Raw genomic sequence first — 72,089 nt, forward strand, 5'->3', positions numbered from 1 at the left:
TGTAAAACTGGAATTAGCATAAAATAACCTGCAACATGGCCTCCATTAGGCAACCAGCTCTCTAGCTCCATTAGGACTGCCACAAGTATAGCTGAAACAACACCATTAATGTATGAGCCAGTTTTTCCAAACATAAGAATTCTTATTCCATAAAGAAACTTATATCAATTTTAAAATTTGATAGATATTTAGTATCAGAACCAGCTATGGGTGTACCACTTTTGAACAATATTAAAATTACGATTTTTCAACAGTAAAGGGCACCCAACAGTTCAGAACCTCAATCATACAAATCCAATGTCTCACGATAGAAGAGGATAATGAATGAAACCATTGACTACACAGCGAAGAAAAAAAGTTCTACTAGAGAAAGACTCCAGTTCAGATCAAAGGGGATGTAATCGTAAAATTAAATTTCAAAGATCATTACCTATTCCATTGCGTTGAAATTTATCCAAAAATCACACCCCAACATGATAGAAATCCAAGAGCATTTTACAACAGATCTTGCCAATATTCACTTAACCATGTCCAGCATACAAAGCCAATGTCCCATGCTATACGCGACTGATGAATTATAGCATAAATTTCACTGTGAAGAAAAAAAATAAGATAGGTTCCCATTCGAAGAGGTCATATTCATAGAATGTAATTAGAGTTCTTACCTATTTCATTGAGTTGATCTTTATCCAACATTCACACCTCAACGTGATAGAAATTGAAGAGCTTTTTTCAATAGAATACGCCAATTTTCACTTGACAAAATACACCATACACGTCCAATGTCTCATGCTATATGTGATTGATGAATAATAGCATATATTACACTATGAAGAAAAAAAGCAAATGGGATAAGGTGCACAATCAAAGAGGTTCTAGTCATAGAATTTAATTAAAATAATTACCTATTCCATAGAGTTGACCACGTCCAACATTCACACCTCAACATGATAGAAATTCAATTCAAGGGCACATCCTTCCTTACTCAAATATCGAACATCCATAATTATTTCCACTTATTTTCATGTTTTAATTGTCCAGATAACGAGATAACTGAGTAATACTGGTAATACCTCGAGCAAAACGAATGTTTCTGCCAACAAAAGCATAGGCAGGTAAAGCAACTGCACAATGTTCGCATAGTACAGTGGCGTAGGTTACTTTTGCACAATATGCATTAATCCGTATAAAATATCGTTCATATGTATCCGCAGATAACATTACACAATATTAAAATATGTTTCTTCCGCTGCACTGCTCTTTATTTTGCCAATGAAAAGTAATTCACACTAAAAGGATTATGTTGGTAATAGCATGAAGGATATCGAATAGGATGCTGAACTTGATGAATTTTCACTAGCGCCCCAGGTCTTCACGCGGTGTCTTATCCACAACATTAGGTAAGCCGGCGGCCTATACTTCTTTCACGGCCTTGGTGGGTTTCCTTTCCAGTGGGTTGTTATTCCTTGGTGAGTGAGGGAAATTCAAACAAGGCAAACCATTTCCTATCTTCGTCGTCCAAATACGCGACCTGCCAGTGAGTCTCCCAATACACAAACCATGACTCACGATGAACTCCGTAGAATAGAGACGCATTCGACGGCATCATGTGCGCACATTGGGAACGCTCCTCTGAATTTTCCTTCGCCTATCTCAACGAAACGGCAAAAATCACTTCGGGCCATAGCAAGCTTTCTCTTAAGGTAAACAAAACAGTCAATGAGAAGATTCAATGGGCCAAATATTTTAATGCAGTTGATTTTGAAGAAGTTTTAGCTTTTCCGGAAGGACTGCGGTGCACGCTGCCTGAACGCGTTTTTCTTTCGATCGATAAGGATATGTTCCTATCTTGATTTAAGATGCCTTTGTCTGCAGGCGAAAAAGGGAAAAGTAGTCAGCTTATTGGAAGCAGGCTTAACAGTAGCGGAAACAAAGCGAAGGATGAATAAAGTTGAAGTACCGTGTACTACTCGGAGAGACGCAACAGGGAGGATAATGAGGCATTGAAAAATCGGAGAAGACCTCCACCTGAGAAGTGACCGATCTTGGAGTATAACTGGATATGTTGATATTGACATATAATACATTGAAGTGCTTCTGAGATTTCGAATTTAATAAAAGGAGAGTAAAGTGTTAATTCATAGGAATATATTTTTCGTTCCTCATTTTTTTTGTCCACATTAATTTAGATATTTCATTTGACCCCGAGATTTAGGTATTTAATTTGACGGCAAAAAAGTGTTAGAGTGTGCAATATGTTATGATTTCAAAGCGACTGGTTACGACTAAAATAGGTTGACATCCTTCAAAATCTACCGAAAAGACTGATTTATTCTTTTAATTCATGGTCAATAGATGAGAGGGAAATAATTACATTCCACTGAAGATGTGGCGAGAACGATTAATTTCAAAGGGTTCACAATAAAAATTCTGAGACTATTGAGAAATCAATTTTCAATGCATGCATCTGTCGATAAAGAGGGGGAATTATAAAATCTGGCATGATAGAAACTAAACATTTACCTGACACATTTATTACCTGAGTTCTCCCGAATGACAGCCAGATAAGTTCATAAATCTAATTCTAAAAGAAATTAAACAAAAACAGATATCATTTAAACAAGTCATATTCAATTTCCTATCATGATAAGGGCGAATAACAATCGAAAATGCTGATAAAATCGATCCATTCGATCTATTTTCCAACAATGCTTAAACAATTGACGACGCTTGCCTACCGTCACCAAGGTAACAACACTTTGGAAAAAGAATCCAGCGACAAAAAATACGTCTAGGAGCAGGAAGGTTGCAGCAGATTATAAAGAAACGTTGCTGTAAAGATTACGTAACATTAAAGAGACCAGAAGAGCAAAGGTTCCCGAACTAAAATTGGGGTGTTGCTGTAAGTACTAATTACATAATACCAATGACTACAGACTTTGAAATGGAAAGTGGGAAAAATTCACGAACCATTATGATACTACTCATACATTTTCAGTGGTTACTTAAGTCCAGATTCCTGCGCTAATTATCTTCTCTTGTCTTTCACAGATTCGTGCAAAGCACTTTTTAGGTGCCCCAGAAGGAAAGGAAGCAGAAAACAAATAACCATCAAAAGACAAATGAAACCGCTCGAAATTTTTGACGACTCATCCAGCGATAACGTAACATCGGACAGTTCGTCTTCCGACTCATCACCCAAGGATGTGTTGATTGTGTATCCCCCACCTTTAAGGCAAAAGATCTTAGTTCGTTTTTACGACTCACCACCAGGCCCTCCCCCGGAGCCTGAAAACACCGTACCTCCAACAGAGCCTGATGGCACCGCCCCTACGACAGAGCCAGATCAAACAGCAAAAACCACCTTCTTTCGCCTGGGCGATCGAGGACTGTTTCAATATTGGATTTATTGGATTGGATTACATACTTCCTGAATAATTTTGCCAGCACGTCAATTCAGAAAGTCAAAGCGGTTGAAGGGCAAACCTAAGATCAAATGATTTGCGATAATTTCAGGTAGAATACTATTTGCCTGTTGTTAGAGATATTTCGAGAAAGCCTAATTATTATAGTAGAAACGATCACTAGGATAAGATTAGGTACAGAGACTACGGAACCGGTAGATTTAAGATATCGTTTTTCCGCGTAATACCTGCGCTAGTTTAGCTCTATGATACCTTGACGTGGACTGCATGAAATAGGCTCCGTATCTGAGATAACAATTTCCAATAATTCTCAATATTAGCTATCTGAATGCATTTCCTGGCACGTTACAATTCATACACGACTCTTTTATTAAGCTAACTTTTCGTTCAATATTATTGGTATGAAATCACCCCGTGCCACACACCCTAGTGGTGGCTTGTACGGTACCTGTTAGATGTGGATTTAACATACACACATTTTATTGGAGTTTAAACTGAATGACGCATGATTGCTTAACCGTGTGAGCTGCCAAATTAAAAGTATTCCAATAATGCCTAAATCGAGCTTATTAAAAATGGTAGGAGTGTTACACGATAGTAAATGGTCAATAATTGCATTTAATATCTATTGACCTAATCTGAAAATCGATTTTTTTTATTGATCCTGTGATATTACGAATACATAACGCTAGAACCAGCATGCAAAGAAAACAGTGGATTTTCATAATGACGCCACCCTGTATCAATGAATTCTCCTTCTCAACATAAAAGTGGGGGGTAAAACTTATTTGTTATAAATAATTTTCAGCAAAAATGTTTAACCTTTATATGGATCAAACTACGAGAATACTCCCTACCTCTTATTTGCTCCCGGGTCCATGGGCGGCAGAACTCAGCTTTCCAATAGCTATTCTCCAAAATACTTATATTCACCAACACTTCACATACAACACGCAATTACAATGATTTTTATGAACTATTGACACTTTCACTTCACTGCACAGCTGGATGATCACTCACTAGTGGCGTTGAGTAACATAGCACGAAGTTTCTCATTATTTCCACGAGGCATGCATACTTTGAGCAGTATGACCGATGATGATACTCCAAAGGTCAAGTCAAAAGCTTGAAAGGGATCGTTGAAAGCTTGATGTTAGACTTGTACTTTCATTTAACGTATTGAATTATACACTGCACCTTTTGTAAGCTCTAAATTAAAGAAAATCAAAAAATACCCTAAAATCTATAACGAAAAAAATTATAATAAGGACACTATACCTTAATTCATAAGACAAGAAGGAAAAGTGACAGCGGAAATGTATGCAATACGCACCTCTTTAAGCCATTTTTAAAGACCTAATTTCATTTCACTCTAACTGGTACAAGCTCATGTGAATTTCCGCACGTTCTAATTGAACGAAAAATATGTGAATGCGTGAATCAAATTCTTGCGTCCATGGAGGGGGAGGAGAGACTAAGGGCCCTAAATACCTCTCGAGACGTCACATACCTACGTAGTCTACATTGTTCACTAATAAAGGTCACTTCCCCTGCAACAAATTTGATCTCAAGAGTAAAATAAGAGATAGTGTGTAGAACAGATAGACACTAGAGAGACTGATAGAGACAATAACGGCAGAGTTAGGACTTATTGATAGGTTTTTAGACTTTAGCCTGGTCTGAATGATGATACGTCGGTATAGTACCCTGCGAGGCTCTTCAATGGTGTTTGGCAGGGGGTGAGTGTACACCAACATGCAGCATGCGATGCACTACGTCTTCGTGGTCGTCTAAAGCGGTACTAGCGTGGTTGTCTGTTCGGTTACTACGATAGATCAGATCATAACAATAAATGAAGTGATATGGACTGTACAACAGTTAGATTCAGAATGTTGTTTTTTACACGATCGATAAGAGACTATAATGGCAGCGTTAGAACTTATTAATAGGTTAGTTCAGTTGTAATGTAGCCTACTAACATACGTATTCTTTATACATGTTTCTGAAATTGTCTCGTAACTCTCACAGTATGTTTTGCGTGATCTAGCTGACTACGTCCACAAGTAGTTGTCAAGTTTTGCCTTTCCATGGATATGGTAGCATAATTTTTTAGTATGCGTAATGTTTTTATGATCATGTGGTGTTCATGTGGAAATCCTCTTTCATGCTTCATGATATTGAGTGATCAACCCCTGCCAAACACCAAATTGTCTGCTGTTGTCCTGGGCCAAAGGAATTGTACGAAAATCAACAAATATTCCTCGTTACGACTAAACTGAAAAAAAATTAGTCAGGAACATCAAATTATGATGAAATTTATATAAGTTTTCGGCTCACATGGAGGACTGTATATTTCCGTGATGATGACAAATTATCAAAACAGTTGAATAAATTTTATCAAAATGGTCTCAGCAGTTCGATAAAAGTAACTAAATAAAAAAACTACTAACTAAAGGATGGTAGAAACGGCGCAGAGTGCGCATATGAAATATTTCCTCTCATAAAACGTTGTTCTCAGTGAAAATCATAAAATTAGGAGTTAAACGTAAGTTTCATTGAAAGAAATAAAAAAGTGGAGAAAAATACTCCTTCGGGAAGCATGACTGCTAACAAAAAAGCAAGTACTTCCGTGAAATTAGGCATAACTTCGATGAAAATGACCTCTGAAGCGTATTTATGGGTTACCCAAAATACATAAGGAAGATATACCTACCGCTAAGACCTATCGTTAGCGCCATAGACGCCCCACCGTACAAGCTGGCCAAATATTTAGCAAAAATTCTACTACCTAAAGTAGAGGAAGCCCAATCGTATGGAAAGAACTCACAGCATTTCCTATAAATCGTAAAGGACGTACGGGTGAACCCGGAGGACATTCTCGTCAGCTTTTGACGGCACGTCACTCTTCACGAATATACCTGTAGAAGAGGCGGTCTAACTAGCAAAAGAAAACTTGGACAAGAGCATCGCATCTCTGACATCAATTTGCCTGCACAGCACATTCTTCCGATGGCGAAACGATTTTTACGAACAAGTTTCAGGGGCGGCGATGGGATCTCGTATCTCTCCAGCGGTGGCGAATATTTATATGGAACATTTGTAAACAGTGGCAATCAAAAATGCAGCGCATATACCCAAAATTTGGCTACGGTACATAGACGACACTTTCACCATTTGGACGTATGGTCGACAGAAGTTAGAAGAATTTTTTTAATATTCAAATATCCTTAATAGCAACAATAAACTCAGCGTGGAGATGGAAGAATCAGGAAAACTGCCATTTCTCGACGTCTTGGTGAAAAAGCATGACAATGGAAGCCTAGGCCACGCCGTGTATAGAAAACCGATGACAACACTTCGGTATCTCCATGCCAGTTCTCATCACCACCCTGCTCAATTGGGTAGTTTCTTTCAGCAAGGAAAACGAAATGCATTGATTGCGATTCCTTACCCACCATTTGTGTATTCATAAAATACAAAGCATTTGGTTTTAGAAATCCCAGTTTAGACGAATGGCAACGGTCAATTTTAACCTCATTTGAAAAAGGCCAGATTGGCGCCCATGCGACTCCACTCCACGTGACGTCACAGGGACCTAGTTTCTTTACGAATAGGTAGGAGTTTTACATTATCTGAGATTACTAATGCATGCATGAGGCACAGAGCTCAGGGAAACATGTCTTAATAATCACCTATTAAAACTGGCTATGGTCGGAAAGTTTCCTTCGTTTGATAAGGTATTAAAAATCATTATTTAAGCCAAGCGCTACCTGCTAGCAGGGTACTAAGGTAGCAGCCTGCGCAGTATCAGCGCTCAAGCCTCGCCCAAAGGTCACCTCACACGCCGAAGCTGGAACCAGAAATACGTCACACGGACTTTTCCCAGCATTCATACTTAGCCGTCGCGTTTTCTCGCGCTTGAAAATTTTTCACTTTTCGTTTAATCGCGGAAAAAAGATTTCGTCATTCAAAAATCTAAAATTGTGAAATGCGTACTCCAGGAGTAAAAATCTTTCGATTTATGCAATAAAAAATAAAAGGAAACCACCCTATTACACGCTGTGATGACCTCTCTAATTGGACGTTCGATCCGGCTGAGTGCCCCGAAGAATCTATCTTCAGAAACTATTAAGCTGAAATCTATCCTACGTCTTAGTGGTTACGACAACGGACCACCAGAAATGAGATCAACTTCGAAAAATCAAGAGTCATCGCGAGGGTAAAACATTTTAAATAGTGATGAGCGATATATCGCTAACTGTGAATGAAGAGAAGTAGCCGATCACTGCCGGTGACTTAATCACCAAATACTCGAAATCACTGCGACTGTGAATACAGTGGAGTTAGCTTCGGCAGCTTCCATGATGCTACCAAGAGTAAAATAAGGATGTCTTATTCATCTTTTATGAGAAATAAGACATTCTGTGCGAAATATACAGCTAAAGCTTTGAATTATGATGGTTTGTTTATAAATATGTATAAAAAATGATTGCCCCTTATCAATTCTTTTACCACATCAAATTTACTTAATTATTGTAATATAAACTCGGAATCAGAACTATTCCCTCAAAATAAATATTTTGCCTAATTTTACAATTTTCTATAAGTTTATTTGTTCCTATTGAGGAGAGCTAATTCCTTGGAATTGGACAAAGTAGCAGGAATAGCAGCGCCACAAATCAACGATGACTTTTAAGAGTGTTTCACCTCGGTGATCGCAATCACAGTTAAGAATCACCGTTACTGATGAGTAGCAGTCACAGGTAACGAAGTGATCCGAAAATCACAGTTCCGCTCATCACTAATTTTAAAGCCCGACTCATCCGCATTAGAAATAAAGAAGAACAAGAGCAACTAACACAGAGATACCGGATTGAGAATCGGCAGTACTTGGAATCCAGTCATCCGCAATATTTCGTTATCTTCCCCCTCCAGTCCCCACTCCTCACACCCTCCGCCCTCCCCTCTCGCCTGAAATAAAAAAAGGAAGCAAATACATATATCTCAGCATATTTCCCTTGAAGAAGTGACCAGCAGTCGGTCGCGAAACGTCGGCGCAATCTCCATTACGACACGCGGCATATGTGACTTTATTTTAATTTTTAGGCAGTTATTTTTATCAAACTCTTTCGTAAAATTGACCAAATTATGAAATATCGTAATTTTTTATTAAATTTACCAAGAACGCTTGATATATTAGAACAAGGGCTTCATTATTTGCATCAAATATTAAGTTCATTCAACAAAACTACTCCCTATCAAACCGGTTGATATTTTTAACAAATCCTATTTTCTGTAGAATTAGTCGTGGTGATAATATTTACAGGTCAATAAAGCGAGTAAACGTTATTAACTCCTTTTTCTGGAGGAAATAAACAGTGCTTACTTGATGAAATGCCTCAGTTTCATGAAGATCCTACTCACTTCTTTAGTTTCCTGTTTATCCATTTTCTAATGCAATATTATTCCTCGTTATCGTATGGCTGAGAAACCCTACCAACACTACCTTCGGTGTTCTTCGGTATGAAGCCGAAAAAGACAGCGGAAGAAATTTATTTGACGGGCACGATTGGTCATATTAATGACGAAACGGCGACACTGATTGAAAAGATTGAAGACAAATACGACGTCAATTTACCCGTGTGAAAAGGGTATTATTGGACACTTAAATACGCCGATATAACCTGCAAATGAAGATTTTATTCGGTTACAAACATTTTCAAATTTAATCAGAATAAATAGCTTATATTCACCTTTATCGAGATGAATTGTCATGATTTCTATGCTCCAAATTTAATTTTTTTTAAGTAACACGCGTAAATTTTCCATGTTTTTTTTTCTGCCGCGTAAAATATCCTCCTTGAACTACAGAAGGGGTGAAGTAAATAGAGGGCGTGAACAAACAAATTGGAAATCCGAAAATTATTACAGCCAAAACTGGCAGCGCACTAATATTTAGACGACGGAAAATTATATGTGTATAAATTAACCCCACTAAATCAAAAAGGATCGAAAAAATCAACTCTAATCCGTGGCGATAAAAATTCACGCAGAAAAAAAATACCCGCATGAAAATTACCGGCCACCGCGACTCCATGTAGATAATTTCAGCGAAAGTACTTTTACTAATTTGAAAATACGGCACTTTATTGATTCTTAGAACAGTATACATATTTGCAATGAAATGAATTATAATATATATATATATGCACAGCCGCATGCTTTTCCTCACAACAATGCCCTCAGAAGACGATAGCCTCACGTTGCTAGGAGTGCGTTAATATGCCTTTAATCCTTGTAAAAGGTACTCGTAGCAACAGTGCATACGCATAAAAACGCCAGTTTTTTGAGGAAACAGTTTTCAATATGGGTAATACCATACGTAAGTAACAAAACAACTTCTAAACTTTATTATATCGTGTAATACGCCCTTAAGAATATATATTTTTCCCATTTTTTGTTCAAATACATCCCACAGAGATAGCTGCTTAGCAACCAGGATCTGGTTCTCTCAAAAATAATTTTATGTCCAGGAAACTCGCATTTTCCTTGGTTTTCGGGTAAATTTACTCAAGGAAGAGATTGCTAGATCCCCGTATGAAGGTGTTATTTCCCAGCCTCAATTTTCCTGGCGGAAATTTATCGTAGTCATGAATTATTTAATCGATTTCCTTTCCGGTAAGTCTCCAGCAATTCCGTTGCATTGTATTACTCCTTCAAAGTCAAAAACCGGACATGAAGATCATATTTATCATGAATCGAACATTAACGATGCACATGATGATTTTTTGTGGCGTTTGCTGGGAATTTATTCTCCGGTCGATGAGATATCTAGATAAACACATTCCTTTGCAAAAATCTTCCCAATAATTTCTAAGTGAAGGGATATTAATGAACGACTAGCAAGAATAACGGATACAAATAATTTTTTAAACACTGACAATAAGCCATATTAGCCCCTCTATAGGAAAACACTGAAGTAGTACTCTCAGCACAGTTCACTGAAAGTTTGTCCAAAAAGAAAAAAACAGTGAGGCAAATATTTTAATATTTGAAATGAAAATTTTTATTTTAGAGCTATGGAGTTTTTGTAAGTTAGTACGGGATCTTAACTGGATTGATTCCCAAGTGAAGTAGATGGGTCCTTGGCATTGCAAGGGTGATATAGAGCCTTGATAACCTCACTAGGTGTTACACATATAAGACACTTTGGGTCCCTAATGCCCAAGTGTTGACCTGTTCACTTATATTCCCCATGAAGAACCCAGGTGAATGCTTCTTCTCCAATTCTTCTAATTATACAATCAAATTAAACGATATTTCTCTATCCTGCATAGTCTACAAGTGTCATTAACAAATCCATTTTGATAGCAAAATCTATGGGGTGGGAATGAAATGGGCCCAAATTTATGTGTGATCAAGAAGGATTCCTCTCTATAATAGGCAGATGCCTAGGATGCAAAGAGGTGGAGGAATTGGCCGCCGAGGGCCCTATCCCGGAGGAGTTGGAGACTCCAGGGGCTGACGTGGTATTACAGCCAACAGCAGAGATGCCGATAGACACAGCTCCATCACCCCTGGAGGCGGGCCGACCATCAACGCCCGCCTCTCCTCCTCCGGGAGAAGGAGGACTGGTAGAAGACCTCGGCACAGAACAACAGGGCCCTGCCAGGGAGCTGGCAGAGGTGGAAGAGTTTCCAGGGCCCGACCTCCACCGTCCATCAATTGAAGAATTCATGCAACGCTATAGCATCATAATTCTGGATATAGCGTCTATCATAAACGAAATTGACTGGATGGTGGGGGTCATAGAGCGAAGGATGGAAGGTCTTGTCCGCCAGGCCCTGGAACTGAGAACGTCGCGGAACCATCCTGATGGGGATGGGAGGTTTTACGACCATTGAAACCACCTGCGACCCGCGGCGAGGCCCAAAGTCCCACCTCAAGAGGTAAGTGAATGTATCATATGTTTGTATGCCTAGAAGTATTGGTGTGGACGTAAGCTAGAGAGATTTCCACCTCATGCAAATGCCAAAAGGATTGAAATGGTAGACTCCCAGATGTTTTGATCCCTCCCAATGTAAAGGAGTGCCTCCCCCTGCAATCTGGATCCATTCCTACCACCATTCAAACATAAGTGATATTCTGCACAAACAAGTATAGTACATTTCTGAATGCAAGTACTCTCCCTAAAAACACCATTATTCTAAAAAAAAGTAAAGTTTTCTTGGAAAATCTTGTAATAACTTAGGATAATAGTTGTAATTACATTCAAAACCCACAGCATTAGGTCTAGAGTAACATTTTTTCTGTAATGTTCAAATGTGACACAGTTCTAATTTTCATCAATTAATGAGGTTTATCTACAATTATATGCCTTCACTATTTCAGGGCCAGAACATCAAGGCCAACTCCCTGGCATGTCGGCGGCCAACCACCCAGAGGTATATGACATTTTCAAGGTTTTCCATTGGAATTGCTGTACCTTAATTCCTAGAATAAGTATTGATCCCTCACTCTTAGATTGTAACAAGATTGAAACACTTTCTACCATGATAATCATTCCACCGCAATTCAATTGAGAATTAAACTCAATACTCAATTGAGCATCCCCTATTCCAGTGGCGCAGCGTGGGGGATAAAACCCCTCCAGAGCTCAGAGAAATTTTTAAGTTTAATCCATTTTACTTAATGGATTTGTATTACTTATAGAATAGTATTAGGATTAATCACACATCCCTCAGAAAACCGTAATGGTCGCCATTTTACACCATTAATCTTAAGGCGGTTATGCAATACCCCCACACCCCAAAGTATTATAGTTGCGCCTAAACCCACCCCCCAGCCTTTGTCCTTAGCTGCGCCCCTGCCCTATTCCTCCTATAAAAGGTAAGAAGGGATTTTATAAATCTAGCTAACCATCTTCTACATATATTTAGAAGTGGATGTCTATTTGTCTGTCTGCTATGCGCATTACCATGGCTGCACAGATTGCTACCCAAGTTAGTACACAAGTACTTCTCATCCTACCAAAACGCCTTAGTTCCTCTTCTTGTTGTATCCCACCTGTCCTTTTTCTTGTCGTTTTTGCATTAGCTTGTTTTATGTCACATGTACGACATCATGCAATTTCTGTGGCTGGTCATCCTGCCGTGTAGGCACACCTCTTGACACGCCCTAAGTGAAAACATGACACAAAGGATACTATAATAAACCCATTTAAATGCACTCGGCGCAAACCTTTTAGCTGAGTTATGCGTTCACAAGACATTTTTTGCCTACTCATGTACGTAAATGCATTACAATCAACATTGTGGAGTGGGATAAAAGCAGATCCCATAAGGGGAGGGTCGGGCCTAATTACGGTGCTGTGGCCCTAAGGTCTCCCTAAGTTGGGTCTCTGGCAGGGCCAGAATGCATACGACCACAGCTATCTCACCAGTCACCTTCCTTCCCCCATGTCAGCTATAGCTGGCATCAGGTCGTTTGCATGTGAAAATGCTCATTGATTCCACCCGGCGTTTGGCATCAAAGGAAATAGGGATGGGTGAACACGAGGAAACTCTAGTGAACACAACTATAAAGTCTGTAAATCCAGACTTAGAGACTTTTTAGGCTTGTATGCTTTAAAATCTGCCAACTCCCTAAAATCCATGAAATCCTCAAAATTCGAGGACTCGAATATCGTAATGGGGATTTGATTGGATTTGGAAAAGAATAAGAATGCTTGTGGATAACACTCTTTGTTACGGTCAAAATATGAATGATTTGTACATCAATGCCAGGGCCAGCTCAAGGGAAAACACAGAGCAAACTGCTGTTGTGTCGCTTTACTAAGGGGGAATTGGTATGGAATACCCCTCAATTATACCAATTAAGTGGTCCGGGGAAAGGGGTACAGCTAGGAATTAAGGATAGGGGAATTTTAGAGGGGTCAATCAATACTGGGGGATCTGGAGGGTATGGAATGCCTGCCATTATAAATGGGTGGTGCTGGGTCCTCCCCCAAAAAATTTTATGATAAATGGTTCAAAATGGTGAGGTTTACGGCTTTCTGAGGGATATTCTATCAATCCTTACACTTTTCCATAATTAATATCAATCCAATTAAGTAAAATGAATTGAATTAAAAAATTTATCTGAATTCTGGGTGAAGGGCGTTTATCCTCCAAAGCCTGACCCCTCCCAGAGCCATTGTGTAGCATCACCTCTTTTGTGTATAATGCAGTGTACTTTTTTTGTTAAAAAGAAATACCTAAGAGGATTTTTTGAGGTAATATGAACATTTTAATCCAAATAGTTTAATAGACTTATATTTTACAAGAACCAACATAATATGAGCTGCAGTGATATGTTCTTATTATATACATGGATAATAACCATGAAACTTTTTTTTCACTAAGTCTAGCTTTCCTTCTGCAAGTATATAAAATAATAAATTCACACAAGGAGGTAGCATACAAAAAATTTTATTTTAAAATTGGAAAACAATTTAATTTTGCTGTTTGGGCGTTTGGTTGCCCACTAGCTACGTTCACCCTGGGCAGTTGCCTGGGAAGTCCAGGGTGACGTAGGTTAATGCCACTGTTTCTCCTTGTCACTAAAATCTAGGAGAGCCAGTTACATGCAACCATTCCCTGTGAGCGTTAGAAAACATATTAGTATATTAGCATGTTAGTGCAATGAAGTTTTAAAGTGAACTTTATTTAAAAATTTACTTGGAGTTTTCAATGCTTCATTATTAGATACATATGTCTGTAAAACCCATAATGTGACATTCAAAAAGACATTCCAGCCCACATACTAAGACATCTTTTAGGGATAAGAAATGAATAGTTTTGAAATTCAAGATGATAATGAGTTTTGAAATCTGACCTAAAGTAGGCACTCATAATGAAAAATTTTCTGCAAACTTAGAGTTCCCATCATAATGTAATTGTGCATGGTCTAGTTGGAGGGGGGAGCCAAAAATATCGTGAATTTCGCTATAACTTTTTCATTAATTAATATTTTCTCAACAAATTTTTATCACCTTCTAAGAAATCCTCATTGACTGCAACACATTCATTCATCTAATCGTTACTTTGACACTTCAAATCAATTTTTTAATTCACTTAAATCAATGTTCTTTAAGCCTTTCACCGATTTTTGTTTTACTTCACCTACCGTCCCAAAACGTTTTCCGTTCATATCCCTTTTCAGTCTAGGAAGTAGAGAGAGTAACAGGTGGCAATATCTGGTGAAAAGTGGGGGTGAACGATTGGCGTGATGCCTTTTTTTGTCAAAAACCACTTCATGGACATTGCGGTGTGGGCGGCTACATTGTCATGGTGGAAGAACCAATCACCTGTGTGCCAAAGATCAGCCCTTTTTCTCCGGATAGTTTCCCTTAACCTCTGCAAAATACCTATAAAGTTCTTCTATGGTTCGGCAACGATCTTCTTGAATGAGGGAGTGGATTTTTGCAACATTGCCGTCCGTTCTTGATGTTGACGGGTGCTCTGAACGAGGATGGTCATCAATCGACATCTATCCGTTCTAGAAATGCGAAAACCGGTCGTAGACAAGTGTTTTACTTAGAATACTATTCCCAATAGCAGTTTTAAGCATCACTAGAGTTTCTGCGGGAGTTTTCCCCCACAAAAAAAAAAAAACTTCACAACTGCACGTTGCTCCCGGCAGTCAGCCATTACACTTTTTCGCTACATCGGAAAAAGTTGATTAGCCGAAAAAATCCCACAGACAAACAGCTGCACTCAGAGCGACCAGGATTCGCACACTGACTCAGAAAATATAACTGCTTGGAACCCTTTGTAGGGGAAAAGCAGATCCCTCTCTCAGGAAAGGAATTTTAAAATTCCAAAAGTTAGTGATACTGCTGATTCCAGGCCAAGTGAATTTAGCTCAGAAGGATTTTATGCGAAAGACAGAGTATTACTTTGCAAAGTTTGCAATTAATGAATTTAAACACATAGTCACTCAGTAAAAGAAAGCGGAGGAGGAGCTTGTTGTTGCTACTGCTGAAGCATTTTTTAAGGCTTAAATTATTGTAGAGAAACTTGACAATCCAAACATTCTGGAATGGCACTCTACGTATATACATATATTAGGGAGTGGGGATTTGCCAATTGCTGATCGTATTTGCCAAGACTACATACTTGAACTATTCATTTACCTTGAACCAATATAACTTGAACCGTATCCTTCATTTAGTTTTATCAGAAATTTTGTAATAACGAAATTGTGTTAAATGTTATGCAGAATGCTTGATTAAAGTATAAGTACTCATGAAACGTGTACAATAAATAAAGGCCTATAAACAACGTGTACATAAAATAAAGGCCTATAAACATGAAATTTTTTTAGCATTTTCTAGGTACACATTACACTGCCAAGATTTTTTATATCACCGAAATCATATGGTTCTAAAACGAATTTTAGCAAAAAATATAACCACTTTCACCGACATCTATTTATAGGCCATTTGGCATAAGCAATTTATCATACTATTTATAAAAAATTCCAGGAGCAATAATATAAGTAATAATAAGGGTAGATCATCAATAGTTCAATTTAAGCTGATTTCTAAATAATATCATGTAAATTGATTTTCCAGCCATAACACGTGACTGGAACGAGTCCACTGCATAATTTGGGGAATGACCCCTGCCCCCAGCCTCTGGCAGATCGTCAAAATGGTATGAGATCTGTTTTTGTTATCATTTTTCTAGGTACACATTTTTTGTATATTGGTCTCATTTCATGCAAAAAAAAAAACAAATACGTAACCATTTAAAATCATACACTTCTGTGGTAGACGAATTCCTCCAGAAACTGATTTATGCCATGATAGCTATTTTTTGCTAGAAAGAGTTTCTAGTAAGAGGTTTTTGTAACTTACTCAATGCACCATTTAATTTCCAAGAATACCTTTTTCCTTCCTTTAAAGGTGAATGGCACATAAAATGTATCATACTATATATGAAAAATACCAGGAGCAATATCATATATGTATAGTAATAAGGGTAGATCATCCAAAATACATTTTAACTCTTTCGCTACTTATGACAAAAATATGCAGGAGGACGTTTCTTGGCCTAGGAGATGAAAGCCAAAAATTTTCGTCAGAGATTTTCCTAAACAGGCCAAATACCGAAATTACACGTTTCCTTGTACTCCGCCTTTTATGACAGACAAAGGTTTGCAAAGTCTTGATTTCAGGACCCAACACAGCTGAACTTAGGCCATACCCTCGAAATCCTGGAGCAGGTACCCGGATCCCTCGTCTTATATTACCCACCTTCGTGGTAAGGGACTTAGGTCATGCAATTGCTCCTTCCATCCATTTTCAAAATAAATATTTGTTCATTTCTCAAAAAATATAAACTAAGAATTGAAGTTTGTCTTTGGAGCAGCATTTACAACTTTTAAACAAAAGTCTAGCTTTAATATTAACTTATATCTGGATTTCAGTAGAAGCATCAAGATGGAAATTGTTGAATCATTGAATCCGTCAGTATTGACAGTAGAATTCCGTTTTAAATTAGACAAATCTCAGAATAAAATGAGGAATTCGATTCAAAGTTTGCAATTTACAAGCATGCAGCAATTATCCATGTAGCTAATTCATATAAACAAAGCATGAGTTGACCACAAACCAATGTCGCTGGTATGGTTATAACCCCGAAAAGAGGGAGATCAAATACGCACGGTGAGATAATGCAGAGTCCGCACTAGGAAGGTTCGAAAAAGGTTGGTGCTGAGTGTGTGTGATTATCTGCGAGACCCTTCTTAATGAATGTCCTGCGTACATGCTCCGTACAGAGGGGATGGAAGATTTGCTTGAGGCTCAGTCAAGCACTCATGCTAAGGAGAGAACTCCACCATCTTGGAAGGATTAAGCTGGCTCCTAATGAATATCATTTGAATTGTTTTTCAGCCATAACACCTGACTATGCGTCTTATCGCCAAATGTGGGGAATGACACCTGCCCCTGGCCTCCAGCAGATCATCAAAATGGTATGGGATCTGTTTCTGTTTCCTTTTTTCTAGATATAAATTTTTTCTACATTAGCCTCTCTACTGACCACAAACAAATACATACATAAATATTGAAAATCATATACTTCTGTGGCAGACAACTTCCTCCAGAAACTGAGATATGCTATGATAGCTTTTGTTTACTAGAAAGAGTTTCTAGTAAGAGGTTTTGTAACTCTGAATAACTTGATGACCACCATGGTCACACCCCTTCTTAGCTTACCTGCCATGGCCAGCTTTCTTCCTCTAATAACTCATTGTATACATAAGGCCAAGGTCTTCCTGTATCCTGTATTTATAACTCACAATGATGCACTTTCTCTTTTATTTACATATATTTTACCTAGGTGTCCTGACCTTAATTGTGCTTTCTGGATTTTTTTATAACAGTTTATTTGATAAGAGCCGCAAAAGTGCTCTTTGTGGGCAAATGAGGGACCTGGGAGTGAATTTGCTCACTTCACTGTTGGTGGCTCATGAAAAATTTCTACTGGAGTAGAATATGCATGCATGTTGACTTTAAATTTTTTATATAGATTTTGTGATTATGGATTCAAGATTTGATTCAAATTGGTGAAAGATTCTTTTTGCATTCGGATTTCTTAAAATTTTGGATTTGACCAATCACTCATTTTTACCTTTTTTGAGATGACAGCAGATGTCGTATCACAGTAATGTCATAGATTGCAGGGCAGGATGTTAATGATTCTTTTTCTTTATTACAACAAATTACGTGCAACCATGCCCTGTGAGCGTTAGAAAATATATTGTTACACCCAAATTTTTAATGAAAACTTAATTTAAACAACAGCCAAGACATTTCAATGTTTCATCTTTAAATATATGTATGTTTGTCAAACCTGTGATTTAACATTAAAAAGACATTTCAGCCAAGATATGTACTAAGTAACTTTTGGGACAAGTAATGAATGACTTTGAATTTCGAGATGATAATGAATTTTGAAATCTGAACAAAAAAAAAATACTCTTATTAAAATATTTCTGAATACTTTGAGAACCTATCAAAAGTAATTTTACATGGTCTAGTTGGATAATAGTGTAAATATGTACTAAGTATGAAGGGGCAGATCCAGATTTTCCTTTCTGGGGTGCACAAGAAAGGCCGTACCCAGGATTTTATTTTTGGGGGTGGGGCACTAGGATACCTCGTAATACAAAAGGAATTCAATGGTAATGGGGCATTATTAAAAATCTTGCATATTTTTTAAGGCTCATAGGGTACACATACCCTACCCCCAGCCCCTTAGATCCGCCAATGCTAATATGAGAAACACTAACAAGGAAATACATACATGCTGTTTTGTTTGGAGGAACATTTGATTTGAATGCAGTAAAAATAGCCCTAAATATTGTCATTAACAAAGTAGATATATTTTTTATGTGCTTTAAAATAACACTGACCATATCTGCAAGGATATTCTTGATTGCATCACTATTGATTTTAATTTATGTAAATTTGAAATAAAAAATGATGCAATAAATGGAATTGAATTGAAAAACAACGACACAAATGATTTCGCAAAAAAAAATGTTTCCTCAAGGTACTCATAAATTTCCAAGAGTAGGTACATACTTATTGTCTGTATTTAAGGGTCATTGGTGTTGTGTTTTTAGCCCAGGAGGGTGATAGAGATTAAATGAGCAAGCTGGCACTGGATGGCTATGTATTTATTTGATAGTTCCTACCATACGAGGCATTTATTTGACATTACATATCACTTTCCCGTAATGGGGAATACCGGAAGTAACCACCAGTACCTTATTAAGCGAACCTACCAGAGTTACAAAAACAAGTGTGACCATTATTGATCAAATAATGACTAACCTAAGTAAAGATAAATGTAGTGCTTCAATTTTCAACACCGGCTTTTCTGATCATAAAGGTGTTTTAGTTAGCTCAAGTTTAAATGAAACTTTAAACCAAACCTCATACTTTGTGCATAAAAGGCACTTTCATACAAACCAAATGCAGTTGCTGGCTTTTGATCTGGAAAATGAAGCATGGGAGGATGTTTATGCAGCGAACACATTTGATGAAAAAATGTATGCTTTTATGAGCAAACTCAAATTTTATTTTGAAACTAACTTCCCTGTCACGAAATGTAAAATTTCAAACTCAAAAAAAGTTAAGAATACTTGGCTTACAAACGATATCATAAACATGAGTCGTTATAAAAGGGAACTGTTTGAACTTGCCAAATCATCTGACAATAATATACTCAAAACTGATTATAAAATCTTTAATAAATTTTTTAAAGAAACTGTTAGGAAAGCCAAATCTGCATGCAATGATCAATTCATTGCCAGCTCTAAGAATACCTCTAAAGCAGCTTGGCAAGTCATAAAAAGGGAAACATGCAGTAAAACTAATGTTTCAAACTTAGAACTCACTTTAAGGGGCAATGTTCTAACAAGTCCTAATGAAATTGCAGAGGCTTTTAACAACTATTTTGTGGAAACTCCAGGAGAAATAATTTCAGCAATTAAAAAAAAGAATTACTCTAGCAGAGCTGATGTCACCCAAAGAGTTTTACACTCAATTTTCTTATACCCTGTAACTAATGATGAAATTATTGGCATAGCTCATACCTTAAAAAATAAGTATTCCTCAGAGTCGATGATATACCGGACAAAATAATAAAATTTGCCATACCTTTTATGAGCAAACCTTTAATATATCTTTGTAACCTATCTTTAACTGATGGAATTTTTCCAAACTGCCTCAAACTAAGTAAAGTCATACCACTTCATAAAAAAGGAAAAGTAATTGATGTAGAAAACTTTAGGCCAATAAGTTTGCTACCAGGAATCTCAAAAGTATTTGAAAGGATAATGTTTAACCATGTAGTGAAATACTTAGAAACAAACTCTATACTTTCCAAGCATCAACATGGTTTTAGAAGAGGTAGTTCAACAACTAAAGCCCTTCACGAATTCGTCACCAAAACACTTACTGCAATTGATACAAACAATTTGCCAATAGGGGTATTCTTTGATCTCACAAAGGCTTTTGATATTGTCAACCATGAAGTCCTTCTGGAAAAACTAAATAAATATGGGATTTCGGGCATAGCTAATAAATGGTTTCATTCGTATCTACAGGAAAGATTTCAGCTGGTTGAAATTTCTCATTTTGATTCATCGGCAAACCTAAAGCTAAATTTTCAGTCTGCCAAATGAAATCTGGCGTCCCCCTGGGCTCGATACTCGGGCCCCTACTTTTTTTGTTGTATATAAACGACTTACCAAGTTGTATCCCAGAAGCTGAAACTGTTTTATTTGCAGACGACACTAGTGTATTAATTCAAGGGACTACTCCAGAGTCATTACAATACAAAATAAATTGTACCATGAAATCTTTTCAAAATTGGTTACATGATAATCTGTTGGCCATAAATGTCCAAAAATCTGTGTGCCTAAATTTTAGCAAAGAACAGTGTACATCAGTACAACTTAACGATGTTGACCTCATATTTGCAGACAATGTAAAATTCCTTGGTGTTGTATTCGAGCCATCCTTAAAATGGTCCTCACACATCAATTCAATAATACCCAAGCTAAGTAAATCTCTGTATCAGCTTAGATATCTTCGCCTTAGCGTAAGCTTTAATATTCTGAAGATGATATATTTTTCTAACTTCCAATCCATACTGGCATATGGCCTCATTTTATGGGGCAGTTCCTGCCACAGTGCAAAAATTTTTAAATTGCAAAAGCAGGCCATAAGGACTCTCTTCAACCTATCTTATAGAGAGTCCTGTAGACCTTATTTTAGTAAGGCCAATATAATGCCCCTACCCTCCTTGTATATTTTTGAACTCATTCTGTTTGTTAAAAATAACATGAATTTATATGAGTTAAACTGCAACATTCACCAGCATCATACCAGGTCAAACCTAGATATCCACATCAAAACTAGATCTACCACACTAAATACTGAAGGTCCATACCACAAAGGAGCAAAACTCCACAATTCACTCCCACAAAATATTAAAAAAATCAACAATTTTTTTAAATTCAAAACTGAGCTAAAAAAATTTTTAATACAAAAACCTTTATATTCTACTGATGAATTTTATGCTGTATGTAAAGAAAAACTTAAATGAGTTATGTTGTATGTAAGGAAAAACTTAAATGTAAATTAATGTATTAAATATTGTCCTGATGTATCTTTAATTGTCATTTGCATACACACTGTGTTCTATTGCCATTGTTTGTTTGTGTTTTATCCTTTATGTAATGTAACTTGACGAAGCTATGCAATTGTATTGCCTTCAGCGAATAAATTATTATTATTATTATTATTATTATTATTATTATTACCAACCTTGGGTCTTTCACCATTTCCCATCGACGGAAAGTCCTTAGATACCAACCCAAGGTTAGGTACTTTCTGCTACAATTGGCACTTGCAATTTATCATACTTATTATAAGAAATTCCTGGAGTAACAACATACATAATGATAAGGGTGGATCATTCAAATAACATTTTAAGATGGTTCCTAATGAATATCATGTAAATTGTTTTTCAGCCATAAATTTGGGGAATGACAGCTGCCCCTAGCCTCCAGATGATCATCAAAATGGTATGAGATCTGTTTTTGTTTTGATCTTTCTGAATATAAATTTTTTATGTATTAGTGTCATTTCATTCAAAAAACATTTCCTCAATGCACATGTTAATTTCCAAGAGTACCTATCATCTTCATTTAACCCTTTCGCACTGGCGGCTAGAATTGGAAAACATTTTCGTGCTACAAGTAGCATTAGAATATTTTAAACCTCTCTGTATTGAGCTCTGTTTTGGGGGTGAGTTGCCTGGGTATTTTCCTCCCTCTGTTTTGGCACCCACCTCAACACCCAGCGATTAGCGTCCGTCCCTTACCCCACCCACTGGACCACACCCTCTATCCCTATCATAGCACGAATCCATGGTCAACTTACTGCGTTACCAGTGTTTTTTCAACCAAACATTGTATTATATTTTCAATAATTTACTCTTCTTAAAGAATAACTAGTATTTTTTAAGCATTGTGGAATTTTAAACGGGTTTCTTGTGTTAATAACTACAAAGTTAGTAAACATGTATAAGTTAATAATGCTATAAGTCCGTATGTCTGTTATTTTTAACACTTAAATTTTGTTTACAAATTACTTAACCTCGGATCAAAACGAAGGATTCATTTCAAAATATTAAAAAAATTGTAGTATGCACAAAATATATCATTGATAAAACTATTGACAATATGACCACCTCGCAACGGATTCCTACAGAGAGGATGATCATAAATGAGTTGAAGGGTCCGGCTTATAATTGCTAAGGAGTGGCCCTAAGGACTCGCTAAGCTGGGTCTCAGGCCGGGCCTGAATGCATCCAACAATTGCTACGTCATTGGTCACTTACCATCCCTCGCATCGGCCAGAGCCAATATATCCGGTCGTCTGCATTGAAAAATCTGTGATAGCTATATCTGACGTCAGGTCTTCTGCGTATGAAAATGCCCGTCGGCCACACCCGACGTCTGGTGCGAAATGGTTAAAGGCAGGCCTGTGCTGGGCGCCATCTTACGACAGTGGACGGCCATGGCCAGAGGGTGCCAGGAGTATTCAGGGGGAGGACTGCAGGGGAGTCTGGGGGTGTGGAATACAATAATTAATTTTAAAATTTGTATTCTCACCCTCTTGAGATTGAATTGAATCTTACGAGATTGAATCATATTAAATTAAATTATTATTTTTTTTACCCAAGACGGTGTTAATTATGCTGTTGAATGGGACATGATTCACATCAAGGAACTGGGTAATATTGGTATTCTGACAGTAGAATTCGTCAATTTCGGTATAGGAGGGTGTCTTGGCAGCCCAACACAGGCCAGGTTAAGGGCCAATGGCATATACAATTTATCCTACTACTATACATGCAAGAAGCATTAACATACATGATAATAAGGGTAGATCATCCATAGTTCAATGTAAGCTGGCTCCTAATGAATATCATTTAAATTGTTTTTCAGCCATAACTGCTGACTATGCGTCTAAACGCGACATTCGGGGAATGACACCTGCCCCTGGCCTTCAACAGATCATCAAAATGGTATGGGATCTGTTTTTATAATCATTTTTCTAGATATACATTATTTATATATTAGCCTCACTACCAACCATCAACAAACACGTACACATTCAAAATCAACACTTCTGTGGTAGACAAATTCCTCCAGAAACTGATTTGTGCTATGATGGCTCAAATAATAGCATGCGTAATAATTGAGCAATAGGTAATATACATTATAATAAGGTAGAAAATCCAAAGTGCAATTTAAGATGGATTCTAAATAATATCATGTAAATTGATTTTACAGCCATAACACCTGACTATGTGTGAAATTTGGGGAACTTTTGGGACAAGCAATGAATGATTTTCAATTATGAGATGAAAATTAACTTTGAAATCTGAACAAAAAAATGATACTTGTAATAAAAATTTCTACATACTTTGAATGCATACCAATAATTATTGTGCATGGTATAGCTGGATAATAGTATTAATCAGTGACGTTACTAGGAATATGCTTTGGGGGTGCGGGGGGAATGGGTGAGATGGCGTGGGGTGGCAACCCCCCTCCCTGGCAACTGGGAAAATTTTAAAAATCGTACATGCCTAGGAATACATTTTACATCATTTAGGCACTAAAGATTTAACTTTAAGTAGTTGCAGTTATTCCATGTCAATGCTGGGTAATAGTTTTAAATATTTTCTTTTTAATTGCTCTGAGTCTTAGTGGTTTGAGTATGGGGAGGAGGATGAGGGGATGTATTTGTCCCAAAGCACCAGGGAAATAAAAATATTATTTAAAACCATTGTCTAGTTTGGACACATAACAAATGCATCCGCACAAAGTTAAATTTAAATTGCCAAAATGACGTAAAATGCATTTTCAGGCATTTTATTTTATTTTTTAATTTACCTTAACTTCCCGTTTTCTGGGGTTATCCCCCACTACCCAACCTCATCCCCCCTCTCAAAGCCCCACAATTCCCCTAAAGGCATATTCCTAGTTATTCCACCTCTGAGTCTTATTAGGGTATCTATTCCCTCATAGTTGCACCACTGGTGTAAATACTAATATGAGAAATATTAACAGGGAAATACATGCTGTTTTGTTTGGAGTAACATCTAAATTGAACACAGTAAAAATAACCCAAAATTAGCTGATAACAAAGTATAGGTTTTTTGGCTTACCTTATTATCATACTGATAGTTTTGGCTGGGAATTTCATGATTATATTTACGTTATTTTCATTTTTGCGCAAAGTTGAATTAAAAAATGATGAGTTGAAAACAACTACTGACATTATTTCATGCACAAAGCATTCCCTCAAGGCATGCGTTAATTGCCAAGAGTACGTATTAATTTCAGTTAAGGTCAGTTGTGCATTAAATTTATCACACTAATAATAAATAATATAAGGACAATAACATACATATTGAAAAGGATACAACATCCAAAATATATTTCAAGGTGGTTACTAATGAATATCATTTAAATTGTTTTTCACCCATAACAGCTGACGACGTGTCCCACCGCAACATTTGGGGAATGACACCTGCCCCAGGCCTCTAGCAGATCATCAAAATGGTATGAGATCCGTTTTTGCTATTATATTTCTACATATACGTACATATATGATATACGTGATACTCTGCGAGTGTCTAATGAGTAAACACCCAAATGTCCGAAAAACACCCAAACTAGGTACACTACTTTGACACTAGGTAAATTATTGTTTAACTCTATTGGTGAATATTGTAATGATGATAATAGTGGAGTGTATGAAATGATTTGTGACGATTGTGAAACCAATTATATTGGCCAGAAAGGGAGGAGTTTTAAAACGAGAATGAAGAACATAGACGATGTTTTTTAAATAACGACGACTCATCAGGAATTGCAAGACATTTGAATGACGAACACCAGTGGTGCAATTTTGTTGCAAAAATTTTACAAGTACATACATGACTAGAGGCAGAAACTGGATTTCTTAGAACAATTTGAAATTGTTAATTGCCCTGCTAATTTTAAATTATGTAACGACCATATGTTCCCATTCCACTCACCCCTACCTCCCACCAATCATCCATTGACGTCATCATTAACCTTGGAATGAACACATCCCAATAACCCTCCCCCCTCCTGAAAAACTCTACCACCATAAAAAGGCTGTCATCCAAGGCTATGTACCTTGATAATGGCACGAGTTGTCGAAACCATGGTGGGTTTAAATAAAAGTGTGTGGAAACAGACAAGTGGTTTTACTAAGCAGAAAAATACCTAAATTTCAAAACTTTGAGTGCGATGCGGCATGTTTTCCTGGTATCCAATTGAAAATATAATTTTCATGATTTGTTTTCTCACCAAATGGGATGAAACTGGGGGGGGGCATCCCAAAATAAATTCGAAAACTTTTAAAATAAGGACCACCCTAATGTGCATGAAAGCATCCAAGTGCAACCTGCTGTTGCATGACTGTTGAATACTCATCCCTTGCTGCACGCAATTGCGTTAACTCACAAGGGATTATGTAGATGTATATTTAAATTTTCCAATATATGCTTGTTAGAAGGCAATGTTTTAGAATTTATATTAACCTTCCAATGATGTGTAACTAATCACGTACGTTAAGTGTCCAATGGACCAAGCTCACCTGGTTACTCTAGGAAGAGTTTAAATTTACCATAAACAAGGAAGCAATACCTATGTCAAAAAAAAACATTCCCTGGAAATAATAGAATACCACATAGTTAACCAAGAGTTAGTGAATTTTGTTCGTGAAAAAAAACATTTTTCTTATGCCATTTTTTCAAACAAAGTTATGGAAGCTCACATAAGAGGAATATTTTTTTTGTGTTATAAACTGAAATAAAGAGTTTTTTGATTCTACTTGAAGCTATTTCACCAAGTGATGCCTCAAGCTATCCATTTCAAAGTCTCTATTATTCACGTTGGCTTACCAAAGTTTCCTGATTTGGGGTTTGAAATCGTGGGTGGACTTGGTGCTTTCTTTAACAAAAGGGAGAGATCAAGGGGCTGGATACTTACGGCATTCATTCCCCTGTGTTGGAAATTCTCCATTGAATATTTCTGGCTTTCATCTCCTGGGTCAAGTAACGTACTGTCGGATATTTATGGCATCAGTAGCAAAATGGTAAAAGGAATACATAATAAATGCAACTGAGAAATTTATGGAGTACATGGAAAGGCATACGATAGGGAAACTGCGGATTGCTGAAGAAATCATTAAGATAATTTAAGAGCAAAAGATGGATGGGTAGATGAGAAAAGACAGCAGAAGGTTTGAGTAGATTAATGATACATGGCACAGAAAAAAAGGAGGCTGAAGTATATTTAGGGGAAGAGGCAATTTGGTGAAAGGGGAAGCTTGGAGAGGGAAGAAGAGGTAGGGGAATCATAAGCCAGTCTGTGTCACTATCTGGTATTAAAGGAGGACTGGCTATGCTGCAAATTAGGTTTAAGAATGAAGCAATTTGTCCAAATAATAGAATGATGCAGAATAAGTGGAAAGAATACATTGATGAACTGTATGACACATGGAATAGACCAGCAAGGTTGATCCTAAAGGGAGAGAGTGCCAGGGGCAGTTTAGTGTGACTGGGGGCCCTCGGCTAGGGTCCACTATGGGGCCCTCCTCCTGGAGGATTCAGGGGTCCCACTCCAGAAAATTTTAGGAAATTGTATGTCCATGCTATTCTGGCTCTTAAAAATAAGATGAACATTAATGAAAAATAGCAATTTCATAAGGATAGTAGCTCTTGCAAAGTGAGAATTCCAGTGCTTGTAAAAATTAAAACTTTATTGTGGTACTATCATCTACTATTAAGAATATTTTTTCCTTAAAGCTGCACTGAAATATAAAAGAAACCTATAAAATAACCCTTCAAATACCCTTTTCCAAAAAGATGGAAAGGCATAGGATAAGGAAACTGTGGATTGCTGAAGAAATCATTAAGAATATTTAAGAGCAAAGGAAGGATGGGTAGATAAGAAAAGACAGGAGTAGGTTTGGGTAGATTAATGAGGAATTTATTGAGAAATTGTGTCATTATCTGGTATAGGAAATGTGTAGGAAATTCTCCATTGAATATTTCTGGCTTTCATCTCCTGGGTAAAGAAACGTACTGTCGGATATTTATGGCATCAGTAGAAAATTGGTAAAAGGAATAATAAATACACACAACAAGGAAACAAAGAAAGTAGCACTAAAAGTGAAAATTCCACTGCAAATAAAAATTAAAACCTTACTATGGTTTTATTACCCAGACGGCACAGAATCCTCCGTATCTAATTCGTATGCAGATAGTATTCCATTGACGAAAAGCGACGGAGCGGTAGTCAATGGATACTATCTACATACGAATTAGATACGGAGGATTCTGTGCCGTCTGGGTATCTATTAAGAGTATAATTTCCTTTAAACTGCACTCAAATCTAAACTAAACCTCTAAAATAACCTTTTGAATAACCCTTTCAAAAAAGCGTCACGTTCTCTTTTATCTTCTGGCACCTTAATTTGTTTTTTATATAATTTTTGTCATTATTTCATAAATAAAGCAACTAATGAACACCTAGAATTTTGTAATTGCAAAAAAATCTTATGTTTAAGTAATCTGAGTTTTCTATAATGCCATTCATGTACGCTTCACAATAGACTCGAGCATTGTGATGGGCCCATAAGCTAAGGGGCCATTGGCTGTCACCGATCAGCCGACCCGGCCATACCACCCCTGGATAGTGTGGTGGATGAGGATGTTGGACCATGGAATGTAAACATATTGAAGCAAAGAAGTCTTTTGAGAAATGAGGATAAGCAAAGGGGTGAGTGTGAGAATTAAATAAAACAGACAAATTTCAAAATAAAAGTCCAAGGTTAAACTTTATTATATATAATGAAAATAATTTGTATAGAGTAATACGCATGATATAATCTTAGCTCACTTTCAAGGCTCTCCCTTCTCTTTACTCTAAGATCATAGCGAGATCTTTTTGACTCTCTTTTGTTTTTTGATATGTATTTGTTAATCCTTTTTTGTTAATTACCATTTGACACAATTTTTGGTTGCAAATAATCTGTTTAGTAGAAGTACTATTGTAAAACTTCAATTTATTTTTTTTTCCATTTGTTCAGGTACATTCAAATTCAAGGGCGTACCCAGAATCATTACTAGGGGGGGACAAGCCGTGTTCTAGGGGGAGGGGGTGCAAGCCAAGGTCTGAGGGGGGAGCAGCAATAGGATTTATGAGACTATTTCCTTGAAAAAATAGCTTTATTTTAGTAACACATCTTAAACTAATATATATCATTTTTCGTGGGTTTAAAGAAAATTTGTTGAATGCTTTTGTTTCAATTCAGTACTGATTTTGCTCAAAGACTTCTGCGACTCTTGTTTCTAAGTGGAAGGGGGGGGGGGAGCTGCCCCACCCTGCCCTTTGCTGGGTACGCCCGTGTTCAAATTGTATTAGTCATAGAAAGTGAGAAAATCTTATTTCTCCATTTCATTTTCTCGTAGAATGACAGAAACTCAGAGGAATGATCCATTTACGCCTGTGAATCAGTTGGAAGTACATATTCATGCCTGAATCAATGAATGATTGTCTGTGCAGTGTGCATACATCAGTGCATCAAGCAAGAATGTCTTCTGTGAATGGTATTGTCACCTTTTCCCAATGAAAATAAAGGAGATGGTGATGAGTTGCAAGAAGTCTTCGACCCAGGCTCCAGTCTGGCACAGAAAAAGATTGTTTGTGGTGGTTTATCAGCCCTGGATATGAGTGGTACTTATAATTTTCATCCAGTTCAAGTTGTTCCATGTTATTTTTTGTAAAGTAGTTATTTTATCCAAAATTCAAGCACATCATCTTTTATTATCATTCAGGGGTGGACTTGACTATATTCAACTAAAACATGGTCACCTCTTAATGTGAGATGATTTCCATGCCAAACATTAATTAAGTAATGTGTGCTGTCCATTAAGAGTCAATTTTCTGAACTTAACACGTTGCGTACGGATGGCGAGAATTCTCGTCATTTTTTTCCCGAACGTTCCGGACGGATGACGAAGAATCTCGTCATTTAGGCGCGTCAACCAAAACAATTTTAAAGCGTGCAATCCGTATTCGTTAGAACGTTATCAGTTGTTGTTCGTTATTAATAATGAATTGATACATCATTAAGTTTGATTGGGTAAAGTTATATTCTAAACATTAGCTTTTTAACTATGTTTAAACCAAAGGCATTACGCCCGAATAGGCACATATTTCCATTCTCAACACCTCCACCCAGAATCGGCGTTCCTCTTCTTACCAGCGTTGGCTTCTTATTTATCGTTTTCCTTGAGTTACCCCACACACTTGGCTTATTATTTCCAAAGAGTTTATCCACATGGCCTTGTTTTATCTAGCGAGTTTGACCCTTATCTTCATCGCCGCTTCTTCGAGATGCACTCTCAGCAAGTGGACTGCTCTGCTCCGTCAACATAAACATTCTCGACAAAAGGAACTGGGGGACTCACAATGAGGCCCCCAGTTCTTTTCGTCCATGCAATGGAGGGAGATGATGCTCTCTTACTTGTTTCCTGCCTCTGGGTTAGTTTCCTCTCCTAATGTGTCAAGAGCAGTTGGTGTTTCCCTGAGTCCAAGTGAATAGAACATTTGGTGTCAAGTTTTTCTCGCTTGAAGGTTTGCACGCATTTGTGCTCTAAAAACCACTCATAAGAATATTCCATATTATGGCATCACATCGGAAGGACAACACTTTGGATGAAGAAGAAATTTTGTTAGACTTGTGTGCTGATGATTTGTCAGATGTACCATTAGGGTATGACGAAGATAACGACGAAAGTGAAAGCGATTCTGGTGTTGTGGTGAATATGAAAACTAGAAAACGTATTCCTCTAGTTATCAGTGAAAGTGACTCCGATGCGAGTGAAAATGAAGACAATACTTTGGCAGGAAGTTCTACTTCATGGGAAAAAATAGATTTTGAGAGACATTTAGAGCAATTTTTAGGCCAACCTGGAGTGAAGCGATTACCAGAAAATTCCAATAACATCCTTGACGTAGTCTCACTATTTCTTGGTAATGATTTTTTTGAAATGATGTGCCATCAATCCAATTTGTATTACTGTCAAAATAAGCATAAATACAAAGAATCGCCAAAAACAGGGAAGTGGTCAAACATAACCATGGCTGAAATGAAAAAATTCTTTTCTATTTTGATTCTGATGGGTCAAGTGAGGAAAGATACACTGAAGGAGTATTGGAGTACAGATCCTTTCATCGAAACAAAAATATTTAGAGAGCTACTGACGAGAAACAGATTTGAGCAGATATGGAAAGCGTGGCATTTTAGTGATAACGAAGCATTCTCAGATACTTCGGATAGACTATATAAAATAAGACCCACCCTGGAATACTTAGTTGAAAATTTTCAAAATGTGTATAAAACAAAGCAGGAATTGTCACTTGATGAAGCCATGATTCCATGGAGAGGAAGATTGAAAATCAAGACCTATAATCCTGCAAAAATTGTAAAATATGGTTTACTAGTTCGAATGGTTTGTGAAAGTGATTCTGGCTACATTAGTAATTTAGAAATTTATTCAGCCGAGGGGAAAAAATTAGAACAAACCATCTTGTCTCTTTTGAAGCCACATCTCAATCTTTGGCATCATGCCTATCAAGACAACTATTATAATAGTGTGAAAATTGCAGAACTGCTCTTAGATAACAAAGTAAGAGTGTGTGGAACCATAAGACCAATTCGGGGACTCCCTCTCGCATTGAAGAGCGAGGCAAAAACTTTGAAAAAGGGACAGAGCACGTTCTCTCGTAAAGGTGAGGTGTTACTAGTGGTTTGGAAAGACAAGAGGGAAGTAAGAATGATTAGCACTGTTCATAACGCCAGCATGGGTAACTCAAAGGTAAAAGATAGGGTTACAGGACAGGCAATCAGAAAACCCACTTGTATTCTAAAATACAATGAGTGCATGAAAGGTGTTGACAGGGCGGATATGTACTTATCCTATTACTCCATCATGAGAAAAACAATGAAATGGTCGAAGAAAGTCGTGCTTTGGCTAATAAATTGCGCTCTTTTTAATGCTTTCAGAGTTTATAAAACTCTAAACAAAAATAATGGCATTCGATTCAAAAGCTTTTTGCTCCAGACCGCCAAAGAGTGGGCAGCGAGTAGGCAGGAGTCGAGTGAATCATTCTCGGACGATGACTGCGATGATAAGCCAACAGGACGGGCCCCTTCAAGAGATCACCCACAGCGCTTATCGAGAGACCTTAGCAAACACCACCTCGTTCCTATTGTGGGGAAGGGGACGAAAAAATATCACACAAGAAGATGCAAAATGTGCGCTATGAGAAAAATTAGAAAAGAGACAAGATATGTGTGCTCAACTTGCGGCATTCCACTCCACAAGGGAAAGTGTTTCATGGAGTATCACACGAGAAAAAGATTCTGAAATTATTTGTGAGTATTGCATTCAAAATTGCATGAAAAAATTTTAATTTTTAAATAAGTTATGGCATTTTTTCGAATGGAAGGTTTGCTAAGTGAGTGATGTTTAAAAAACCGCCGGAACAGAGGGTTAAAAGGAATTTAAATACCCCGGTACGCAACGTGTTAATATTATTCAAAAACAGATACCTAATCTTTATTCATTGACCCAAGTAATACATTCTCTACTGTACACAGAGATAAAACATATCAAGCCTTTTACTTCTTTTTCACTAGTTTATCATAATCATTTTTTTTGCTGTTCATACCTAATGTCTTTTCATTTCCTTGTAGTACATCAGACTACATGTGCATATTTTCTGTAATGATACATTTAACACATTCAATGCGGATGATATTTTTGCCGAAACCTCCAGTGACGGATGGGTGATTTTCCTTCATAACGGTGGTCTTGGAAGTAATACAACAGAATTTGCAATTTTTTTTGTTTCTATTTCTCGCAATTTGTAAAAAACGTTAATGACATACATGTATGCCACCCGTCACCAGTAATTGACAATTCACGCAACCCACATTACACACATGCAATTTTCCTTGTATGAAGGAGTGAACCTTTCATATTTCCGTTTATAATACTTCTTCTACCGTTGATTCCTTTGGTTAATTACGAAAATATCTTGGAATTAGGTTTTACGTGTATTTTTTTGTTTCAACGGCCGTAGATTTAATTTTTACGAGTCACAGAAGTAGAACACACAATGAACGGCAAGAAAAATATATATTTATGGAAGACACATCTTTTTTTATCAAAGCAAATCTATGTTACCTCAGAGTTATTGCAACATTGAAACATTTCAATAAAAATTCTCACAAATTTTTATGATGTATTTAAAAGCAAGGACTTAGACAGAGCCCTGGTTGACCTTCACATTCTGGGCAAATCGTAGTCACTGTCCTACGGATGCCTTCACGGTTAGCGGAGAAATGAAGAGCCTGAATCATTCCTAAAAACCTATCACGGCACATTTTCTCCCGAAAATCGGTACTCGCACTAATTCTGACCTCCAATCGTTAGAAATCGTGTTATACCTAATTGCGCCCCTGTGGAGAAGAAGGCCCAGCCAAGTTTCCAGTTCTCCCTGCCCAATGGCTTCCAATCCATTATGCCCTTAGTGAAGGACCTTGGTGAAGGATTTCGGATGAAAATGCTATTTGCATTTTTCTCCGTCTATGAGAGGATGAAAAAGTAACGCTAGGCACGCTCGGAGCACCCTAGTGACCAGTGGAAAAACGAACTCCCGAAGACATACATTTATGTCATCCGCCTGAGTGGAAAAGCCCTCATGACATATATATATGTCATCCGCACATTAAGTGTTAATTTCTTGCTAACTGTGCTGAAAGAATTGAATTCAAAATTATTTTCTCTTTTAAAAAGAAACATTACATACAACCTATAGCAACATACTACCTACACCTAAGTATTGCTTACACGACATTGTTACTGGCACATGGCTCCTGAGAATACGATTCAATTTATAGTGGTACATCATTCCTGTCTGAATAAATTGAATACATAGGTCTGAAATGTGAAAGATGGAGAAGCAGGTATGAAGTATTATTGCTAGAAATTATTTGAAAGTGTCCATGATTGAATGGTATTTAGTTTTTTGGTCCGAAAAAAGGTTCAAAAATTTTAGTACTGTATTTCTCCGAATATAATCCCATGTCTAATTGTGGTTTCTATGTGCTAGGTGTAGCGTTCAAATCATTTACACTACCACGAAAGGCAGCACCGCCTGGAGGAGACAGGTGAAGGACCTTTGGCGACAGCAGGGTAATGGTACCCCGGGACAGGGATTTGGCACCCTTCTCCGGGAGTAGCATCCCTGAGCCCACACGAGTTAGACCTGCCTGCTGTAGCGCGGAACTGGACTGAAACAGCGGCCATTGCGGTTCGCCGATTCTCTCAGTGCAACTCAATTGTATTGCTAACGCAATAAATTGATAGTTGTTCATTGTTACATAAGGCGTAGTTATTTTGCACGAAATAATCCCTATAGACCCTAAACTTGGCATTGAATTTATTGACAAATATCTCTAGGATTGATTGATGTGTTTGCTCTTAATCCTGGAGAAAATTATTAATTAAAGCACATATTACCAGTAAACTATTTTGTGCTTACATCAACATTTATTTATGAGTAGGAAAATATTTCAGATTAGTCATCTATTGTTTTGCCAGAGTAGACAATGATGTGAATGCATTGATGGACTTGCATTTACATGCTAATCAATATCAGTCGTATTTTCTTTATCAATTCCATTGGTTGTATGGTATAGCTAAAAAAAAAGATATCAATATTTTCTCCCCCAATGCATTGAAGGGAGATTGTTTTATTCTTCTTTTCTGTGCAAAAGAAGGCCCCCAAAACACCCAAGTACAGCTCAAAGACCTTTTATCTATTGATCCCAGGCTGACAGGGGGGATGGGAATGACACAGGAATTTTTATCAAACTTGCATTTCATTCATTGATTTGAAAGTACATAATTGTCATCGAGAAATATCAGTATAGGCTAACCCCTTACCAAAAAAGCACCAACTATCCCAAGCAAAGTTCTGCCTGCGTGTCTACACTACGTGTTCACTTTTCACATTCAGTAGAAGGAGAGTGATTGCATGAGAGAGAGAGAGAGACAGCTTGAAAAACTTTCATTGAGCATATCTGAAGCTTCTCCCTCAGCTGAATGAACTCACTGCTGCATCTCCTCGCTCTTGGCTGAGCCATGGGGGAGAGAGTGAGGAACCCAGGGAGGAGGAGAGAGGTGGACACATTCTCTCTTACTTTTCCAAAGAGGCATAAATGTGTGCCGATATTATAATGGTTAAGAATGATGATACATAACATGATAAATCATATTAAAATAAATAGAGCAAAATTTACAAGACATGACAGCTAGGCACGATGGAATCTCTTCAAATTAAGATGAAATAATATAAATTACTTCTTTTAAAATTATTCAACTCATAGTTACTTCATCACTATTCCAATTCGTTCCATATATTCAAAGAGACCAGTATTTAAATCATTAAATCTAGCTTCCATTAATATTGGCTATGTAAGGTTCCGCAAATGAAGTAAATATAAAATAGTTACAAATGAACTTTCATGATGAAATAAAGCTGATTTATTGGAAGAATTTAACCTTTGCGGGAGGGCTGAGTTCTCTCCTTAGCATGACTGCTGGACTGAGTCCCAAGAGACCATCTCAGCAGGGACTCCACATTATCTAGGACTCCGAGGTTATTTGGACTCCCTGCTTTCCTGGTTTAAAACCCTCCTGGGGGCATTGGTTTGCTTTGGATTACCACAAAGAGACGTAATGTATGAGGAGGGGCAGAGGTGTGTACCAGCTCCCAAGGGGCAAGGTGCCAGAAATACATTTATGGCATTCATTTGTTGGCATAGAAAAATCTCTGATAGACAATTCCATCATTTGTCTCCCTGGTCAAGAAACGTAAAGTCGTATATTTCTTGCGTTACTATTAGAGATGGGTAGAATAGCAGATTTCTAGAGCTCCAATATCGAATTTGAATATTATTTTGTTGAATACTTTAGTTTCAATGCAGTAAATTTTTCTTAAGGACTTTTGCGATTTTTGCTTCTAGGGGGGGCAGCTGCCCCCCCCCCTCCTGCCCCTCACTGGGTATGCATATGTTTACATATGACAGTCTTAATCAATGAATTTAATACGATCGCTTCTTGCTTAATCTTGATTTATGTAACTTTTTGCACACAGTCAAGGCTATAAGATGCCTTAGTTCATCGCAAAAATATCTTTTTTAAGTCTATAATCATTTTGCCCGCCCAGCATCTTCACTTTTCAGCGACTTTGCAGCGGATGAGTGTTAAAATATCTCCAGCGCATATACAGTATATCTTCTGCATTCCCAGCCGTGACGTCATGCTCCCTTATCCCCCTCACTTTCCCACTGTGCAATGTTGGCCACAGCGTTCCGCCCGAACGGTGGGTCTACTCGCTTATATGGTCTAAGTTTACGATAAACCAGGTTTTTCTCCTCGCCGATTTTTCGAACACATTGAAATATAAATCTAAGGGTATTCTTAATCACGCTAGCGGTCGTCGCGTTATTACTTTCGATACTATACCAATTGAAAGTTGAGGCAATGTGCCAAAATAGAGCACCAACATTTGCGTGATGTTTTTTGAAATTCGGTCGTAGGCTATCTCGAGGTAGGAATCCCAAGCCGCCTAAGCGCCGGAGAGCATGATACAGTTCTAATTAACTCCAAACAGGGGCGGATCCAGGATTTCTTTCTTGGGGGGGAAGGCACAAGGATACCTTGTAATACAAAACGGGGTACGTGCCCCCGTCTGGATCCGCCTATGACACCAAATCATTACAGGCAACCTCAAGGCCGTAGCCAGGAAATATTTTCGGGGGGGTTTTATGGAATAGTAGACAAACATAAAATTATTTAAATAAGATAAATAAAATAGCGTATACGGTTAACTATATACGTATTTATTATAAACCCTTAAAGGATAATATAAACATATTATTAAATAATTAAATTTAGCCTTCTAGATTTCTTTGCAGCAAACAAATTAATTAACTCCTCGGTGTCGATGTCTACTCTGCGGCAACGCACAGATGGTATTAAAATATTGAGAAATGATACTGTGTCTTTGTGATTTTGTAATCTCGACGTAAGCTCATCAATGAAATCATCCAAAAGTGGAATCATTATAGTAATTCTAAAATAAGTCTCAAGCTCTTTTGTGTTGTAGTTCAACCTATGCTCTTGGCGGGCTGTTATTCGCGGAATTTTCATTTCCTCGTAAATAGTTCTGAGTAAGTTCTCCACGTTCATGAAAAGTTCAGCAAATTATTTATCAACAATTTGACAAACATCTTCAATAGTCTTAATAATTAAATCGACATGTTGTAAAGCTGCTGCCAAATCTCATAATGGAGATTGGAGTGTTCAGCATATAGCGACAGTGTGTAAGGGAACAACATTCCTAAGCAATATAAGCTCACAACAAAATCACTTGAAATGACCGATCTTAGAAAAGAATCAGCCTTTAAAGATGTTTCAGAATCCATGTCACTGCATAAGTTGTATGGTGTACGCACAATTGCTTTATATATTTCTTTAAATCTTAACAACCCATCATGATTTTCAACCCGACGGGCCTGGCTCATTGCCGCAAGGCTTTTCCATTGCGTTTCGAGGAAGTTTTTTTCGATATTCTGTTTTAGGCACTTTGATCATTTTTCCTAGGACTAGATAAAATTTCCAATCGATTTTATGATTCCAATAGCATTTCGAATAAGCTGAACCTGGCAACAGTGATGCAAAGCTAAATTCAGATCCGATTTTCAGCTATTTGCGCAACATCAGGTTGAGATTAAAAAAAATAAATATTTATTAATTTTTTTTTGCCATTTGAAATGCTGAACAGACCTGAAAAAATTAAATTGACTACGTAATCGTCATATTTTCGAAACTGAAGCTATGATTTGAACTCTCGAGCGAGAGCGCTAAAGCGCGTGTTAAACACGCCAATCATTGAATACCAAGGATTTCAACATTGTACGTACATTCTGGGTTAGAATGGCCTCGTTCATTAGTATAATGTACTTTGACGGTCTATATTGCGACTCATCAAAGCTCGACGAAGTATTGCAGGTAATTTATTTTTAGATCGGCAATAGAGGAACCGACACCCGTGGCGTTCAAATTACGCCGCACGACCGGCCGTGTACATCGTGCTTCGCTTTTCTTGAATGGTCTCATGTATTCATACAATGTAATTTTCACTATCTGCAGCGTGATTTTTTTAAGTACAAATTATTGTAGAAAAATGTTTTTAGATCGGCAAGAGGAAACCGACACCCGTGGCGTATAAAGTATGCCGCGCGACCAAGGGTGTACCACCTCTACCATCTGTGTGCCCTTTATACCAATATCACCTATAAATGTACTAGCCTGAACGAATTTCTGCAAATAAAGATAAATTCTAACAATAATCGAGAGTTATCATATAAATGCATCTATCGTGGACAAAGTACGCAACGCGTCTGGTCGTGTATAAATATCAGGCGCGCCCGCTCGGTAGTTATCAAATCCAAACAAATATCTACATACCTTCAAAAGTACGTGCCACTAAAGAGTCGTGATCCTTTTTCCAAACTTTTCTATCTCCGAAACGGCTTGTTTTATTTAATACAGTGCCGTAAAAATACAATGCCAAATTGAAGTACCTACCGATTCGTATATTAAACAGCTTGATATTGATAAATTGATAGGCATATTACACTACGCAAGTTTCACTTGCAGTGGCGCCGACTCCATGGGGCCTGAGGGGGCCCGAGCCCCCTTAAAGATTCGTTTGGGGGGCGGAGCCCCCTCAATAATTCAAGAAAATAATTTAGTTATATAATGCTTTGTGAAATCACAAAAATATATTGGTATTTTTTATTCCCCATGCTTGACGATAGTTACCTTTTAAAATAAATTCAACAATGAGTTTAAAAAAATCATAAGGTAGTATGCAGGTTAACTGAAAACAAGTGATATGAATCATGAAAGTGTTTCGGTGCTGAGACACACTTTGAATTTAATCTCTTCCCGGAGCTAGACCTCCGATATGGGCCCCCCCATATCGGAGGATATGGGACGATATTTTTTATAAGTCGACGCCCCTGTTCACTTGGTAGGGACTCTTAAAAAATCATAACTCACTCATCTCTGTTATAATTCACAGGACTATTATTTCACACACTGCACTGCAACTAAACGCACTGCACCTACAACTTCGCTTTGATACATATTGACTTAAGTCGCATTGGATCACTTTCCAAGATGGAACTGCCTCTCCGTGCTTGACGGCGTGCTTATTTATTTCGTAGACGCGGCACCACGAAACATCGAGAAATATCTCTAAGCCTATCCAATATTCCTGAATACAGCTCGAACACGACTCCAAAGTTTCGTTGCTTCCTTAGTTGGCGTAGTGCATGCTATCTAGTGACATTTAGTAGTGAGTAGTTATACTAAGTAGTATCACTACTCACTACCTCATGCCACTGCGCCGCAATAACATTGTCGTGTGAGCACCAAGCAAGCATAAAGTCGGTAATATCTGTTTAATTTTTGTTTTCATTTCGGGGGGGATATATCCCCCTTGATCCCCCCTGGCTACGGCCTTGGGCAACCTGCGATTTCAGTTTTTATGTTCACACATCATAGAAAAATCAGGATTACTACCTCATGACCAAGGGTATGTGAAACCCAAATGTTACGTCACAGTTGCTGCATCTAATAGAAATTTTAAGCGGCTATTGAAATAAGTCAATCTTCATAATAATGAATTTACCAAAATATCAAATAATTGAAAAATCTGCCACACTTTCAAGAGAAAAAAATCATTCTCTAAGGCCGTAGGAGAACTATTTTTTAATTTTTTAAATCCTAATTTGATGGGGTATATTCGGATTTTTCTTATTGAAAGGATTCACTTGATATCTCAGAAGTTCATAAGGGCGCAGCTAAGAATTAAGGCTGGGGGGGTTTAGGCACAAATAATACTTATGGGTTTGGGTGTATTGCATACCCGCCAGGGTAAGCAGGATTTGCCGGGGCCCTCCTCCAGAAAATTTTAAGAATAATGGTTCAAAATGGCGACTTTTACAGTTTTCTGAGGGATATTTGATTAATCCTAACACTATTCTATAAGTAATCCTAATCTAATTACGTAAAATGGATTTAACTTAAATATTTGTCTGAGCTCTAGGGGGGGTTTTATCCCACAAAACCCCCCATCGCTGCGCCACTGCATAAGGGGGCAGCTTGGACCTTGTTACCCTTCATCAGCACTGGCTACAACCAATGGTTTCCACTATCATCGCTGCAACTTTCAAGGAGAGCCTTTGAAACAATCTCCCCACCACGAAATAGATGATTCTATCGTACCCCATTCCAAGACTTTCACATTCACTTCCTGAAGCTATTAGTTTTTGCCGGGAAGGGCGGATGAACGGGAGAGGGGATCACAGTCAGCTGCAGATCCAGAGAGGGGACAGGGTGTAGAAAGGATATAGACCCCAACTGTGGTATATCAATTTTACACTAGATAAATTATAATTTTGTTCGGACCCCCCACTACTGCTGGGAGGTTACCCACAGGCCCTCTCTTCTAGTCCCTCCTTGTAGGGGCTATCAGAGGTGGTTGGGGGCCCTCGGCAAGGGCTCCCCTTACCCGTGGAATCGAGCCCATCCTCCCCCGGAAAAATTTAGGAATTGCATGCTGGGAAATGGATTTTGTTTCTATTCTGGATCTTAAAAATTGGATAAAAGTTAATAAAAATAGTAATTTCATAATAAAAATAATATGGAAGATGAAAATTTCACTGCTTATAAAATTGAAAAATATATGATGCTCCTATATTATCTATTTTGTGAATTTGTTCCTTGAAACCGCACTGACATCTGAAAACCGCGTAAAGTAACCATTTTGAATAACCCTTCAAAAAAGACATACAGGTTGCTTTTAATCTTCTAACACCTTTGCTTGCCCTGTTGCGAGATGCAGGGGAGCAGCCAGGAATGAAGACAGGAGGGGGAGGGTTTAGGTGCAAATAATACTGAGGTGTGTGGGGGTATTGAATAACCTCCAGGATACGATGTAGGTGCGAGATTAGTAAATTGCAGATTTTTAAGATAAATGGTTCAAAATGGTGAGTTTTACAGCTTTGTGAGGGGTACCTTATTAATCCCTACGCTATTTTATTGGTAATATCAATCCAATCAAGTATAACGGATTAAACTCAAAAATTTCTCTGAGCTCTGGGGGGGGGGGGGGTATCCCCCAAACCCCCCTCCCTCTCTATGCCACTGGCTGGATCAGCTAGTATTGTATACTTTGTAAATATTTTACACATTGTATATAGTGGGTATATATTCTGGTTCATTTATTATCTTGTAACCACATAACACTGTTGTTCCTAATGTTCACATCCACTTATATTCCTTAAAATTCATCTCCAGGCTTACCAAGTTGAACGTTGGCCATTGAGGGTATCAGCTCAAACTCCTGTTTCTTTAGTTTAAACCTGAAGTTTAATGAAATTAATGACTATGTATTGAATTATAATGCGAGAATACTACCTTGTCTTTTCTTCAATCAAATTAAGAGTTTAAGTCAGGCACATTCTGATAAAAAGAAATTGAAAGGTAAATTAAAGAACCTCTCTATCGAAACATATGCTTTATTTACAGTCCTCACATTACTTCAGATTACTCCGCCTGTATTTTTAGTTTATTCTTAAATAGAATAGTAGGCGCTTTCGAAGATTGAATTTAAGTTAAGTATCTTTAGTCCGTCAAACGGTGGTTTTTAGTTAAATATACCTCAATTAAAAATGCGAATACATGAGCACATAATAAACATCCGCATCGAATCCTATGCTTATTTTCTTATCTTGGGTCATATATAGATAGACGAAGAGTATGCATATACCCCCCCCCCCCAGCATGCATATAAATAGCAAAAACAAAGCACTATTAACAAGAGGAATAGTGATAAATTAAAAAAATATATAGCCCCCAAAGCAAAACGTATGGAAATTAAGTGTCTTTATTTCAAAGAGTTTATCACTCTGTAGTTACACTATTTAAATCACATCATCATGAATGTAAACCTCAGTGGACGCTCCTAATTACTCTTTATTTCCCCATCAAACTCGAATGTATATGTCCGTCAGCGACGTGAGTGGCGACTTTAGTAAACCCATTTAAATTCGCGATGGGTGGCAACACAGAGGACAAACAGAAGATCCTCTTTCTAATATTCGAGGCAAAAATTTGTGATTTTTTTACCTTTAATTATGACTTTCAGATATATGAATATTGATTTAAGAATCAGATCCTTCATTCATCAATTCATTTTATGAAAAATCCCAAATGCCGAATTAGGAGTGAAAGCACTGCAGCGCGTAAGAAAGGTGAAATGTGAAAAAAGGTGAAACCGCTGCAAAAAAACCATACCTGCATAGCATATAGTCATTCAATAGTCCAAGACTAGGGTTGACACCTTGCTTGTCCAGATACTCCACCTCATGCGTCAATAACAAATGACCTCCATATAGCCGTTGGTGGTGAACTGGGTGATCTGAAGACCTCGTCAATAACTTTTCCAAGCAAAAAGGCTATGGTAAGTCAGTTCGGCTGCCAAGGTAGAGCAAATTAAACATCATAAATATTTGCTGCACGCATGAACCCTGGCGATCACAAGTTGACAATATCGGTATGTTGACTTGAGCACACTTGGAAACTCGGACATCTTAGCAACCATACTGCTTATGCAATCCCTTTGACATCGGTGGTTACCACCCCTGGGTCCTCATTAGGGCCACGACAGTCCTATTTGATTAAAAAGTAGTGTGTTCATTTTCTCAAGACCTTAAACCGCGGTTGTGTCATTTTCACCAAGGTATTCAGAAGATTTTCAATCTCGAAATTTTTTAGCATGCAAAACCCATGCAAAATTTTACATTTGGACCCACATTGTGAGGTCAACAATATTCTAACTTCTACTGTGTGGTGTTAGTGTAACTAAAATGAAAGCCAGGAGTAAAAATACAATTATAAATTTTTCACCAGTAAATGAGACAAACATAATCTTACAATATTGATACTCTCAGCGGAAGCCGTCAACATGGATGGCAGGTTAGAAACCCTGACTGGGCACATAATAACAGCATCGAAGAAAAGCCTACCAAAAAAGGGATTCAAAAAGCGCAGTACTTCAAATTTTTATTAATTCAAGCTAATTCTACTTATACTTACAAAAAATAATATGCACAAAGGTAATAGAAAAATTGTTGCCATATTTTAGCATGTAGCGACAGTTGAATCATGCATTTTACAAAAGATCCCCAGTACCAACGAAAAGGAGGAACAAAAACGTATTTTACAAAGAATATGCTTAAATGGGAATATATAAGTTAATATTTAATTTTATAGAATATACCATTACACAACACAACATTAGCAAGAGCAGTGAAAATGAATGAATACAGAAAATAATTTTTATAATACTTTAATTCCTTATAAGAACACAGTAATACTTATTCACCATATCATAGTAATGAGAAAATATTAAAAAACATTACCAAAAATTGGTGGATAAAATCAGCTAAAATAATAAAAAAGTGAATGAAAATAAATCAGTAATGTCACCATGAAGCATATTTCAACCAAAAGAATAAAAAAATGAAAACATTATAAACAGAACAGAATTACACGAGCCAAAAATTAGATAACATTCTATCACTTCAAACCTCCTAAATACAAAGCACAAATACAGAATTTGATTTTGCACTAGGATACCATACTGCTTTAGCCAGAGGATAGTCCAATGCTGTAATTCAAGCAGGAGATGACATAAATGATTCATTAAAATCAACAATTGATTGGACAATTAGACTTTCCTCTGTTTATCCCCCTCCCCACGTAGAGGGAGCAGTTTGGATTTTGAGGGGGAGGGAGGGTGGGGAGGGATTTTTAGTGAAAGGAAGGGAGAGTTAGTGTCAGTATTGCTACTAACACTACCATTAGTACCACTACTACTACAAGCACACACTCACTCATAAAATCACATTCCATTCACTCATTCATAAAATCACATTCATCCATTCATACAGCCCTGCCTACCTAAATGCTACTTTATACGCCTGAGTTAATCAAACGCCTAAATACGGAATCGTGGCCACGATACACGAAGACCTGCCTAATCTGTGTTATTTCTACTCGACGGTAGGACGCAATATAAAATCCCTATTCTCCTGCCGCAAATCCTAACTATAGCTGGAAAAAAACATCCATTAATAAATAATATACAAAGACCCTGTACAATAATTGCAACAAAAAATGCAAAAAAACAACTATCTTCAGGCTTGGTGTCTTCTTTCTTCCTATCTTCATTCTTCATTTCTTCACGATAAAATCCTCAATTCTCTATTTGTCGGCACAGTAACCTTCAGGTGTCAATTTCATGGACCTGAACAGTTGTCTCCAAAAGCAATCGCTGTCGTTGTCCACAAGCTTGACCTGTGGTAATATAACAAAAACATTCTCATAATCCAACAAAGGAGAGACATAAAAAGTTGACTCTTAGCTCAGAAATATCATTTCGAGAAAGACGTTTAGAAAATATTAATTTTTAAGCGTGTAGAAATTTTTAAAATTAAAAAAATGCAAGAGTGTGTAATTCCAAATTCTTTGACGCTTATCAAATCAGCGATATTTCAATGTATTTTCTTTATTCTTTAAAAATTTTAAAGATATATTGGGCAATATTAAAAATTTTCCCGGAAATCATAACAGTGAGCTGAGTGTGTTATTAATATAACTTTTTTTACGACTTACTTGTACTTCATGGGTATTACTAAAAATTGATAGCAAAAATTTATGTACTATTTTATGAAATGGAAAACAAAAATGAAATTATAAAAATCAACACGATGAAATTATTTAAAAAGACGAAAACAGAAGTTACAAATATGGCATCCTTATTAAGGATAAAACAGCTATCCAGGAGAATGTATTATAATAATTTCTTGTGAGATGTAATTTAATATTTAAGTCTAATGATACGAAAGAATTAATATAATATATTTCTCAAGATCATGCAAAGAACCAGAGGTCTAAGTAATCACATCAGAAACAAAACAGCCGAAAAAAATGAAAAATATATACTGAATTTCCTGACACCATTGGCTTAATAAATATTTAACAGCAAGGAAAAAAGCGTCAACGGAAAATAGGTACCCAAAAATGAACAAAAATGAGTATCAATACATTATTTTTGCGACTTTTTCTAAAATATGTCACTTAAACTCGGAATATATAATTCACGGAAAAATTCAGATAGGTAGAAAATATGACCGGAATCTCATGTTTCACTCAGATAGGGTCTCCGAGGAAGTTATTACTTGAGCGCGCATGACGGATGCTGAGTTACTAAAAGCAAGGCCAATATGGAAACCTCGACCTCGGCATTACAATGAAAAAATTAAACAGCAAAGTAAATACTTATGATAGATTCACGACAATTCCCATACCTGTCCTTCATTCGAATTATATTATTTCACAGAAATGAAGTTTCAAATCGAAATATATGAAAGCGAATGCTATCGCCGTCGCCAACCAATCAATGCCTTGAGATTCAGCGCAGGATTTTAGTTTTGTGAGTGTTACAAAAAAAGCGCGAAATCTTAATTTTGGGTGCGGTTGAATTAAATATTTTCGCGTAGGAAATGTGAAAATATTAATTTATTTTCTCACGCAATCGTTACTTTTATCATCGAGGTTCCTGAATGTAAAAATCATAGTGTACCTATGTGATCACTAAATATTGGTTCTGAACTGCACTCAAATCTTGAAGGAGGAATGAATGAAATCTTACCGTCTGCTTGCGGCAACGAGCTGTATTCTTTCGATCTCTTTGCACGTGCTTTCATCGAGGCCTCGAGTAGTCAACTCACACAATACGATCCATCGAACTCTGTAATGGAAAAAACGAACACTCATAAAGAGACAAAGCAATACGCTTGAAAATCGGCCTCATGGCCGATTCAATCGGTAAATTTTCTTATGGCGCATGGACGTCACAGAGTGAATGGGCCCACCTTTGAATTAGATTTAAAAAACTCAGAGTGTAAAATAACGTTTCCCGTATTGCAGAGGAAATTAAAATAATATTCTATTAATTAATAATACTTATTATTATAAAATGATTCCAATTAAATGGAACACTATCTCCCTTGAATAGGAAAAATGAAGGACTGATTTTGAAATGGGTAACCTTTCACAGGGCAAAAAATAGTTAAATAACTCTGATTCAGAGTGAAAACTCATGATGGAAAATAACATTTGTAATGAATAAACAGATAATTAGATACTAATTACAAATAAAAGTTATTCGGACTGCTTTATAATTTGAAAATATTTTGCGAAGACAGGTAAGGGAGGTGATATTTTGACTCGAAAACATTTGTAAAGAAAATACGTTTATGTGTTATTATAAGTCATCCAGAAAAATGTTGGCACAAAAAATATTTTGCCCATTGGAAACATTTTTTCATAACTTTTCAATTCAATTCAAAGTTAGTATAGATCCATGAAATTATATCACTTCCAGTCACTAAGTACCAAGTACAATTTTCAATCTGACAATGAGTAGTGAATGACTAAATTGAGGAGGATATTAAGTTCATTTGTTAATTTTAATGGCATTATGAGCAAATTAGAAGTTCAGTGTAAGCACAATTGAGTTCCGTTAATGAATGCAATATTGAACATTCTCAATCAACTCGTTAATTAAAAAATTTATATGGGAAACATAAACCAAATTTGAATGAATATTATGAGATCATACCGCTCCTTATCTGCTGCAACTCATGTAGAGCCGCAAGAAGCCGGCTCGGTGAGGTGCACCATCCCATCTTCTTCCAAGTGTCTTCTTTCTCCTTTTCTAAGCATGTCCAGCGATGGCTTGCGGACCTAGGGAGAGAGCGGGTTAGTGCATACACAAATAAATAACCCTTCCGAGGATTTGCACCACTCCAAAGCATCACACAAGGACGTGACAATGGCATCGATAGGAAATCATAAATTTCCTACCTAGTCACAGCCACATTCCTGCATGACACAATGGAATCCGTAATGCAAAACCACGGCACAAAAAACTAAAACTAACGCACGAAAAAAACGCCTAGCCTTACGCAAATTTATGTTCATTGGCCTAAAGGGCCCAAAGCTAAGATGTCGCTTTCTTCTGGTTCCGCGATGCCATCCTCTTCTGTCTTCTATTCTTCCGATGAATCTTCATTTTTCTCTTCACATCCAGCGATGGCTTGCGGACCTAGGGAGAGAGCGGGTTAGTGCATACACAAATAAATAACCCTTCCGAGGATTTGCACCGCTCCAAAGCATCACACAAGAACGAGACAATGGCATCGATAGGAAATCATAAATTTCCTACCTAGTCACAGCCACATTCCTGCATGACACAATGGAATCCGTAATGCAAAACCACGGCACAAAAACTAAAACTACCGCACGGAAAAAACGCCTAGCCTTACGCAAATTTATGTTCATTGGACTAAAGGGCCCAAAGCTAAGATGTCGCTTTCTTCTGGTTCCGCGATGCCATCCTCTTCTGTCTTCTATTCTTCCGATGAATCTTCATTTTTCTCTTCACATCCAGCGATGGCTTGCGGACCTAGGGAGAGAGCGGGTTAGTGCATACACAAATAAATAACCCTTCCGAGGATTTGCACCACTCCAAAGCATCACACAAGAACGAGACAATGGCATCGATAGGAAATCATAAATTTCCTACCTAGCCACAACCACTTCATGCATGACGCAATGGAATCCGTAATGCAAAACCACGGCACAAAAAACTAAAACTAACGCACGGAATACACGCCTAGCCTTACGCAACTTTATGTTCATTGGCCAGAAGGGCCCAAAACTAAGCCGTAAATATCGCACACGTCGTCTCTTCTTCCTTCGGTGAATAATTACGTCCTCAATCTCCTCTTCTTCGTGCAGTCTTCACTCTTCCCTCCTTGATGTCCAGCGATGGCTTGAATCTGTGAAGAGGTAAGATTAGTGCATGCACAAATAAATAAATAACACTCACATGCAAGCCCTAACGCGACGCAACGGAAAAATACTCGCAGCACACGCAAATATAAATAATCACACGCAGAAAAATATCACACGAAATCACACGATAGATTAAAAAACACACGCTCTCGGATTCTTGCCGTTCTTCGAGCTCAATTTGATGTCTTCAATCTTCATGGCTGGAAGGGAAAGAGTTACAGACATGTTACAATTAAGTACAAAAAAGTACACCCAGTTCAGGCGAGGGATTATCAATGTCCACTCATTCCCGATACACACACACATTATCTTCCCTCTTCATTCTTCGAGGCCCCTGCGATGTCTTCAATCTTCGGGGCCTCAGCTACGTCTTCTTTCTTCATTCTTCACTCCTGCAATAAATGGTGTTAGTACAAAACCCACCCAAATACCTTAAAATAACTACACACACAAAAATACCCACGTTGATTTCCTGCCTAAGAATGCATTCTATGTCTCCTGGGACCGGTCTCATTCGTAGTAAATAACTTGAAAGTGCACTTTCTGGTACCTTTGTTTCAGCGCTGTTTCGAAACCTTTTCAAACTTGCTCCTTCGAGCCGTTACCTTTCGTGTACTGTTGATACCTAGAGCTCGTGCTTTGATAATGGAGGGTGAATTCACTTTCCACCAGGAGTCTCTCAAAACTCAAGTTGTGTGGCTCAGGTCGGCCCTAATTTACCATTTCACGTTCAAGATAACCTGATGTAAACCTGATGAATATGTACGGCAATGCACAGCGCCTGAGGAAAACTGCACTCTTACCAGCCTTCAACTCAAGTCGATGAATGGTGTTCTTACTCCTAAATATACATCCTGAAATTGAAAAAGCAAAAATGTTGATTAAAATTCGTGTCAAATATCCCCGAATAACATAAAAGGAATTAGCATTGGATGTCCCGCGAGGCCATCGTCGTCCTCTCTTCTTCATTCTTCCTGCTCCACCTTTCATTCTTCCCCTCACGTCCGGGGATTGGTTCCACCTAGAAAAGAGCAAAAAATTAAATTACATTCGGGGGTTAGATTATTAAACATGGGTTACTCCACCTTAATTCAACAAGCGCTTGTCCCTAAGAGACTCAGATTTTGATACCTGTATGGGCCTACATCAACCTCAAACTAAATACTCTGAGATCATTTTTTCATATGTTGTTTTAATACGTTATCGAATTTTTTCCAAATAATTGCCTTAAATCATATAAATCCCACAATTTAACTCCCTAATTGTCGTAGAGCCATTATTTATTGCTTATTTTACAGTTAAGTCCTTTCGGAAGTCACTTTTAGTAAAATACTTATTAAGCGCACTCCCTATTATTGTTCTATCTAAAAGTTTGTACAACTTTACTCAAATAATCCATCTCAGAATTGGCCCAAGAATTTAATCTTTAGAATGCAGGCTCATTCATTGTAGGCCTTAGAATTACAAAATTAAATTTAAATCAACTCCTGAATGATATTTTTTGAAAATATTTAAACGGTTACTTTTCCTCCCGTGCGGCTTTCCGATTAGTTTTAATACCAGTCTATGGACGTGTACCTACTCATAGACTGGTAGTCTATATCATAGTAGTATGACCTACAGCTTCAACTATAAACTATCAACCATGAATTCATTAAAATCTGAGACCCTTCGGGACAAGCTTCTTTGGAATTGAGGTGGAATGACTCAAAATATTATACCCGCCTGTCTTTATAAATCGTGGAAATGGATGCTAAAACAAAGGCTCTTTATTTTAAAAGGACACCCAAAAAATTATATATAAATTCACATATTTGTTCAATGACTTTTAAACAACATTCTATTTTTTGGGAGCTTTCTAAAGTGATATTGAATAGGGTAGGTATACTAAAATCGCTCGTAACAGATGAAATCATTGTACTTTAATGTGGAATTCTTTATATCCACTTTATTTTTGCAGTGAAAGATTTATATAAATATGTAAACTGACTTAAAAATATATAACTTTAAGTATTATAATAGCAACAGTAGAGAATTCGTAGAATAAGCAGTACCAAAGAAATACATAGCAAACAAACATTTTGGGAAATATTACACCGTATCAACTTTTTTGTTTTATAAAATAGGCAGGCAGCAAAATTTAAATATATAACTAAAAAAATTGATGTTATTGACCACACAATATAGTATATTACAAGTTGAACATGATTCTTTGAATTCCAATTTGTACAAATCCAAAGTTGCTTTGTTTCATCGAGATCACGATTTTACTTTATCTAGTTTATTTTGGATACGTTTATTTTGGATTAATTAATACGGAAGATAATTTTTAATCAATAATCATAGTCAATATTTAATTACAAATTTCCGTCTCTCTTCATATAAATCGTTGAAATTGATACTGGAAACAAAGGAGGCAGTCAAGCGAACCTTATTTCTATATTTCACGGGCTTCCTTAGTGGTAAAATGAAAAATCAATAACCTAAAACCATGACGCATGTCCATGCGTTATTATCGCGACAGAATTGAATGGGTATTTTCAGTGTAAATACCTTAATCTAACCTTCATTCATTTGATTTATTAAAAAGCAATGTTTTATCATTTTTTATGAAAAAATTACGTGATACTTGCAAGGACTGCACGTGAGATTGGGTGAGAATCGACTCGACCCTCTCGCCCCTCCTAAACGCCACATCTAATTAACCCTTTCGCTACTAAAAAAGTAAGTCGTCTGGACGGTTTTTGACACGGAAGACGAAAGCCGCAAATATTCGTCACATATTTTCCGACGCAGGCCAAGGAATGCCGTAAATATCCGTTTCGTTGCCCTTTTATGACGGTCGAGGCTACGCGAAGTCTTATCTGGACCATCAACATATAAATTGTTGATGCATTAAATCCATTAATTAGGACGGTAGGGCTCCGTTCAAAAGTTGACAATGCACAGAAAGTAACCGAGGAATTGAATTCGAAGACTGCAACATACGAGCAAACAACAATTATCCGTGTAGAAAATTCACATAAACTAATCATGAGTTGACCCGGAACCAATTCTGCTACTAGGGCTATCAACCCGGAAAGGAGGAAGACCAACTATACTTTGAGCCCGAGATAATGCGGAAAAGTCGAAAAAGATTGGCGCTGATGGAGTGTGATTATCCGTGAGACCCTTCTTAACCAATGTCCTGCAAAATGGCCCGTACAGAGGGGACAGAAGAGACCCTTGGGGCTCAGTCCAACAGTCATGCTAAGGCAACAAAACCACTGTGTCGAAAGGGTTAATGGATACCCCCAAAGATGTAATATTCGTAGGAATTGGCTTGTTCGATACAGAGTAAATATATATTTGACAGACGAAAGTGGTATATTTTGCTTGAATGCTGAAAAAAATTTGGAAATATAATCCTTTAGGGAAATAAGGAAGTCAGAGTAGTAAACCAACGAAGCATTTTTTTACATTAACGTCCGAAAAATATGGCTCTTTTGTGCCTACAAGTCAAGGGAAAGTGAAGGGTCTGTCAATATATAATGAGAGGAACATTGAGAATACTATGATAGTAATATTCGGTTCTCTTATTTTTCACCTGTATAAAGGCTTTATTATCAAGTACGGACACTTAAAAGATAAGCGTGTAAACTCCAATTGCGAAAAAATTATGTAATTGAAAACATGAAATGCTAAAAATTGAATAAATATATTATATTTTTTCAAGCGTTTCAACTTCTGTGGTGAAGTATATGAATAAAAAATAATAAAAAGCACGTTATTATCCTGTAACTCATGTCATCAATGATTAGCCTCATTCACTAAATCGAATCACGTATTAGTTTTCTGTACGCAAGAGACTATTTCTAAACTTAATCAGCCTCTTCGCTTATGCTTCATGCTTTATGCTTCATGACATGCTCCGATGCTCTTCGAAAGTTTAGTTAAATTAGCGCCAACGAGAGTGAGACGTATCCCTATGTCAAATGCTAACTCAGTATAATATCCAGCCAGCATTGTGCGACAAATCCACGGAGAAAAAATCATTCACCTGGATTCGAACCCGGATCCCCCCGAATGATTTTTTTCTCAGTGCGTTTTAGCACAATTTGTGCATTGTGGGTGACTCTCGTAAAGTTATCACCGTGGCTAGTACCAATATACATATAAAAAAGAAACACTTATCCAGCCAGCAAACTGAAAAGGTGTTTGGCAGGGTTGACTTATCACAAGCATGTACGCTACCTTACATAAATTTTTACGAAACATAATAGTAATGAAAGAGGAGTTTGATCCGTGATTTCAAATAAAACTATCGTTGAACATGTAACTTACTGCGTTCCTCCGGTCCTAACTTCCTTTCTTCGCAAGATTTATCGCTCATGGACACTATAAATTCATATGAATTTATTCATTGGCGGTATGCAAAGAACTCTGATCAATTTTGTCATGCGGCTATGTTCCAACAAATATTACAGTAAATTTCATGGGCAATGATTATTACTTCACGATTCCCAATGAAATTACTAGAATGATAGAGATTTATATTATTGTATCAGCTTTAAACTAAGGAGCCCCTTTTCATTTTTTCCAAAAAATTCAGCACAGACTAATATTTCAGTTTTCTACGGACAAATAATGATTGAAAAACTAATTTTAATCAAACAGAATCACTACAACTATGTAATTTTCCTATCATTTTTCTCAGTGTATAACATATAACGTCATTTCACTCAAATCTCTTCTCTTCCACAACCATTATTATCCTCTGTATTGTGAAATCATTTTGAACTAATATCATCTACTTCGGAAACCGCAAAGTAAGTGTTAATATTTCTGACTCTCGACAAGAAGGCAGGTGAAAAATTCTAACGGAATGAAAAGGGAAGATTACATGCGTTCTTGTAAGCCTAAAGAAAAGTATTAACTCGAAAGCACACAATACATTAATGAGCGCATTTGTAAAAATGTATACACTAACGCATTTTATCATGAATTAATCGTTACTCGTCATCCGGGCGTTATTTAGACGGTGCTTTGCCATTTTACATAACTGATCCATAACATAATTTAAATAATTTAAAAATTGTTTTGATCACCTAAATCTACGTCTACATTCTCACCAGCAAGCCGCCTCAATAGGCATGTGGCAGGGGGTGTTAGGTCACCTGCCCTTGACAAATAAAAATGATATGGTCTATCGAAATTACGCCCAGCATTTACTAAAGTCCTTTATTGTCGACGGGGGAAAAACTATCCGTTACCTATACCATACCTATCCGTTTGGAAAAATATGTCTCTCAATTTATCGTTTGTGCGGGACCTGTAAATGTTGTAGGGGTCTGATACGACGTTCTCCGTTTTCGCTTCGAAAGATATCCATTGTCAATTGCTCAAGCATTACAAGTCTAACGCGCAGCCTCCGAATCTACAGCGGTTCCCAACCTAATTCGTTTAACATCTGTGTTACACTTTCTCTGTACCCCCGAAGCAAATTACGAATTGAGCATCTTTCCTTTGTATTTTATTATCTTCACGAATTAAGGCTGTCTGCAACGGATCCCACACGCTCGCTGCATATTCAAGGTGTGGCCTGGCGAGTGCGAAATAGCACCTCTCGTTTACTTTCTCATCCGAAAATCCACCCACTAAACGCTTGACGAATACCAGGTTCTTCAGGGCTCTGACGAAAATATTTTTATGGCCTGTTTAGACGGTACATTAACACGCACGGGTCTTAATGTATGAACTCGAGAATAAACGCCAAAATGCACCGTGTAACCACCCAACTTATGCGACTGGATGCACAGAAAATAGAACCTGTTCAAATTAGGTTCATGCATTCATAAGTGTTGGGTATATGTGGTACATTTATATTGCGCAGAACCGTTGTTGTTGCTGCGCATGCGCACGTTGGTGAGCGCATGTACCGCCTGTACATACGATAGTTGGCGGGAGAGTCAGTCACTCGCAGTCACTCTGAGTGAGTAAGTTGGTATGTGAGCCTGTGTGTTACCATGGGCCCAGGGGGCCATGGTGTGAAGTGCCGTAATGTATTTCTTTGTTGGCAATAAAGCCTAATTATTAAATCTATTAAGTTTTTACTCAATTGTTAACCTAAGAAACCTGAACATGGTAGCAGAGCGTAGTTTGCGTGGTGGTTTCTTGGTTATTGTACGAGTGACGGAAAAATGGCGAAGTACAGTGATTTGATTATACCGGTGTTTGACGGAGAAGAATACGGTATGTGGAAGAAACGTGAGACATTATTTTTGAAACTTAAAAAGTGTGACAATGTCATAATGAGAGGAAAAGTTTCATCGGAAAAAGAGGATTGGGATGAAAATGATTTAAAGGCGATGAACTATATATACGGCGCTATTTCAAATAAGCAATTGGAATTTGTATGTGATGAAACGTCGGCGTACGATATAATTAAGAAGTTCGACAGTTTATAACTGAAAGAGTCAACAGCACTGCAGATTGTGTGAAGAAATAAATTGGAAAGATTGAGACTTAGAGATTACAGTGACTTGGCGAAATTTTTCAGTGACTTTGAAAAATTGGTAAATGAGTTGAAAACCGCTGGCGCGAGTGTTTCAGAGAAGGAAAAATTAAATTATGTGTTGAACACGTTGCCTGACTCGCACAGTTACATTGGTGATTTAATTGACACGTTAAAAGAAGAGGATCAAACAGCTGACTATGTGAGGAATAAAATTCAAATGGCTGAGTTGAAAAATCAAAGATGCGAGACTTCGGCTAGGAAAAGCAACGCATTCGCGGCGGATAGAAATAGGCAAGAGCGAACATGCTTCCAATGTGGTGAAGTGGGACATATACGAAGAGATTGCAGAAGTAGTGGACAAATGACAAGTAGCAGAGGCACATGGCGTTCATCAAGATGCAGGCAAGGATCCGGAAGTAGAGGCTTCGTAAGGGGGCGTGGCAGCTTTCATCGCGGGCAGCGCGGAGTATGGCACGGAGCATGCGCAGACCAAGGACAGAAGAATGAAGAATACAGCGCATGGCTTGCAACGGTTGCTCATCGTGCGGTGCATAACACTGAGATAAGTAATGTAGATCGTAATGAAATAAAGTGGCTTCTTGATAGTGGCTGTACAGACCACATCATTAATGATGATAGATACTTTGATAAATGTATTGTTCTGAAGCAACCCATAAATGGTCATTTGGGTAATAATGAAATTCTAAAAGCCACAAAAATCGGAAATGTGTTAAGTTATTTTGATGCATTTGGCAAGAAGAATTTAGTTAATATGAAGAATGTATTGTATGTTAAAGATATGCAATCAAACCTGATTAGCTACAGCAAAATAACTGTGGGTAATACAATTGTTTCTAAAGGTAAAATGACCAAAATTATTGATTTTAAAGGTAATATTACAGCAGCACCTTTGGAAGTGAATGGTTTATACATTATGAAAAGCAAAGTAAAATCAGGAACTTTGGTAAATGTTGCGAATAAAAGTGTTGATTCTATGACTCTAAAGGAAAAATGGCATCGTTTATTGGGACATGTAAATTTTAAATATTTAAAAACTTTGGTGAAAAATCAGTAGCTGGACGGTATTCCGAGTGAACTTGAATCAGACTTTTTGAAATGTAAATTATGTATTGAAAACAAAATGAGTAATGTTCCATTTGAGAATAATAGGAACAGAGCAAAAGATATTTTAGAAATTGTTCATACTGATGTTTGTGGACCTTTCCAAACCACGGGTCTTAAAGGTGAAAAATATTTTGTTTCTTTCATTGATGACTATAGTAAAATTGCTAAAGTTTATACGATGAAATCTAAAACTGAAGTTTTTGATTGTCTTGTTGAATTTGTGAATGAATGTGAAAATCTTACGGGTAAAAGGGTAAAATTTTTGAGATGTGATAACGGGAAGGAGTATCCCACACAGAAAATAAACATCTATTAGATATCTAGTAGATATCTACAGATAGATAAATAGTTATCTAATAGACATCTATCATAGATATCTATTAGATATATTATTGTCAAAATAGCAGCAGTTCTAATAGATATCTACGGTAGATGTCTATTAGATATTTAATTATCTGTTTTATACTTATCTATATCTATAAAAAAATTTCTCATGCCTATGCTTGATGCAATTAACATTAGTGAAAAAATTGTCGCCGTGTGATCAAAATGAAAACTACAAAAAAAATACCGCGACATGGCATTGAACTTGTATTCCCCGCTCCGCAGCTAAACGCGCTCACCACTACACCAACTGATCTTGTTGAAGAAATAGTGCTTTTTTGAAATATTATAACAATTGTTAAAAATAACACTCGGAAATTAATTAATTACAGCCAAACTAAGGCCCATTCAATGGAATCATACATCTATTCATAGATGAAAATAGACAATATATAGATACAGTTGGTATAGTCGCCACGCATCGTTCTACGCGTCGCAAAGTTTTTCAAGTCCGCCATCACTCCAGTAAGGAACCAAAAAAATTGTCCCTAAATCAAATGTTATGTCGCTTCCATAGCTCACGAATCGCGTTTTAAAACACACTTTCGGAGATGTATCCAAAATCGCCCCTTGTCACCTGCACATCTAATAGATGTCTAATAGACATCTATTAGATATATATCTATTCATAGATGAAAATAGACAATATATAGATATCTATAGATATCTATTTTCCGTGTGGGATTTGAATGGTGACATTTATAATTTTACCAGAGAGAGAGGTATTGTAATTAACAATTGTCCATCATATGTACATGAACTGAATGGAACATCGGAACGGTTTAACAGGACCATAATGAATATGGCACGTTGTTTGTTAGCAGAAGCAAATGTGCACAAAAGGTATTGGCCAGAAATTATATTTACTGCAACGTATTTGAAAAATCGTACATTAGCCAATACTATTGAAAGAAAAACTCCCTATGAGATATTTTTCGGTAAGAAACCAGATGTTTCCAATTTACGTTTGTACGGAAGTACTGTTTTTGTTAGAGTTCCAGCAGGGCTATTCCAATAATCGTATGGCCGGGCCATAAGTCGAAATCGGCCATAACTACGGCCTCGAGACGTACGTATGGCTTCGAGCGATTCTAAACTGAGCGAAAGGCCAGAAGTCGGGCGGTAGCTATGGCCTAGAGGCCGTAATATTATGACCTGCCTAGGAGGCGGTCATAACACAGGCCATACGAAATAACATTGTTCGCCTAAGAAGTTATAAAATAAATTTACGAGTACTCATCGATTATATAGCGGTTGTTTCAAGAAATTTATGAATATTGCGGGGGAGCACATACGTATTCATCGGGAATTGGCTCGATATATTAAAGGAAGACCTCGATTTCGTAACGAGGATAATGGATACAATACTTACGTGTATGTAATCCGTTTGAATACGATGATGACATTTTCATTAAATATTTCCGCGCGTCAAAAGAAGTCGTTACTGACTTTTTAAGTAAATATAGTGGATGAACTTAAAGTTCACTTGTAGTTAAAAAGTTAGAAATACCTTTTTAAATGGATGCTCTGTTGAAGTGAACGGAGGAATGGGCTTTTATTTGCTTTCTGTGTGCCACATTTTCTAGCAGATTTCTTACTTATTTGTTTCTTACAGCTGGAGGTAGCTTGAAATATCAGCTGTTAATTGATTTATATTTTAAGATTCTCGTAGCATTACGGCTCAAGAGGAAGGGTATCAATGAAACACATGGCGACATTTTTTTTGCCAGTAATATGGCAATCTTCAGTACCTAATTCGCTGTGTAAAGGACAAATGTCGTCCACAAATCAAGGAAAGAATACTCTCATATTAATTTTATACTTCTACCTAAACATAAGCGTCTGATCATAAAATTAATGAAACTTAGTTTCAATTTCATTTTTAGATTTCGTTCACAGGATGGATTTCTACGGCTTTTGGGGGCAAATTATCGCAGCCATGAGACAATAGTTACACCATTGGAAGGACAGGAAGAGGCTTAGAATTTAAATAGGATTTCATGTTCTAAATCTATCCATTACATGTACTGTATGTTCATGACATGCACAATTCACGTATATTTTAATCTTATAATACTGTACGGTACAAATTTTTTCTGCTACATCTCGCCCGTGATTTGCGTTCTTCACTTTTTTAAGATCTCCAGCGCCTGCCGCTAGATCAGTGTTTAAAGAAAATACAAATTTATCCTTTAATAAGAGTCTATTTAGGTTAAGGAACATAGAATTATTTTTTTATTCACGTTAAAACTGACTCCCTTCTCAAAACATCACTGATGTTAAAGAAAAGTGAACTCAACTTATAGTACCAACTACAATTCTCATACCCGCCTACAGAACGGGCGTTAAAACTTTTGGCCGGGCCATACAATATGGCTCCTCTAAAGTGGAATCGGTATAGGCCGTAATTTCGGGCCAGGCCATACGAAACTTACGGCCGGCCATACGTATGGCCCCGTTTATCGGAATAGCCCTGCAGAACAGAAAAGATCTTCAAAATGGGATAAAAAGGCAGATATGGGTATTTTAATTGGTTATAGTAATGTTGGATACAGGGTACTAATAAATGGTACAGTCAAAGTAGCGCGGCATGTAGATATTGTAGAAGAAAATGTTGTACGTATTGGATTAAATGAGAATGAATCTGATCATGAGGACAATGAAAACAGTGATTTGAAAGATGAAATTAACGATAGTTCTGAAAATGAATCATTAGAGTCAGAAACTAATCGTGAAGCTGAAATTCGTAGATCTCAACGAGACAGAAATCCTCCTAAGAAACTTGATGATTATTATGTGTACAATAGCGGTATATTTGTAAATATGTGCAGAACGGATGTACCAAATACATTTGAGGAGGCGATTGAGTCCAACGAGAGTAAATTATGGAAAAAGGCAATGAATAAAGAGATTGATTGTTTAATTAAAAATAACACTTGGAAATTGGTCAAAAATATTAAAAATAAAGTTTTAGATGTTGAATGGGTGTATAAAAAAAAACTGATGATACTTATAAGGCCAGATTAGTTGTGAGAGGTTTCCAGCAAACCGATGAAATTGATGATATTTATTCTCCCGTAGAAAGAATGCAGACTTTAAAAATTCTTTTGTCATATTGTTGTCAGATGGGTTTAGAAGTTGACCAAATGGATGTGGAAACTGCTTTTTTAAATGGCAAGGTCACTTCTGAAGTTTATGTTAAACAACCAAAAGGCTATGAAGATGGTACAAAAAGAGTATGTAAATTGTTCAAAGCTTTATATGGTTTAAGAGAAAGTCCAAGAGCTTGGTATGAATGCCTTGATGAATTTTTGGCAAATTTAGGTTTTAAAAGAAGTAATATTGATTCCTGCTTATATTCTCTTAGAAATGGAAAAGATTCTATTTATTTATTAATTTTTGTTGATGATTTATTAATTTGTGGTGGAAATGAGAAATAAATACAGAAAGTTAAAGTCTCACTATCTGAAAAATTTAAAATGAAAGATCTTGGGAAAGTTAAAGAGTATCTTGGGATTACCATTGAATACGAGTCCCAAAAGCATGAATTGAAATTAAATCAAACCAAGTATATTGAATCATTGGTTAAGAAATATAATTTAGAAAATAGTAAATTGTACAATACACCAATGGAAGTAAACTTAAAAATTGAGAAGGCGGATATCTGTGACAAAAACATTAAATTCAGAAATTTAATTGGTGCCTTATTATATATAAGTTCAGCTACAAGGCCTGACATAAGTTTCAGCGTCAATTACTTAAGTAGATCAATCAATCAATCAATTTATTAGTCGTTAAATGATATAAATCACAATAGACATCGTCAAAAATAAAATATATATAATAATATACACTTACAAACAATGAAAAGGATTACTACATGAAAAACAAAGTAAAAATCACATATTAAAATAATAATTGGCCCATTAGTCACAAAGACCTGTGAAGTCCCCAGACATGTATTCTTCAAAAGAATATAGGGGTTTCCTACGCATCCATTTCTGGATCGTTTTTTTTTAAATTATTAGTGTCTTTTAGTTTCACCTCTCTTGGCAGTATGTTGAATGCCTTAATAGCCATGTTTTTTAAACTGTTTTTGGACTTTGACAATCTATAGAAAGGTGTATCAAGGTCTTCTTTATGCCTGGTGTTGTGTGTGTGTACTTCAGACCTACTAGTCATAATTGTAAGGTTGTCTTTGGCAAATTTTAAAAGCTCAAATATATAAAGAGAATACACAGTCATAATTCCTGACTGGAGGAAAAAAGGCTTGCAGTGGTCCATATGCTTTAGATTGAAAAGCGACCTTATTGCTTTCTTTTGTAGCAATAGTACCTTATTTGCCTTGGGAGCATTACCCCACAATATAATCCCATAGCCGATGTGACTTTGAAAGTATGAGTAATATACATTCATCCATACTGCCTTAGATACAATGGGCTTTAATTTTCTAAGAAGGTGCAGAACTCTACTTATTTTATTGCAAATTTTATCAATGTGGGTATCCCATGACAGCCTCTGGTCTAAGTGAAAGCCCAGGACCTTGACTGACTCTACTTCGTTGTATGTTTCTTTAAGTGCAAAAGTATATGTTGCTCTTATTCAGGAATAGTTCATTGGCTATGAACCATTCGTTAGCCCTGCTTAACATATTGTTGGCCGTTTGCCATGCAATGTTGTAATCTTTGCTGGAAGTGATTAATGTAGTGTCGTCCGCGTATAAAATGGGAGCTATTCTTAGGTAGTTGGGGAGATCGTTTGGCGAGATACCAAAATTGTTATAATGAAACGCATTTTAAGTATGCTTTAAGAATTTTGAAATATTTAATTTTAACAAAGGATTTGAAATTAAGTTACAAAATGAATGATTGTGTAAATATTATTGATTGTTATGTTGATGCTGATTGGGCAGGTGATTATTCACTTCCTCTGTAGCCTTTATGTTAATACCATCCACTGCATTAGCATGGTTATAGTTGGACGAACTCAGCAAAAAATGCACCGACATGAATTTTCTCACATTTAGTTCGAGTCCCCACTCTTGGCATCTCAAATGAACGTTGTTTAAATTCGATTATAGAATTTCATTGTCGGAGTGATCACTAATTTCGCGATAGATGACGGCGTCGTTAGCAAATAAGCGTATTTTACTGCTAATATTAGGGCATAGGTCATTAATGTATATGCCTTATGAACAAAACGGGGCCCTTTAGGCTTCCTTGTGGGGCAACGTATGTCACTTCAACTACATCAGAGCTCATTCCGTATCGAACTACTTGTTACTTACGATGACTCAGAAAGAAGCGTATCCAGTTTACAACTGTTTCATCTAATCCCCATGACTGTAATTAGTATTTGAGTTAATTGTGAGGTACCGTGTCAAATGCTTTCTTAAAATCTAAGAATAAAGTGTACTCATGTCTTTTCGATTCAACAGATTGAAGGACATCGTGAAAAAAGAACGCGAGCTGTGTTTCCGGAAGCCGTGTATTTATATCACATTTTCTCAGTAGTAAGGTAAAAGGATAGATTAAATCGAAATCCCTCCTCCGTTCACGGATTCAGGGCAAATTTTTGGCAGGTGGCTTCTTAAGTTTATTGAAGCCTAAGAAAATCATCTAGTTATGACAATAATAATATTTCACACAAACATTTTATTTTCGCTTCATGTGTTTTCTTATGACGTATACCCCTTCCTGCCCTACCCGTATTTCATTTATAGATAAAGCGTTCCTAGACCCCGTCCATATCACGATAGTTTTACTTACATTAAACTAAGTCATGTATTTTGTATGTATAATGTATTCACAACAGGGTATCAGCATTCCACGCCTACTTGAACACCTAATAAAAACTGTAACAACTGTCATATAAAGCCTAAAAAAGGTTTTAAAAAGGAGTACTGATATCCGTATAAATAATCGGTTATAAACTAGGACTCAGCAACAGCTGTCAGCTCCGAGTTCTCAACGCGACTCAACTTAACAGAAGAATAACCAGACCGAAAACCTTTTGCAGTACAAGACTTCGGAGCCTCTGATGAGCTCAGTTATACTCCCCAGAACTTTTCTGTAACAACCGCGCACAATATAGACGTAGGGGAGACCGGGGCATGTTTTCGAATGAGGCACGTTTTCGAATTGGCTTCACCTCCTAAACTATCCGCTATAGTGCATCACCAATAATACTCGAATGATGCGCCTATGTATCGACGGCTGTTTTGTGAGTTTCAAGGACAGGGACTCAAGGGTTGTGGAGGAGTGTCACCTTTTGTTGATTTTTGCTCAGGTGAGTAACTTTTTATTCCCTACTTTAAACTAAAAACAAACATATACCGTTTCAGTTGAGCCTTGTTTTAATAATATATTTCGATTGAGCATTAACTGCTGTGTTTAACGATATAGGTAATGCACAAAGAATTATTTATTATCACCATTTAAGGTAGGTTTAAAGTAAAATAATGGCGACGGGGCAGGTTTTCGAATACGATACGGGGCAAGTTTTTGCCATCGAAAACGTGCCCTTTTAATCATTTAGTGTTTACTGACACCGAATCCATGCCAAGTTATTTCACCGATAGGCTTTACCCAACTGGGATCAATGTAGAAAACTGTTCCACTGAATCTAATTTGGATCAGTTAGCTGAAAACATCCCTACAACTACTGCTGCTTCTTGTACATCGCCAGAGGATGTCAGGCCGTTCGAAAAAGCTCTACCCAGAAAGAAAGCCAGGCGATGGTGGAAAAAAAGAAATTCGGCTATTTAAGAATCAGTTAATAATGGAACAGGAACAAGCTAAACAGGAAAGGCAAAAGCTATAGCTAGGAAAAAAGAAACAGAAAAATGTGAACAAATAGACCATGAAGAACGATGGAAAAATGGCAAATTCAGTAAATAAATTTCTATTCCAAACCCATTCCAGTGATGAAGATAGGATCGACTGTACGGGCATTTACTGCTTGGAAAAATTTAACAATTCCAAACCTAGCGTGCAGTGGGTCAAATGCACTCGCTGCAAAAGATGGGCACACGATTCTTGCATCAAAGGGGAATCATTATTTTATGTTTGCCTTAACTGTGACATCGACGATGATTCTGAGTTTTGCTAAACTTTCTTAATGTATTTGTGTTAAATATACAGTTAACTCCTGACATGTGTGTTCTTATTTTACATTTAGTTATATTTTAGTATAGGTATGCGAAAAGTTTTTCCAGTATAACTTAATGCTATGCGAAAACATGCCCCGGCCACGGGGCACGTTTTCGCACGTGACTTACATTTACTTCTTTATATTTTTATTAACAATTATTAATATTTCATGTGCTACAATAATATCTAATTGTGTGATACAATGTTTCTAATTGTGTAATGAATGTTCTTTCTTGTGTTCTACACAACAAATGATTTAAATGTATTTTCATAATTGATTTCTAAGTGAATCTAAGTGAAAGTAAATGAATATCTAGTAGATGAAAAGCAAGAAGAAGTCACCAAAGGCTTATTCATCTCGCAGTTAACATTCATTTCTACCATCCGATCTTAGCCGTATGGTATGTTTCAATAAGCCACCTGGGGATTGAAGTCTTCAGTAATAAAAAATGAGCAATGAATTGAATTATACATAGATTACGTACTGTTGTTTTAAATGATACTGGCCATCATCTTCTATTTAAATACATTCGTCATTAGCGTCACTTTGATCTTCAACAGATTCGCATTCATGTATGTGCAAATATGAAATGAGATTCTTTGAAAACTGGCACTGAGATTTAGGCAACGATAGATGAAGCGCTGAAGATGGGCGATAGATGATGATTAACTAGGATACTCTACTTCACATTACATATTTTTTGTGTACAGACATTTTTTTGCTATTTGGATGCAGCAACATGAGTGATCTTTGGGCTCACGGCAAATAATAGGTATACTAAATATATTAAATTATATGTATATTACTCGCTTTGCTCGCTGGGGGGGCTCTGCCCCCCCCTAGGCCCCCCCGAAAAAGGCCTGCGGCCTGTTATGCTTACTGTGGGAGGTCTTACACTTTTTGTTTGCTACTTGTTACTTAAGGATCGTTTACTTTTAAGCTGGCTAGCTTAGGTATAAGCAATATTTCCACTTTCACGTAAAACGCGCGCATGGTTCGTAGGCTACAATATGAATGTAAATATTTATGAAGAGAAACGTTTTTCTGAGGGGCTAAAAAAGTAAAATAAATTTCTACGAGTTTCTTTAACTTATTCAATTCAAATACAAAAAACGTTGAGACCACGTTCCACTGTAACACCCAATGCATACGTAATATCATAACATAACGACTTTACGAATTACAATGAAAAACACGTTTATTAATTATTTTCCACAAAACTCAACCAAATTCTTGATATACGAATAAGATGTAACAGCTGTTCCCCTTCGTAAACGAATTACGTAGGGACTGAATATCAATTTCAAGAAACAAATGCACCTTAGCATGAATTGGGGCTAGTATGACGAATTTTATCGAAATATTATTTATCGTGATCGCGAATGATTTCACTTCAGAAATACCTCTATTTAAAGTTTTAATGAATCGGGATACACAAATATCTCAGCTTTAATATCCCACGCAATGCGCAATAAATCTGGTGAGTAACGGATCACAGCCTTTGGTGTACAAGACATTGTGAATGTCAAGATTTCGATAATTTTCACAGTTGAATAACTTAGTCACTCAAGGAAACGTGATTTTCGCAAGACAAATAATTGAATAAGAAATACCTTTATTTGCACTTATCTTCCATATTGTATTATTCACTGCCTATTCACTCCTGCAGCTCACGGATAACATTGTACATTAAAAAGGACATTAACGGAAAAAAGAACGTAAACAAAAATAAAAAGTTATCACCATCACAAAAAATGAAAATAAATCATTTTTACCTACCTATATTATGTAAGACTTGTTTAAAAGTATTTCTACTACGATCGTGTATCGCCAACAAGATACGAACTATAGTCAACAGCACGAATCATATTTCTAAATTGGCATTTAGTGCACTTGTTAACTTTTAAATTCATAACCACCACACTTTCGATGTAATATACCAAAAACAACAACTAATTTCCTACCTTATACTTCTCCGCTTTTCATTTGAATGCGCTTTGATTTAAACAGATGTTTGTTCCTGCAAAAAGAAGACGCAAAGAAATAGACACTTCAAATATTATTTTCTTGATTTCCTTCCTTATATTTATCAGAGTTTCGTTTTAATTCCTTTATCTTCTTTCCCAATTTAGCTCCTCTTGTTTGCATAAACAAATATGTTGCTTTGATTGTTCGTTTGTATGACTACCGCGCCGCCATTGGAATTTGATGGCCATTTTTTAAACTAATCCCCATACTCAATTGTATACGAATAGACAGATAAATAATTGTAAATTTAGTGTTTTCATAATTTTCCCTGGGGTTTCAGACAATTTTAGAGGGGGTCTTCATTAGACTTTTTGCCGTATCTCGTCTCGTTCACCCCAAACATTTGTATGATTGAGTGAATGAATGAATGAGTGGTCGTTAAGGGACTCTATAGAATATAGATGATACTATGATATTATAGGTAGACATGTATTGTATTCCGTTCCTCCAGGTCCGTAAACTCTAGACATACTGCTTGTTCACTCTGTGAGGGGCCCATGACTTCTTGATCTTAATCATTAATATTCACCTTTAAATAGGCAAAATAGGTTTGCCTGCTCAGTGCATTTCTCAAGCGTCATGCAGTGGAATTATTCCGTTTGTAATAAGGACATTCTAAATAGGAAAGTTTTCAGTTAAGATGGATGCAAATAAAAACTAAAAGACTGCCAACATTGTTAAACGAAAAGAAATTGCAATGAACGCCAGAATCTAGAACAGGAATACCAATCTGATCCTACAATTTTTGTTATAGTTACATTTCATAATGACTGTCAAAAAGCAAATATGAAATTAATTTTTAGCAATATTCAAACGGAATTTATAGGTAATCTATAAAAAGGCACTTTAATAAAATGAAGACCAAGATTATGCTGTTTTTTAATGCGTCTAGACCAAGGAATGTGAGGCTAAAGATAAAGGTGGGTGGGGAATAACTTAAACAGGTGGAGCAATTCATCTATTTAGGTAGAATATTAGAGGAAAACGGATACAGTAGTGAGGACATCAGGAAGGGAATTGCATTAGCAAAGGAGACGTTCGTGAACAGGAGGGAGCTTCTGAGAGGATCGTTATGTAAGAGTATAAGGAAAAGGTTGCTGAAGAGTCTGATCTGTAGCGTTTTTCTTTACGGCGCGGAAACGAGTACACTTAGGAAGGAGGACGAGAGATATTCGGAGGCATTCGAGATGTGGGTGTGGCGAAGAATGGAGAAGGTGAAGTGTTCGACGCTTTCCTACGCTGTTGGAAACGCGAGTTACAAACTTGAACGGTCTGTTGGCCAGGCATTAGTCGTCCCCAGTGAACGCACCACCAATGGTAGAGATGCGTGTGGTACCCCAAAACCTTGTTTGAATGATATTTATTTTTAATAGGGCGTCAGGTGCATACATATGATGCACCACCAAGTAAAAGTGCATCAGAGTCTCTTGAGGCAAGATGGATTTGAACAGACACAAGGTTAATTTCCAAGAAGATTTAATGATAATTCACAGTCAATCTGAGATTAACAAAAATGCTCACTATCCAAAATATTGCCTTCATTCATGTAGTTTTCTCTAGTTTACCACATACATATGGGTCACATTCACGGACAGCACTGACTTACAACACTTTGTAAGAATAAATAAAATATGACTATTGTCGTTTTACTAAGAAAATACTGCTGCTGGCACCACATACTTGGGAGAGGAAGAAAACCCTCTCCACTGCCAAATGGCGGAGTATATCTCACGGGAGAAAAGAAACTCTGGGCCCGGAAAAGAACCCTAGACGGGTGAATCGGGAGACATGGCGGGGAGGACCTGCTCATTCCGTGGTTAGAGTGGAGTGCAAGAGACCGCTCGTACGCTAACGTCGCATGATCCGGGAGACATCTCGGGGAGGAGTGGGGGGAAAGGAGGGGTTAATGTGAAGGGAAAAGAGGGGGGGGCGAAGGGAAAGAAGGGGAGGGGCGGTTTGAAAGGAGGGGAAGGGGGGGGTCTACCGGATCCCTTGGCAAACCTTTGGGATGAACTACATTCGGCGAAACACGCGGATCAGTGAGAACACGCTAGGATGAACACCAGAGATCAATTCGACTGGGGTAGTCATAAGTCCATGGTAGCCGAACACGCAGCGCTGAGCCACGCAGTCGACCTTGAAGGAACAGCAAATGTCGACTATGTGAGAGGCTTATTCGGAGACTCGTCAGAAAAGCCATTGAAATAAAACAGCAGGAGAAGAAAAATCTTAACAGAGACATCAGCATTAAAATAATTCGTACTTGGCAACCCGTAATTCGGAAAAACACTCAACAACATACTCATCCAACATCCAATTCCCATACCCCACCCCCAGAAACGAATACCAGTAGATATACATTCATAAAAATCCTTACTTCATCTGATTCCCTTGAAAAAGCGACCACCACTAGTCGGGATATGTTGAAGCCACGCGAAAATTGACGCAGCGGCATAGCCCTAAAATATTTTTCATTGGCATAGTGATGATCGCTATGTCTTTGTTAGAGGGGCTGTAAAGTATTATAAGGTTGAAATTTGGTACACCCCAACGGAAGAAATGATTTTAACGAAACATTTGAGAGAATTTAAAGTTGCAAAATTTATGAAAAGGTTGATTTTAGCACAAAATGCTATCATATGAATATTGTTTCTTTTTGGGTGGAATGTGTGTCCCAGTACTGTATTGATGTGGTTGTGTGTGTTCTCTTATGTTGCCACGTCATTAAGTTCGTTCCCTGACCCACGACAGAGGATTGTAACCATTGAATTTTTACGAGGCTATGAAGGGCTCAAGTACATTGAATGCAGGGTAAATTATTAAAGGCTGTAATACGAACAATGTGAATAATATAAGGCTGATTTCTAAGGCAATCAGTAGCCCTTACTGATGGAGCTATGAAACTTCCTCCCTCAAAGAAAGATATATTCCCCAACCCAATGGATTTGCAATGGCTAAAATCCATTAGGAGAGTTGCTTTCCAATTAGGTGTATCTTTATGTTACCATTATGGAAAATAATGGAATCTGCGCCTGAGGTAAAGGAATACCATAGTCAAACTTCCATATATATATATATATATAACTTGTAGTTACAGCGATAAAAAATATACACTTCTCTCACTACAGGCGCCGCAATATCAATTAAACTGCAACAATACTGTGACGTAGAAGGCTAGGGTTGACCACTATTGTATGTCATAGTGAAATACAATTGCACGGAGTGGAGAATTGTGGTGTGTAAGCTACAGACTTATCGTTAAAGATCGCGAAAAGTTAATTGGAAATAGGTAGCGCAATTAAAAACGAAAAAATGTAGTGAGTGCATGAACGTATCACGGAAATATTCAAGCAAGTTAGAGGTGAAGAAAATTGAATTATTCTCTACGAATGTATTGCAATCACTGGCGAATTTCAAGACGGGAGGAAAGCCGAGAAACAGGGATGATGTATCCAAAATGAAAGACTTACAAGGACCACAAGCTAGTGGTTGCCAAAACAAAATTAAAACAATCACAGCCGAAGACGATGTGCGAGGAAATTGCTAGTATATATGAGAGATTCTAATTTGATTAAATTCTAGAACCTAGTGTGAGGTTGATTCAGGAACTAGAAAATGGACGGCAAAAATTACCCTTGGGATTATATAAACCGAGGCTATGTCCCAATAGCGATGTTATGTCACCCAAAATAATATACAAAAATAAAAACAGAAGGAAGCGATGAAAAGTATATGGCAAGCAGAAAATAAATAAAACTCGGTATCAAGTGTAATTTCAGGAGGCAGATAAGAACGAAATAGCATCGGTTGTGACCGAGAAATCAGGGGAAGAGAGTCAGAAGAACTTGAGCAGTTGACTATTGGAAGCAGCTGAAGAAGTTCTTGGGAGAAGGAAAATCATCAGAATGGAACACGCAAAAAGTCTTGAATCTCACTGAAGTCACCGCTCAAGTAGAGGAATACTAAAGATGCTAAATGAGAATAAGGAACGATATTTGTCATAAATCCAAAGAGATAAACGTCGTGTGCATGGAAAATTATAGGCTCGCTTTGGGAACCTCTTGAAATAATGAGCGTAGGATGAATAAATTAAGTGACAAATACGGAGAACTTCTACATCTACGTCTACATAATACCCCGCGAGCCGCCTGAAAGGCATGTGGCAGGGGGTGTTAGGACACCAGCCGTTTAAAACTAAAAAAAAATGAAGTGCTCTAACGAGGTTGGGACTAGCGTTTATTAAAGTGCTTTATGGTTCGGGGGAAAAACGAATTATCTATCCGTTCGGCAAAACATCTCTCTTAATTTATCGCTCCTATCGGACCTGGAGATACAGTGCGGCTCTAACATTATGTTCTCTGTTGCTCTCTTAAAGATATCCATTCTCAATTGTTCAAGCAATCTAAGCCTAAGCAATCTAGCCTCCGAGTCTCCAACGGCTCCCAGCCTAATTCGCTTAACATCTGGGTTACACTGTCTGTACGCCCGTAGATTTTTTGGACGAAACGCGCAGCCTTCCTTTGTATTTTATTAAGTTCGCAGATTAAGTCTTTCTGCACCGGATCCAATACGCTCGCTGCATATTCAAGGTGCGGTCGAACGACAGCGAAATAGCACCTTTCTCTTACTTTCTCTTCCGAAGATCTTCCCACAATACGCTTGACGGATCCTAATTTCTTCAGGGCTATGCCACAAATATTCTTTATATGTGAACAAATATGCCGCAAATATTCTTTCGCTCCTCACGTGAGGTTCGAGGTTATCGTAACTCCCAGGTACTTCACTTCGTCTGTTGCCTTTATGTTAATACCATCCACTGCATAAACATGGCTAGAGTTTGACGACTTCCGCAAGAAATGTACCGCCATGCATTTGCTCAGATTAAGTTCGAGTCCCCACTCTTGGATCCACAAATGTACGTTGTTTAAGTCAGATGATAGAATTTCATAGCATAGAACTTGTGACTGATGACGAATAAAAGTGAAGACTTGATGGATTGAATATCTATATGAGATGTGTTTAGGAGGGCGTCTAGGAACGAAATCAATTTAAATCGATATCAATTATTAAATATTCGAGTGTAGCATAAGAATTGCATAAAGTAGGAAAACAAACATTGGAAGAGGACGACCAGTTTATCACCAAATTACTTTAATCGTGTTCTTCCTTGAATATTTCGACGCAACAGTACACAGGATTAGCATTCCAAGCTTAGAATTTTGAATGAAGTTAATTAACAATCACATGTGAATGATCCACAATTCGTTTAAATAAAAACCAAGTAGGGTGATACATTACAGGGCCCAGCTATGAGGAATCAAGTATTAGGAACGAAGTCAAGTGATCTGAGGCTGTGTTATTTCTCCCGTAATTTTCATAGTTTACAGCTAAAAAGGCACCGATTACATCAAGGAAAAAATTGGGACTTTACATGGATAAATATCCATGAGGAGAAATTAGTTCACGCTTAAAATATTTACAAAATTGAAAAATAGTCTAATTAAATAGGGTAGAACAACGACCAATGCCATCTGAAAATCACCATCAGTTATTAGAGTGTAACAAAAGACAGAAAGTCAAGAATAGTATAAAACTAAGGAAACAAACATTGGAAGAGGTTGATCAGTTCAAACATTTAGGAGGCAGAACAACCAGGTGTAGAAACAAAAGAGAAATTATCAGTAGAACAGCCCAGGCGAAGCGAACTTTTCAGAAAAAATATTGCACCAATTTGCTTATAAAAGCAGGAAATTTTATTATGAAGTTTGGAAACCTTCTATAAGAACTTACAATTCGAGTGTGCTTCTCTATGGCAATGAATCAATGGCATTGACAGCATTGGAGAAACTGATGGCTATTTGGCTGTATGAAAATGGGGAACATGCAGAATTTTTTTAAGTACTGAAATAAGAAGGCCTCTACCTCAAATATGCTCGCCGAAAATTTCGCGTATGAATAATGCTTTTCAGCTGAGTTATGAATCTTTAAAAATCTATCTCCATTGGCTGCTTGAAAACACGACGTCATCGGAACGTGACGTCACGGCATGGAATCCACTGATGACAGACTGTAGAAGTGGATAGAAAATCGATCTACGAGGGCTCAAATGCAAATTTGGTGAAAATAATTGCTGTTGTAACGACAAAATGCAGACTGTGAATAATTTACGGTTGCCAAGGCGTTGTTGAAATAAATAAAGGGGATTGTTTGGGGAGATTTGGTAAGACAAAAAATCAGCCGCAATAAGGAAGTCGACCAAAAGTAAACTGAGGTATTTTGCTTTCTTAAAACCCTCTTAAGTCAATTTGTCCTTTTAGGAACTACTACAAAGCTCGACGAAGATTTTTACTTCGATATCTTGCATTCAAGGCTCTACCACTCAACTCTCTTTAGCGAAGTGAATGGTGGACCGTGCAATGACGTCAGAAGGCGTTTCAGGTCACGTGACTTCAAGCGATATTCGAGCATATTGAATTACCAATTATTGACGTTTGCGGAGTACTAGGAGAGTTTTGGCTTATATACTTGGACTCGTGAGAAAATTTCCTATTCAATGAGTCTAACTAGCATGATGAACAAATTTCATGCATGTTCCCCATTAAATGGATCGTTCGAGTGAGGACTGCGGGATTCCTCAGAAGAGTGGGAGAGAATAGAAAGCCTAGTCAATACTTAAAGTAGAATACACACCATTATAATCGAGCATATCTTGAAAAACTGATCTTGATGGCCTGATGAAAGCAATCCTCGAATGACAAGTGGTTGGTAAGAGCGGAAAAGTAAGACCTCCGTTTTAATATTTAAAGAACCAGAAATGAAGAAAATGAAAGTGCATTAGAGAGATTCCATCGCCCTCCACGAGACATGAATGCAGTATAATGAACCTCTTAAAATTTACGTGAACTATTAATTTATAACAGCTCTCATTCCTACTAGTTGCCTACATAGTCACGGAGATTGATACCAGTAAACAGCTGAGGATCCGTAGCATAAAATACAACTATAAAAGAGTAAATGATGAAATATCGAAATAAAAGTAATCACAGAATAAGGTAATATTTGCGCACCGCACACGATTTAGTTCTTATTTAGCCACCAATAGATACAAAGAGAAGTAGAAGATCTATGCGTATTCAAAGGCCTATCAAATGAAGTGAA

At 37.2% G+C, this 72,089-nt stretch overlaps 1 long non-coding RNA gene across 1 annotated transcript; it reads left to right on the forward strand.

Moving 5' to 3' along the window:
- Positions 1 to 11,819: 11,819 nt before the first annotated feature.
- Positions 11,820 to 34,002, forward strand: LOC124165158. The gene is made up of 9 exons (XR_006866133.1): positions 11,820 to 11,869; positions 16,042 to 16,123; positions 17,365 to 17,444; positions 22,020 to 22,073; positions 23,502 to 23,581; positions 25,057 to 25,127; positions 28,216 to 28,382; positions 29,075 to 29,339; positions 33,789 to 34,002. It is a non-coding gene; the product is annotated as an uncharacterized LOC124165158 (long non-coding RNA).
- Positions 34,003 to 72,089: the final 38,087 nt, after the last annotated feature.

Source organism: Ischnura elegans, chromosome 9, assembly GCF_921293095.1.
Source record: "Ischnura elegans chromosome 9, ioIscEleg1.1, whole genome shotgun sequence".
NCBI classification, from domain to species: Eukaryota; Metazoa; Arthropoda; class Insecta; order Odonata; family Coenagrionidae; genus Ischnura; species Ischnura elegans.